Source organism: Nicotiana tabacum, chromosome 23 (genome assembly GCF_000715075.1).
Source record: "Nicotiana tabacum cultivar K326 chromosome 23, ASM71507v2, whole genome shotgun sequence".
NCBI lineage: Eukaryota > Viridiplantae > Streptophyta > Magnoliopsida > Solanales > Solanaceae > Nicotiana > Nicotiana tabacum.
In genome coordinates, this window is record NC_134102.1 from 7161801 (window position 1) to 7233889 (window position 72089).

Here is a 72089-nt window from a genome sequence, read left to right on the forward strand (position 1 = left end):
CCCATTATGTTTCTCGGCTACAAGAAGATGTGAGATAAGTTCAGAATACTTTTTGAATCCCATCTCTCGATATTGCTGCTGCAGGAGCATATTCGAGGCATGAAAAGTGGTGAAAGTTTTCTCCAACATATCATGATCAGTAATATTATCACCACATAGTTTCAATTGGGAAATAATTCTGAACATAGCAGAATTATACTCACTGATAGATTTAAAATCTTGTAGCCTTAGATGAGTCCAATCATAACGTGCCTGTGGAAGAACGACCATCTTCAGGTGGTCATATCTATCTTTCAAATTATTCCACAGTATGACTGGATCTTTAATAGTGAGATATTCCATTTTCAGGCCTTCATCAAGGTGATGGCGTAGGAATATCATTGCTTTGGCACGGTCTTGGTTTGATGCTTGATTTTTGTCCATGATGGTGTCTGCCAGACCCATCGCATCAAGATGAATTTCAGCATCAAGCACCCAAGACATGTAGCTTTTGCCCGATATATCCAATGCTACAAACTCAAGTTTAGAAAGATTTGACATTATTTAGAAAAAGAAAGTTCGTACCTATGATACTTTCAAAGTATTTGCTCTAGATGGCAGAGTCTCGTGCTGATAACGTGTTATAAAATAAAGACTGTAAAGTAAAGACAAGTATAGGGAGAAACTGACATATTATTCAAATTTTAAACTTATGTACATAATGAACTGAAATTTCTTCTATTTATAGAAGAAAGCAAACTGATGTGTAAGATGCTACTGTACCAAATATAGATAACCTTCTACCGGGGTAATGTTTATCCATAACGGGATATCGAAAGGATAAGTTCATTATACCAGATATAGATAATCTTCTACCGGGTGTGATATTTATCCATAACGGGGTACTGAAATGATTAGCTTCTTTAGGAGACTTATTTCCAATAGAGTACTAAATAGATAAACATATTTAAAGCGGAGTCTCATATAGATAAGCTTTTTCAGGAAGTTTATTTACAACATAGTACTAACTGAACATGCATAATAATATATTTATAACAATGCTCATATAGTTTTTGGATAGAGTTAAAAAAAATTCAAATCATGCACGGTCAAGCTTTTCTATAACAGTCAAAAAATTTTATACCACTTTTATATAACAGGTTAATTTTTTGAAATCAATTTTTCATGTTATGTTTACAATTTTACATTCATATTAAGCCAAATATTTACCCGAAAAAGAGATTTCTAAGATAATCTCGACAAACGGCCTCTCTCATAGGGAACAAAGAACTTGGCTGCTGTCTTGAATCAAAGCTAGAGCTATTCTCCATATACCTTGTCTTCCCCAGCCTCACAAACAAGGTAATAGTAATCGAATTCCATAAGCTTTTGGTTAATGTAGTTGATGAGTGGGAAAATAACCTTTATAATAACCGAGGTTATGTAGCTTTACAGTTTTCTAAGTCAGTATTGTGATGCCTTTTACCTGTTTGGCAAAATGCCTGAAAGAAATTTTACTATATTTCGTCTTTTCTAGAACTGTCCAATTGTAATAGTTGATGTTTTGCACAACTTTTAACTCTATAAAATTACTTGTTTATTTTCCATTCATGAAGGACTTTAGTTAACAAAACTCGAAATAGGAGTACTTTTAGTAGTTTGTGCAATTGACGTAAAACTTATCACAGGATGTTCTCTTTTTGTTTTTGTTTTTGTTTTTGTTTTTGTTTTGATGACTGAGAAATCCCCGAGGACTAGTAGTGCACTTATTATAGGAAGTTTTCTCTTCTATTTTCCCTATTGATTACGCAAGGTTCTTCTGATCGTCCTTTAAACCCTAAATCCTAAACCGGGTTTTCTAGATCCTGTTTCATTTCTCCACATCTAGCTCGATCTCTGTTTTAAATTCAGTCGTCTTTATCACTTGTCTCGACAGCTCTACTCAGAACACCATGGATTCACAGAGCCAGAATACTTCGTTGCAGCGGCTGCAAAATGTTGAGAAGGTAAATGCTTTAGAGAATTATTGACTTAAGATGGGCTGATATCAGCAACTGCTACATTTGTATCTTTGTCTTCAAAATACTTTTGAGTTCTAATTTCAGTAACTGTTACATTATTGACATATACCGGCTGAATTGTATCTTTCTCTAACGTTTGCAGAGGATAGTTAGAGTTCTGGAGCTAGCAGGAGGTGTAATGGATGAAATGGCAAATCCAAGCGGTCCGAGGAAGGAGCTTATTAACAACCATTGCAGTGAGTTTATGCAACTAATCAAGGTTTGAACATTCTTTACTACTTCGCACCTAGAAGTTCTAGAACCTTTTTATCTGTTAACAAAACCATTTTATGTGTAATAAGAAGCCGTTAACCTTTCGTGCTGCTGCTCTTGGCATTTCATTGTATGACTCTGATGATACTCTTGCTTGGTTACTGTTTGTGGTTCTTTTTTTTTTTTTTTTTATGTGCATTTATTTGCCATTTGGTACTGAATGCGAAATTTCTATATGAGGTAAATATGGAAACTTATTGTTTGTACCTTTTACATTACGAACTAATTTGCTGTTGTCATGGGCAAAATACCATTAGTTTTGTCGGAAATAACTGAGTCTATACCTTGAGTTCTGATAGAACTAGATCAGTTTGAGAACTATATGGATGATATTTTACCTATTACAACAGGACATCCAGGTCACACTGCGCGAAGAAATCAAAAGCGCATGTGAATATCGTCCTTTTGAGAACTGTGACTATGTACCAAGAATATCAAATGAAATCTGTTGCAAGAAACTAGAATACGTTATTTCTCAGTTTGATGATATGAAGCGAACAATTGAGGGGTATCATGCTGCAGCGTTAGACCATATGGCCCTAGATTAGTAATGTAGGAATATGTCCCTGTAATGCTGGATTTATATGTCCCTGTAATGCTGGATTTATATCTATTCCACTTAAGTTCATTATCTGCTGTTGAAATGTTGGCATGAAACATTGGTGCTCACTTGTTTTTTGTTTATGTTGCAATATTGCTCTATTTGTTTGTGTACGTTATATACTGTATTTCTTGTCTGTAGTTGAAATTATAGTTGGTAGGAGAATGGTTATTGGTTATGATTGACATGCTGTGAAATTAAAAGAGCAGAGGATGAATATAATGAGTTGGTAAATACATTTGACTTGAATCTTAGTAGTAATTAGAGTTTAATTTCTGTAAAGTGTATAGTTCTGGGCAGAGAAAATGACCATCTAATGCGTAGGGAGTGGGCTATTTGGTCCTTGATGTATACCCTTAGCAGAATGTATAATTGTATACAGAAAGTGGACACTTTTGGTCCTAAACCCTTGGGGTTCGTTTGGTACGCGAGATAAGGTACATGGTTGATGGAGGATAAATTTATACCATCAATCAAACATGGTCTAAATTTAATCCCAGATTTAATACTGGATATACCACCTTATCCCACCTTATGCCATCAAACTTGGATCATTTTATCCCACCTCCTAGGTGGGATAAAATAGTCCGGGGATTATTATCCCGGGATAACTTAGTCCGCTTACCAAACGACCCCTTAAACTAATGATAGATGTTAAAAAGGTAACAACGAGAGAAAATTTTTATTTCCAATTTAGCAAATAATAAAATTAAACAAATGTGATAATCTGATTTCCAGTTTTTTATTTTTTATTTTTTATTTTTTATTTTATTTTATTGTTTCAAGCATTCGGTATTCAAAATTTACTAGCTTGGTTGATACTTCCTATCAAAGAGAACTTCATAATCAGAGCTCGAGCCAAAGATCTCTAATTAATGATAACGGACCCTTTACCATTTCAAAGAAATTGAGATTAGTCGTTAGATTCCAAAAAGTTCGGTTCCCATACTTCTAATCAGACTGTCTCTGTTGACTAAATTCAATCAGAATTCAATAAGACCAATCAAAATTTTCCAACTCATCTGTAAGACTAATTCCTCAAACTTTCTCAAAAACCACTACCTGGTCCACTTTAATTGATTTTTTGGCCTTTTTTTTTTTTGTGGTCCACGGTATTTAAGTTTTTCAGATATCAGGAAGGAATTAAATTTTTTTTTCCAAAGTTGCCCTTGGAGTAAAGAGTTTAGGAGTATTTTTTATATTCCAATAAACAAATTAAGGTTAATGTAGTCAATTTTATTGTTAATTAATGCTAAAAAATAAATTCTTTAATATGTGTAAAAATAACAGAAAAATCAATTAAAGTGAACCGGAGAAAGTACATCCAGGTGACCACTCCCCAAAGCCCTTGGCTTTCATCATTTAGTATAAGCCCAAAAATTTGTCATCAACTTCTATGCACTTTCTCTCTTTCTCTTCTCAAATAACAAGATCTCATCAACTCTTCTTACTTCCAAGTCCACCCCAATATTTATATTCTCCCCTCCTTCCCTCATCCTCAAAACCACCAAATATCTCTTATATTTCTCTTACTAAGTTATTTTCATTTCCTTGAATCAAATATGAAGAAACTTTATAGTAAAGGCACAGTTCATCCAATTACTACTCCACCTCTGGTATTATCGGACCAGCTTTCTTTGTTACCAGCTACAATCTTGACACTATTTTCAGCTTTACCTCAAGAAGATAGACAAGTCTTGGCTTATTTAGTTTCTTGTTATTCTTCTAACAATTTCTCCAACAATCTTGGAAACTCTACTACTAATAAGAATAACAACAACTGCTGCTACTGTTTCAACTGCTACATGAGTTACTGGATAAAATGGGATTCTTCTCCTAATCGTCAACTTATTCATGAGATTATAGATGCTTTTGAAGATATGGGGTTGCAGAAGAAAAAAGGAAAGAGCAAGAAACATAGGAGGAATAAAAATAGAGGATCATATGAGGTTAAGGAAAACTCTGAAATTTGTGAATCTGATTCTTTGGAGGGAAATTCCAGCAGCTATGATAATGGTGATAGAGAAGAGGAATTAGGAGATGAGAAAGGGTCTGTGAGAAGGTTTGTGAGTTTTCTTGGGGAAAGCTTGTGGAGTATTTGGAATATCTAAAAACAATAACAACAAAGTAATCCCACGAAATGGGGTATGAGGACGGTAATGTGTACGCATCCTTACTCATACTTTGCCAAGGTAGAAAGACTGTTTCCATAGACTCTCGGCTCAGGGGAAGCATAGTCACGTCACTTTTTGAAAAGAAATACTTTTATAAGGTAATTTTGAGAATATTTAGGTTGGTTTTGTTCATTTTTACTTCTACTTATCCCATAGAAGTTTTGTTCAATTTTCTTTGTTTTTCTTTGTCACTATGTTTTATTTTTTTCATTTTTTGGGTTATGTAAAATACCCTTCATGACAATGTAAGATATATGGTCTTTTTTGAATGTTCACTTTCAACTTTATTCTATATTTTCATATATTGATATCAATGCTTAGTTAGGACTTCTTTTTCCCCTTAAACATTGTGGAGTAGTTTATGAATAAACCAAGTCCAAAAAGAAGCGAGTTTGTTTCTTTTGAGGAAATATTTTGTAAAGGAGATACACTTTCTTGGACTTTTACGGCTAATAATTGGAAAAAAAAAGTTAAATCAATAATTAAGTATAGGGTTTACATACTTGGAAAAATGGAACTTTAGGGAATTTGTTTATTTATGACCAATGAAGGGGAGCCTTGGCGTAACCGGTAAAGTTGATGCCATGTGATCAGGAGGTCACGAGTTCGAGTCGGGAAAACATCCTCTTGTAGAAATGCAGGGTAAGACTGCGTACGATAGACCCTTGTGATCCGGCCCTTCCCTAGACCCTGCTCATAGCGGGAGCTTAGTACGCCGTGTTTTTTTTTTTTTTTTTTTTTTTTTTGTGACCAATGAAAGAGGAGGGAAATTCTTGGTCATCCATGGACAGTTTGAAAACTTGATTAGAACAGGTCGGCCACTATTGTTTCTTTTTTTTCTTTAATTGGAAATTGAGAAAAGGGAATGGAAGCCTTAGAGCAATGATAAAACTGTCTTCGTGCGGCCCATAAGTTACGGGTTCGAACCGTAGAAACAACCACTAATGCTTGTATTAGAGTAGGTTGTCTACATCACACCGCTTGGGGTGCGGCTCTTTCTTGGACCGTAAACGCAGGATATCTTGTACACCGGACCGTCTAGCTTTATTGGAAATTGAGAAAAGTAGTACTCTATTGACCTTTTGTTGGACTGAGAAAATGACAGGGCCTAAAATTGTGTTCTACAAGTGATACGATTTTTTTTTTTGTGCATATTCAGAACTATTATTCCCGCAGAGTGCAGACCCAAAAAAAAGAAAGGAACTATTATTCCATTTCTTTCTATCATCATTGGGCTCGAGAAAACTCAATAGGGTACTTCTAGTTTTTGTCATGTTGACAAATATGGCTCAGACACTAGTGAGCTGGTTTATTTGTGTGTTTTCTCAACTATCTATAACTCAAGATAAATGTCTAAGCTCAGATAAAAATACCAAATATCAAAATATGGTAGGTAATAGTTCAATACAAACACGGCTGGGAAGTTAGCAGTTATTGATATTGTGCCGGTGAGAGATAGCATGTCCGATAAGTTGAGCTGCACAAACTTATAACACTACTATAAAAATAAAAATAAAAAAAAAACTCTACCGGCAACAGAAAATTGAGGTACTCCATCAGTTGCAACTTATGTGGCATATTTTCTTTTGTTTCAAAATCAATGATATTTTTTATATTTAGAAATAATTTAACTTTAAGGCTTTCATTTTATCCTTAATGAGATGATTTATAGTCACACACAATAAAAGACTCCAGGCCTCTTAGTTTCTTTTATCTCTTCATTTCTCATTCGGTATCTGACACTTGTTTTGGGATTTCATCTAATCCAATTTTCGACGCGTAAGATTAATTAAAGGGAGTCTATTTTTTTCATTATTTAACATTCTGCTTCCCATTTACGGTAACTCTTAAACAGATTGGGTATATTAAACTCTAGTTATAATTTGGACAGTTCAGGATCTCCTCTCTCCTTCCAGCAAATTACTAGCTCCCTGCATCAACACTATTTTAATTATAATTATTTCTGTTAAAATAAATATAAGTGTATCAATACTATAATGATCAATTATTGTTACTTAAATAAAACCATTTTTTTTTGGTTTGGTGAAGAATGTTGGTCTCAACTCCTATTCCCTCCATTATCAAATTATTGCCTGTTGAATATAAAAATATTCAGAACCCAGTTTTTTATTTGTATTAAATTCCTTATGATATATCCTTTTCTTTTTTTGGTAAAGGAACTTGGTCTCAACTCCTATTCCCTCATCATCAAATTATTAGATATTGAATATAAATATTCAGATCCAAATCTTTCATTTATTGGTATTTTATTTATTCCCTTGCCTTATGTCCTTTTTTTTAAAAAACATTGGTAAGGACAATGATCTCAACTCCTATTTCCTCCATCAAATTATTCGATGTTGAATAAAAATAATCAAACCCAATCTTCAATTTAATGAAAATATAATTCCTTACAATATTTCAATATTATAAACTATATCGTGGATTCCCTTATCATTATTCTTTACAACGCATCGTGTATAATCTCTTTTGCTGATCGAAATATCATAGTTTCGCATCATTCGTATATACATTATTGATTGTTTTCTATTAGCATGTCACCAGATGTGACCCAGGATTTTGAAAGTGGTGGAAGGACCACTGTCGAATAAAAAATTGAACAAATGTTGGAGCAGGAATCAAACAAGTATCACACTCAAAGGTTAAATAGTGCCCCCTTCTAAATCGACCTATGCTACTGCCTGAATTTTGAGTCATAATCATAATATAATAATAGTTAATATATATATATATATATATATATATATATATATATATATATATACTAGTTTCTCGCCACGTGAGGCGCCGCGTAACAATGTACATGTATTACATGATTGTTAGGAAAATAAGACAGTCCAAGGCACAAATAACATCATGTATTCACGCAGGATCCGAAGAATGACTGTACCCCAGAGGGTATAATATAGAAAGTCTACTCTAATACAAGCATTAATAGCTGCTTTCACAGCTCGAACCCGTGACCTATAATTCACACAGAAACAATTTTACCGTTGCTCCAGGTTCCTCTTTCATGTTTAGGAAAATAGATTTTTGGGAAAATAATAAATTGGTGGCTTTGATAAAATATTCTCCGTCTTGCAACCGGAAAGCAATCTTTCACATAGTTCATGCATACTAATAAATTGTATAGAACAAATCAATTTCATACAAATAAATTATATTCTAAGATCATCACATAACGAATATTTACCCTAATATTTTTAGAGATTGAATTTCATAAACCACAACAGGAACCCAATTTTATTATCACTTTCTTCTTTATGACGTTTTGATATTGTCTCCAACTGTAGCAAGCTAGTGATCTGATTTATGATTCACTATTATTTTTCATACTAGTTAATTTGTTTGCGCTTCGCACGGTAATAGAACACGTTATTGCATTTTAAAATATATAGTAAAATATTTCAAAAAATCTTACTTATTCTTTTTGATTCTTCAAATTCTAATAGATTAATATAGGTGAAACTATTTTTTATTTTTCTTTAATAAGCATGTAAAGTAAGAAAAGAATCAAGAATATTGATCTCTTTAATTTATAGAAATAAATGTTTGAATAGTTCGTTGAAGAAACTTCTTATTGAATGAGAAAGTTTCTAATATTTGAAAAGGATTAATACATTATCGTTATTCTAAAAGGTCAGAGACGGAGTGTACTCTAATTTTAGAACAACGTCAAAGTTTCTTTTGTTTAAGAAAATAAAAATATTAACCGGAATATGAGATGTGAAATATGTTGCAAATAAAATCAAACTCCATCAAACGAAATATGAATTGGTTCCTTTTCTTTAAAGCAAGTACATATCAATTTTATACTATTATTTTATTAAGAAAGAATTAGCTTCTAAGCAACACCATTTAGCATTCGCATTCCAAATGGGAAAAGGGCCGACAAATGTACTTAAAAATCAAAAAGAAAAGATAAGATAGAAAACGCAAGAACACAAGGATAATTTCTAAAATTATTTCAGGAAGATTAAAAAGAAATTTGACAAACAAACGAAAATAAATTCTAGGACAAAAGTAAATGGCACCTAATACATAACAATGATTGAAGACAAGGATGAGAAAAGTGGGATTGATCTTGTAAATCAACAGAGTAAGTAAGTTTTGAACTTTGTAATCATTCATATGAATTTAGCAATGCATATGACATATAGGCACTAACATAATTATTTATATCGGGTTTGTCTATGCATTTATTATTACCCACATTCGTGAGGCAATTTTTTGATGATTAACTATATCATAGGCAGATTAGTATTTTAAATCGAGAAAACCCTTAATATAACATATACCTACAAAATAAAAAATGAAAGAAAGACAAAGAGCAAAAAAATTACCTTGAGAGCTTAGAACGTGATATCCATATCTACTAGACTTCAAAGCTAGCTAACCACAGAGTCATCAAAGTAATAGATAAATAATGATGTCGCAAACTATACTTATCATTATTTCGTAAATTTAAACAGAAACTCTTGAAGAAAAAAAAGAGTAGACACCTCTCATTGATCTTCATTTGCTCTTCGAGTTTCTTCATTATCAAATTATCATCCTTATGGATCTAAATCTTCAGTTTATCATTCTTAACATATATTATCATTATCATAGAATAGTAATGAACCATAATTGTGGAATAGGGAAGGTTGTAACGGTCCGTAACATTCATTATTGGGATCGTTTCTTTCATTAATGGGTGGATATTATATTGTATAAAGAAAAGAGAAATTTTCATAATTACTGGTGAAATAAAAAAATATTCCACAATCTACAACTATTAATGAAATAACATATTCTACAACATATCCATAGTAAATGTACAGACGTCAGCCCTCATGGTAGATTTTCTATTAATTAGGAAACTGATTCTAAAAGTATGAAATTAAAATAAACACCTAAAAATAAGGGAGTATCCTTATTTAGGGTAACATAAAGGAAATCAATATCAAATGCAGTCTATTATTTTCTAAACAATCTCCTTCTCCTTTACTACCTTTTCAAGCTATAGTTCTACGTATCTGCATTTCAACTCCAATATCTCCTTCTCCTTAAAATGATAGGGTATATTTATATTATATACGTATATGTCATCAATATATGTTTTACATTTGAAGTAAATATATCACATAATCTATTTACATACTTGTAGTATACATAATATATATAATTTATATTAGCACCAATATATAACATTTATTCATTATATTCGTATACCAAATATATATTATCTATATATTATTAAAAGGAGAGGAAAAAGTCCTCTCCTTAAGCCAAGTGGCTGCTTAGAAACAAGCCGCGTGGCATAAGTAGTTAATAATTAGTTATTTAGTTAATAATTAGTTGTTGATTATTATTTTTGAATTTAAATATTTATAAAATAATAAAATAAAATATTTTATAATTAAAAAAAATGTCCTTTCAAATTGGAGAGCATTTTCAAGTTGGAGCTTTAAAATTATTTTAAAATAAAAAAACTAAAATTAGAAAAAATAAAAAACTGTCAATTCAAACTTTCTTTGTTTTTCTAATAGCTTTTGTTTTTCTTTTTAAAAACAAGAAGTTTATTTATTCAGAAAATATTATTGAGAATAATAGAATAAAATATAAAATAAAAATATATATCTTCTAATATATTATAAAAAGAAAGAAGCATACAAAAATTTAAATAAAATAATCTATATCTATATATATATCTATATATTATTAAAAGTAGAGGAAAAATCCTCTCCTTAAGTCAAGTGGTGGCCTAGAAAAAAGCCACATGACACAAGTTGTTAATAATTAGTTATTTAATTAAATTAGTTATTGATTATTATTTTTGAATTTAAATATTTATAAAATAATAAAATAAAATATTTTAGAATGAAAAACAAAAAAAAAAAAACTGTCCATTCAAATTGGAGAGTAGTTTCAAGTTGGAGTTTTTAAATTATTTTAAAATAAAAAACTAAAATTACAAAAAATAAAAAACTGCCAATTCAAAATTTCTTTGTTTTTCTTAAATAATTTTTGTTTTTATTTTTAAAAATAAGAAGTTTATTTATTCAGAAAATATTATTGAAAATAATAGAATAAAATAAAAAATAAAATAAATTCTAATATATTATAAAAAGAAAGAAGCATACAAAAATTTAGATAAAGTAATTAATATCAATATATTATTAAAAGGAGAGAAAAAATCCCTCTTCTTAAGCCAAGTGACAGCCTAGAAAAAAGTCACATGGCATAAGTAGTTAATAATTAGTTATTTAGTTAATAATTAGTTATTGATTATTATTTTTGAATTTAAATATTTATAAAACAATAAAATAAAATATTTATAATAAAAATTAAAAAATTTAAATAAAGTAATATGCTAATAAAAGTTTCTATTAATAATGCAATAATACTAAATATTGGATAATATAATAAAGAAAATTACCGAACAAGCCTATTATTCGATGCCTATATAAGTCTTATTAATTTAATAGAGATTTTATTCATTAAAATTCAGATAATATTACGGAGAACAATAGGATAAATTTAAAATAAGAAAATATTTTAAGAGTACTAAAATATATCTTCTATTATATTATAAAAAGAATGTAGTAGACAAAACTATTAAATAAAGTAATTATGCTAATAAAAATTTCTATTAACAATGCAATAATACTAAATATTGAATAATATAATATAGAAAAATACAGAACAAAAAAGTTATTCAATGACTATACAACTCTCTTTAATTTAATAGAAATTTTATTCATTTAAATTCAGATAATATTATTGAGAACAATAGGATAAAATTTAAAATAAAAAAATATTTCAAGAGTAATAAAGTATATATCTTCTATTATATGACAAGAAGAAAATAGTAGACAAAAATATTAAACAAAGTAATATGCTAAAAAAATTCTATTAACAATGCAATTATATTAAATATTGGATAGTATAATAAGAAAAAATACATAACAAAAAAGTTATTCGATGGCTATATAAGTCCATTTAATTTTATAGAGGTTTTATTCATTAAAATTCAGATAATATTATTGACAACAATAGAATAAAATTAAAAATAAAAATATTTTAAGATTAATAAAATATATATCTTATCTTATATTACAAAAAGAATTCGAGCAGACAAAATATTAAATAAAGTAATATGCTAATAAAAATTTCTATTAACAATTTTAAAATACTAAACATTGGATAATAGAATAAAAATAAATATAGAACAAAAAAGATATTCAATGACTATATAAGTCCCTTTAATTTAATAACGATTTTATTATTGGGTATATCACATTGACAAAATAAGATGACAATTGAAATTTATTAAAGCAATACGATCTAATTTGTTCAAATAAGTCCAATCAAAATTTAATTTAATTAATATTTTTTAATATTGGCCGCGCATGACCGTATACACCAATATATACCATTTATTCATTATATATATATATAGAGAGAGAAGGTAAGGAAGTAATATCATTGATTGAAAGACAATTCAATATTCTAGAATAAAGGAGATGGAGAGTTGAAGAACAAATTTATATTCATCCTTCCGTCAGTGAACTTAAACGAAGCCTAGGGAAGTTAGGTCCTAAAACTTTTTATTTCATGGCGGGGAAAGATCATGAAAATAGTTGAAACCATCACTATTTGAAGTAAATGAAAAATTAAATTTAAATCTACAAGTTTGGATTGGGTTCGATAGTGCTCACAAGAATGAAACCCCCATTGGCAAGCTCTAAAAAAAACCTTGAAATCCCAACTGAACGGATTGTTGGCAGCAGCACCACGTCAGTGTTAATTGGATTCAAGTATGAAGTAGATATTGAATGAGATAGAAAATTTGATAAATTTGAAGTAAAAGAAATCCCTAATTTTATGTTAAGTGGAGGTATTTTTAGGAGAATCTTAGATAATTATGCATTTAAGATTCTCATAATTGTAATCATAATCCCTATTTTCACGTTTTAAAATAAGATATTTAAGGAATAGAAAAGTCGTATATAATCTAGCTAAGAAGTTAAAAATTGTATTAAATTGTATATAATGTAATTATTTTAAGATAGTTGTAACTCTTATAAATAACTCTTCAAAACCTTGTATTCCGGGTAAATTTCTCTAAAGGAAAAATAGCACACAAATATGAAAAAAGGGATAAAAGCCAAAAAAAAGAAGAAAATAGATAAATAGGATCCTTGGCCAAAGATCATCGAGGCCTCAAATCCGTCTGAATATACCAACAAGTCTTAAAACATATTACGGATCTACTCGAGACCTCAAATCACATATACCAACATCGAAACGATAAATCGCACTTCAATTCAAACTTAATGAACTTTTAATCTTTCAACATCCAAATCTCGCGCCGAAACATATCAAATCAATCCGGAACGAACTCAAATTTTGTGTACAAGTCATAAATGACATAACGAAATTACTAAATTTTAGGAATCACAATCCGGACTCGATATCATAAAAGTCAACTTCCGGTCAAACTTCCAAACCTTCAATTTCTTACTTTCGCCATTTCAAGTCAAATTCAACTACGGATTTCGAAATAAATATCCAGATACACTCCTAAATCCGAAATCACCACACGAAACTATTGGAACCATCAAAACTCTATTCCGGAGTCATTTGAACAAAAGTTAAAGTCCGATCAACCCTTTTCCTTTAAGCTTCTAAACAAGGATTGTTCTTTCAATTTAATCCTGAATCATCCGAAAATCAAAGCCGACAATTCACACAAGTCATAATACACATTACGAAACTTCTCGAAACCTTAAGCCACCGAACGGCACGCAAATTCTCAAAAAGACAAGTCGGTTCGTTACATTCTCCCCCACTTAAACATACGTTCGTCCTCGAACGTGCCAAGAGTTGTTCCTAAACCTTCAAATCACTTTTTCACCTTACCACGCACATACTCGGGGGTGATTCCATGCCACCCTATTCCATATAGGTCTGACCACACAATATAAATGAAGATCATTAATTTAACCTTAGCCCGTAAACCTTGGAACCCAATTTCTAACATCCGAAATTTTTTCAAGACCCGAATCTCACATCTACACATTGTATAAGTCTGAATAAACAGTATTAAGCCTTAACCATAACCCAAAACGTAATCACATAACATGCCACACAACTCGCATACTCACAACATCATTCCCGATCACAGTAACTACTCAAAACCAATCAAGTACTAGTTTTAAACCTCACATTCCATAGAACCTCGTTTCAAAACCTTCGTACACTGCCGCTAATGAAAGAAACATACAGGAACTCACAACCACTCATCAAATCAACAAGTCACGGAGCTTACCCTCGTTCAACAAGTACCATAGCCAATTATTTAAGCCGAATTCTAAACTATTCTTCCAACACGTTGTAGTCAAAACTGATAGTATTTATCCTAGATCCAATGACCTTATATCACCAAATACAACTATTCTAGCTATTCTGGCACAAAACATTATTTAAAATCAACTCATCAAATTTCGTGAGAAGAATATATGTCTGTACATGTGCACAATTTTCTCAAATTGCCCTGATCGGGCAATATTATAGCATGAAGAGGAAAGAAATAATTAATCAGATAAACGATCAAGGACACGCAAATTCAACACGTTGCATGAACAACTCACGTGCTAACAATAGAACCCGCACGGATAACTCACGTGCCAATAACATAATCCGCCTGGCATAGTCACAGGCCTCCAGTCCGAACATATCATACAAGAGCAGTTAAACAAGTATACACATATGTGATGAATGAAATAAGATTCTCATACTCCTGGACTGGTATAAATGACATGCTAAAATGTAGGCATGTGCAATGTGTACTATTATAGCCCAAATCGGCAAGGTAACACAAAAATTTTAATTACCAAATTTATTCATGGAGTTAACCTCTTCATAGCCTCAAGTATAGTTCAAATAGTTCACAACAATGATACAATTATGAGAAAACATTATAGCTTTAAACTTACAGTCAACTCTAGGCATATTATAGCCTTAGCATTTCCCCGAGCATGAATAAATTCCTTGGTGCTCGCAAATGGGCTCAAGCCTCATATTATGCGCACCCATAGTGCATGGTTATCATAATTAATTCAGGCAACTAATGCCTCAACCAAGTTTAGATAGAATTCTTACCCAAAGCTCACCACAAGAGATTCTAGCATATAAACACATCGCCCCAAGGCTCATAAGCCGTTATATTACTTCTTAAGCACCTCATAAGTACCACAACCGAGACACTCGCTCTGAAGAGACCTTATGTGAATTTTAAATTTGTTCTTTTACCTTTCTTATACTGGAATGTAGAATCCATAGTCATACAGAATTACCGCAAATTCCGACACCATCCAATGTAAATAACCGATTCTAGTGATATACAAAATTCGAAAAAAAATTCAATTGCCATATATACATTTTGAATCCATTAGAACCCTCTCGAGAGTCACCCACTTTACTCAAATCTAAATTGCACCGCCCAAACGGGCCGAAAGACACATGCCCCATTAGCACAACACCAAAAGAAGTAATCCTGCCTTAACACCACCAGTCAAATTCATATTTCGTGCGCACTACATCCTTCAAATTAATAAACTAATCATTACATGACTTTCATATTTACACAAAGTGAAATGTAACCCGTATTCAGGAATTTTCTTGCTTGAGTCATCCCCGGTCTCGACCTCTGTAGTCATAACTATCCACAATTATGCCTCTGACCCAAAACTATATTTAACACATAACCATGAAATCAAATCATCAATAGCAGGCTCCCCCACTTGGATCAAAGCCATAGAATTAAACATTCGGTAACTCACAATACACATACTCTATTACTGTCGTAATACCGCACCGAAATTCAACTACATCCTTCATGAGTTCATGTGACACAAACTATATAATACCTCAATCATCCGCTAAGCTCGCATTCATTCTCTTGACTGGCAAGTCAACTTTCTCAACCAAATTCAAATTCAAATCCCAACACACACCCCGCTGGTAGAAAAGAAACTCTCCACTCAACATTATAAGGAACACACCTACGTAGATTACTCTGCAGGAGATAATCCACCCGCCTAGCCTCAAATTGGCATCTTGTTATACTCTTTCGCAGCCACAATTACTATGCAATCACTTAATTTTTCTGAGTCCAAACTCATTAACAAGAAATGAGAATTTAATTTTTTTCACGATTTAACAACGTGAAAGATCCTTTAACACATTCATACTCGAGACTATACGTCAAATCAAGACAGACAACAAGCACCCAATAGCCTATTTTTTTTTATCACATTCAAGCCATCTGAACACATCCTGCAGTCACATCAAAATTATCACATAGTCAATTCAACTGCTCATCGAGGCACAAATTCCACTCATATGGACATTACTGGACGCATAAGTCCAACCGCACAAGTCCTCACAATCAAAACTATCGAGCTTAAGTTGTGGTCTAACCCTAGCCTCAAATTCTCCAGACCGGCCATCACCAAAACCCTTGAGTTTTTATAATATCAAATACGACTACGTTCACGACTCACAAGTCACAAGGCTTATAGTATAATAGTATCTGCGATATAAATCTTTTCTATAATCTTTTTTTTTTAAAAAACATTCGATAAATGTGTCACATCAAATTTTAAGTGGACTCTTTCAGCCAACTCCTAATGAACACTAAATTAATTATTATTTGCCTATAATCTGGGTGCAACTTTGTGTTGGTATGAGCTATAAAAGGGAAGGAAAAAAAGAAGAATTATAATTCTAATTTTTGCTAAAAAAATAGAATTATAATTTTAAAAAAAATTCCAACGGCTCCTATTGGAAATGTTACCGGAATCCGACAACTCTATTTCGGTCGGAAATCAGCGATTTACTGATAATATTGCGCATTGATTGCTTTCGATTCGATATCTATATATTTGCATAAACATAAATATAATTGACTATTTTTAAATTTTTGAATCCGCCTTTAATCATAAATGATTTCATTACGAGGTAAATGGATAAGAGAGTGGGGTCATTAGTCAAAGTTTATGACTACAAATAATCAAATATACATAACTATCACAAAGACTTTTCTTTTCTTTCCTTGACTTCTGAGTATACTTGATGTATACCAAGTCCAAATTAAATCTAATAGTAGTAGCTACGTGGAGCATTTTGCTAGAAGAACGGTCAACTGGCTGTTGAATGAGTCTTACTATGTCTGAAACAAGTCAAGAAAAATGTTGAAAATGTCTCCTTTTTATCCTTTAGGAAAAAAGAAGACAGGAATGGCAGAAATATTGTGTGGATAAGTTTTTCTTTTGGTGTTTATATCAAACCAATTAATTTATCCTAGTACTTTATGATATAGTAGAATACAGGATGCCTACGTATTAATGATTAGTTCAAAAAGATTTTAAGTTATACGTACATTCAGTGTATAGTTTATTTTAGGTCATCAGATTAAGTTGTCGACGAGAACACGTAATTTTTAATAGCAAACCTGACATAATAACCAGAAAAATAAAGTACAAATACCTACTTTAACCAATGTAGAAATTATTTACACTATCAGTTTATATGACTAAAATCCGTTCAAGGAGGAGGATATATGATCAGATCATTGATAAGGGTACTTGAAAGAGTCAATTTAATCACTATAACCCGTACAAATTAATGATTAAAGATTGTAAGTTCCATGCATTCATGTGTATAGTTTTTTTACGTCATCAGATTAAGTTGTCGACAATAACGCGTAACTCTTCATAGAAAACCTGACATGGCAACCTGAAATAATACTAATACCTACTTTAACCAATGTAAAAATTATTTATACTATCAGTTTATATGACTGAAATCAGTTCAAGAAAGGGAATATATGATCAGATCATTGACAAAGTTACTAGAAATGCCACCTTTGCAGTCCATTCACATTAATGTTAGAATTTCTTCAAAACATGTTACATTAGATCATAAACAAGAACACATTGAATATATACAACTAGTAATTTACCAATTACCTGTTAAATTATAGAATGTTAATTACTATGATTATTATTGATATAAAGATTCAGACATGTACAGGTATAGATGAAGATCTCATGGATACACAACCTTTCAAGCGTTCAATAATGGCGTTTCGACTAACTAGCCCTGAATGAAGGGTCAATGGAAGTCCTTCTTTGACACATTCATCATATTTTTCTAATGCAGATACAATGTGTGTGAAATCTGGCCTTTTTGAAGGGTTAGCTGCCCAACAGCGCTTTATCAGATGTGCTAGCGCAAGTTGACAACTCGCTGGCAAGGGTGGTCGTTCGTTCTGTAAAATAACGAACGTTCAATCAATCAATCAACTATACCTTAATGTCAAACTAGTTGGAACCAATGCTAAATATTTTTGAGAAATAGGTAATTGTGACGTAGAAAGGGAGCCTTGGCGTAACTAGTAAAGTTGATGTCATGTCACCAGGAAGTCACGAGTTCGAGCTGTGGAAACAGCCACTTGCAGAAATGCAGGGCTGCATACAATAGGCCCTTGTGGTCCGACCCATCCCCGAACCCCACACGTAGCGGGAACTTAGTGCACTGGGCTGCTCTTTTAGGTAATTGTGACGCTATCAGGCCTTTTAAGGTCTAACTATATTGTGATGCCCATGGCGGAGGGCAGGTCGAGCAAGACTAACAGGCTTCTAGGCTGGCAAGCTTCTGAAGAAGGAGTACACATGTCACCTTAGGCGAATCCCACATCGGAATGTGATAGGAAAATGAAGAGTTTTATGAAGCATGACACAATCCGTGCGAGCCTAAGCTCAGAGCGGATAATATGTATCATGGGCTTGGGTCGTGACATGTATATTGCTTGAACACAGTAAGAAAACTGCAAATTTGATTATTCAGTGCTACCAAAAAAAAAGAGTGTTAAATTAGGCAAACCTTTTCAGCAACAGCAAAAGCAGCCTGCACTGGTGTCATTCCTTGAAATGGTAACAAAGCTGTTGTGAGTTCCCAAAGCACAATCCCAAAACTGTAAACATCAACTTTCCGAGTATAAGGTTTCTCTTTGATCATCTCCGGCGCCATCCATCGATACGTTCCCATATTACCTTTAGCCTCTCTGCACTGTGTTTCAAGACACGACGTGCCAAAATCAGCCACCTTAACGCGCATCGCATCATTTAAGAGTAAATTACTTGATTTCAGGTCTCTATGGATCACCCCTTGTGAATGAAGATATTCCATTCCTCTTGATATATCAAGTGCTAACCTTAGAACAGTTTCTGTTGAAAGTGAATATGGTTCTTTCTTGTTCAGGTACATCCTCAGAGTTCCTTGTGACATGTATTCTGTAATGATACAGTATACAGGAGGTTTCTTACAAGCCGCGATGAACTGTAGATAAACAAGAAATGTTTTTGTAAGAAAACTTGACTCATAGGATATGTATTAATTTGTTGAAACTGCAGCACATTGGTTAAATTGACAATGTCAAAATATAGCCAAAGACAAAAAGACTTAATTAAAGGGCATGGCATTTGGCTCATTTCATGTTGAATAATACTACTTAGGGGACAATGTTCTCTATAAGCTTTCTACAAACAGACCGGAACAGGGGAGGATACAAGTTACACTACGATTTTGAATAAGAAGAGAGAGACTCGAGGAACTTCTCTGAAGCTGAACAGGAAAAATGTAAAAGGAAAATCATGCTCCTTAATACTTAGACACCAAAAATATGCTAGATGTGAATGTATTCAAGTACTACAAATAAACTTTAAGTTAAAGAAAAATGTCTCAACTCAGATTCTTCCTTAAATAATCACCTAACAACATTTACTTGTGAATTCATAAGTTCTCAATTATGCTTTCAACTAGAAGATCATACAAGTAAATATTATAGTCCCTCCCTTTCATTTATGTGTTGTTTGACTTGACACGGAGTATAAAAAAAGATATTTACAACAACAACAACAATAAACTCAGTGTAATCTCATAAGTGGCGTCTAAGAAGGATAGTCTGTACGCAAATCTTATCCTTACCTAGTAAAAATAAAAAGATTATTTTTAATACACCCTCGGCTCAAGACAAGCATAATCACAGCAATAACGAAAAAAAAGCGGTAGTGAGGAAGCCACGAAAAGAAGTAGGAACAACAACAAGATAATAAGATAATCGAAACCCAAGAAACAACCAGTAGTAATAAAAATCTAAGAAAAAGAAAATATAAGATTTTAAAAATATGTCATAATATTTGTGTGGTTATAAGATTCTTGAAACTTGTGACTTTGAACATGCCAAAATATTTATGTGATCCTAAAAATTTGTCATTAAGGATAAAATAGGATGGACGAAATTGGACCAAAGTTATCAATCTTTTTGAAACGGACTAAAAAGGAAATATTGTCACATAAATCGAAAGGGGAGTATAAGTAGCACCATCTATCCTTTTTTCCGAAGAAGAGGAAACTTTAAACTTCGCATCTTACCCTTAACGAGAACTTTTATAGCCATACAAATATTATTATACGTTTAAGACCACAAGTATTAAACATCTTATAGTCACACAAATATTATGATATGTTTAACACCACAAGTTTTAAGTTTCAGGAGTCTTTCTTTCGTTCATAAACTCTGTGTCGACTAAAAGTAAGACACATAAATTGTAAGGGACAGAGTATAAGTAACATCAATTTTCGTTTTTTAATGAAGAGGAATTTTGACCTGCACTATATTGGGATGATAGAGGCGAGAAAGCAAAGCAACTTCAGACTTGAACTGTTGTTCAAGTTTAGCTCTAGTCTCCTCCTTATGAGTTGGAATCCTCACCATTTTCACAGCAACTGCTCTTTGCTTATAAATCCCTCTATAAATCCTACTATGTGCTCCTGATGCAAACTTATTACCAATAAAAAGCTGAGATAAATCAGCTGTCCATTCTTCTTTTTGATCTTCCTTTGATGTTTCCCAAGTTTCAACATTATCAGATTCTAATATCATTGACCATGACTCTAAACTATCAAATCTCTTCTTTTCCATTGTAGTCATATCTGCTGAATTCCACTGTGTTCTTGAGGATGATGGTACTGATAATGGTTTGCTTTTCGTCCTTCGCAGCCTAAACGGATTAAAACAAGAACTAGCCATTCTTTTTTCAGCTTAAAAAGATATTGAAAAATGTCAAGATTGGTACACTTTTAAAGGGTGTTTTTGATCTTCTGAATATGTGCATGAATTTCAAGAAATGCATGAACTGATGATTGAGAAACATGGGTTGCAAATGGCCAAGTGAAAAAGGCCATAATTGCAAACTTATAACAGGTTACAAGAAACAGTAGGATTGATGAAGACAAGAGAGTTGAAGTTTCATGTAGAAAAAAAATGGAGAAAAGGGAAGAAAAAGAGAACTCATGAAAATGCAGTGTTTGTAGAAAGAAAGAGAGTTGTTGTTTGTGTAACTCATTGCCATAACTTTTTTTTGTTATAGAAATTAAAAGCAGATTAGATGAATTTCAAAGCAGTGGTTTTTTCAGGGATGTCTCGTGAAGTTTTTTAAGACAGGAAAGGAAAGCTCTTTTGTGGTAAATCCTAACACTTCTCTTGTTTTACTTTGCATTAATCAATCAATGCTAAATGTGTGCAAGTGGCCACATTGTCATAGGATAAATACATTTACCTCTTTTTCAATTTTTTTTTTCTCGATTTTCAATTGTCCATGTTATTTGTAGATTACGGATTTGATCTGTGGAAATACCCATTAATACTTGTATTAGGATAGGCTGTCTATATCACACCATGAATGTGCAGCTCTTCCCTGGACCCTGCATGACTACGAAATTCCTTGTGCACCGAGCTACCCTTTCTCTGAATTTTCAATTGCTAGATAAGTAATATAAATTAAGAACATCTTTAAATTAAAAACTACTGCTAATAATATTTCATGTTACAACTTCTGTAAAAGTAGGTCTTTGGAGGGAAACATTTTTTATAACCATTTGGCAATCCGGTAACTATTGGTCCGACTAATTTGGATTTGCGCTTCGTAAGGCTCTATTAAAAAGGAAAGAGGAAAATATTCCTACCAGGAATTTCTCTATTCCTGAGACGTGGTAGACACTTTAATCGTTGTTGATGATCGATTTATGGACTCGATTTATTCTTGGTTGTTTTTTTCTCTCGATAAAATATGGAATAAAAACGTTAACGAGTATTAGTAATATATTATAATAAAAACTAGAAAATTGCCTCACTCTCTTTGGAGTAATTTCTTTTTACTTGAAAATATCCAATAAGAAATAGTCTTTGCATTAGAATTTCTATATTAGCATAATTTATTTTGAAATTTTTCACACGGCTGTTTTTTTTTTTTTTAATTTTATTTTTGATACATCATATACTTATTTTGAATTTCTCATACAATGTTAGCATCCAATTCCTTTCTTTCCTTCATGTTTATAATACATCTCAATATTTTTGGTATTATAATACACTACAATTAATTGATGACTACGGTTGGAATAATTTCAATAAACTATTTCTAAATGGAAGCATTATCATTTCAACACATTTTATTTTTATTTTCTCTAGGCTAAAATAATTTAAACAAAATAAAGGACATTCTCGTATTACTCTGCTTGTAAGGCAAGTCTATTATTCCAAAGTATATATAATTCCTATAATCTTGGAATTGTTTCAAGTTGGATACCCTCCTATTCATGATGAGATAAAATATTCCTAAATTCTTTAGCAATTGGTTCTTTACAAGCATAGCCACAAAATGAAGATGTTAGGAGCAAAATGAGAGCTATATACTATATGTTTTTTAGTAAATGCCAAAGGTTTCATGTCATGTTATCTTTATAATGTCTAAAGTTTCATAGCCAGGTGGCAAGCAACATATTGCCATTTATGAATTTTATTTTTATTGAATTTTATTTTACAGAATAAACCTAAACTTAAATTAAACTGAACTAAATGAAAACCAAACCGTTTATACAACTTATCTAACCCTTCTTTTCGAGTGATCGCGAATGAGAAAGCATCTTCTGAACCACCTCATTATCCAAAAGAGATATTTCTATTATTTGCATGACTTCTGTAAATTTAACTCTATTTATACTCAGCGATACTTTATTAATTGTCCTGCCATCACGCTGCAAAATGGGAGGTCGTGTGGAAGCTGTAGTAAATAACAATCGAGTAAATAAATACTTGAATCTTTATCATATAAACAGATGGACAAATCTCAAAAGTGTTTTAGATTTTTGTAAATTTCAGTCTTGTAAGATTACCAAAAGATGGTTCCTATGCAAATGTGAATAGTCGATGTTGTTAGATCTGGAAGTGACTTCAGGCCAAACACTTGAAAAACACAAAACTGTTCTGGACTGGAGAGGAGGCCCAAATCAACCACAGTTGCCCATTTAGTTTTACAAAATGTTATCGTTGATAAGTACTTGCGCTAATAAACCAGATAAATAGAGAGTTTATGCATTTAAATGGATCATTGTTTACTGATTAATTAAGTGAGAGACTAGGGGTGGCAAACATGCGGATCGGACGGATATTGGTGGGTTGAAAACGAGTAATGTAAAAAATAGATAAATTATCTGACTCAATTCATATTTAATACAGATTAGAAAGTAGGTTAACATGCGGATAATATGGATGTTCGTCCATGACTTCTTAAATATGATCATTTTTTGGAGAATTCCTAGTCCACCAAACTTGAGTAACCCTTAATTTGAATCTTTGCAAATATAAAAGTTTCACCCATTGGTTATCTATTTTTTTAAATTGATAATATAGATCTTATCTGTATTTGACCCATTTTTAAAAAGTTCATTATATAACCCATTTTTAGTAGATGATATTCACTAATAACCGATCATATTCATTGTTTACTTTTTGTAGTCATATACATAGTTTATACATTGATTATACACATATAATACATAAATTATGCATATATTATATCACTACCAGCTATTTTTAATTTAAGTGATTGAGTGAGCAGCTATTTGAATTAATTATTCATTATTTTTTTATCCATTTTGTCACCACTACGAGAGACTAAGAAATTAATGAATATGAAATGACCTATCAATTGATAAAGTCACAAAACCCTCCCAATTTAGTCAAAAACACAAACTGCTTAGAATATTTTGACAGCTAGAGAAATAAAAGGTGATCTTACAAAGGTAAAAAATACCGTTGCTAGTTTTTAACTAGAAAATTAACAATTAACAATTGATAGATGCTAACGATGATAGTTAGTAACAACTTTTTCGGATGGTTGTTACCTATCGTATCGTATCGTATCGTTATTTTAAATATAATGTAACGATCGATTTGGTGTGGTCGCATCGTTAACTTATTTTTTTCTCTTATCCCGCCCTTCATTATTAATAAATAATCTTATTTTATTCTTTCCCGTATTTTTTTATATAATAATTCTACCTCGTACCATACATTTTTTTTATAATATTACAAGTTCATTCTTCATATTGTGGGTGCGTGATATCATGAAATGATGACAAATGATACAGTCTATTTAAACATTGTATTTATCAAATGATACAGTATAATATAATACAATACGATTGATATATTATGAAACGATATATAACAACCATCCAAATAAGCGGTAAGTAAAGACCAATAGCAAACAAGTCATATTGCAAAGAACAATAATTTGAGGTCTATTTTGTAAATTAAATTTATAAAAAAGGTCGATTAGCCGATTAACCTTAGTAAGTACTAGTACTAAAAACTAGTATTAATTGTCAATAATAATGAGTACCGAACATAGCGTACAAAAGTAGCTTTCTTAAACCTATAAGTTAGATTTTTGTTTTATTCATGTTGGTGTTTTAGTAACATTATTATATAGTTTGAAGCATATGATTAGCTCAAAGTTATTTAATAGAATGATTTGGTTGGTATGAATTTAAACTTTAAAAATGAATCCCTTGCTCTAGTTTAGTCAACAACAGCAATACTTTTTATCTACGTCGGATAACAACCTTACTATTTTAAGAAAGACTAAATAAATAAAATAATTAGTACTCTTTTCGGTTTATAATAAGTGATCAATTTGACTTTGACACACTCATTAAAAGAAAAATTATAAATTATAATAATAGATTTACAAACGATTGAGTTTTGAGTGTTTTTGTTTTCTTAATTAAAGATGAATGACTTCATGTATGTGTCACGTGAAATAATTTTATCTGATTTATTTCTTAATGACTGGATTTTAAACATACAAGTTGGTATAATTGCATCTTCAAAAGATTTACTCTACTCTTAGACAAAGTGTATATGAGCAGAGGCGGAGTCAGAATTTTAAACTTATGGATTTAAGATTTTAATCGTTTTAAGTTAGTGAGTTCTAGATTAATAATTTATATATATTCAATGGATTTTTTAAAACAAATACATTATTCAGATCAAAGTACTGTATTCGATCGAACCCGCTCCCGACACTCTAGCTCCGCTATATATATATACGAGTCCTTTAAATGTGTTGGTTTTCTTCCTAAAAAATGCGTACATTAATCATTAACACTTAGTAAAGGTCCCAATTGAATCTAATTTTTACTCTACATAAAGTTTTGGTTATTCAGTTCTAATAGAAATTTCATCAAAACTAGTGAATTATATCAAAATAGTGACAGAAAGGCGGTGATTCTTAGTCTGAGGAATTAATTTGACACCTTTTTGTCGAAAAAATTATATATATATATATATATATATATATATATATATATATATTATATGCTTTATTCTCTTAATTTTTTCGTGTGTTTATTTTTTTATATTTTGAATACATTAGTAAAACTCTTAACTCCATCATTACCTCCAACATAGAAATAGAAATTGTCGTTGACTTATACATTAACATAGGTACTAACTAAATGACTTGGTATATTTGATTAAGGTGTGATAAATAATTGCAAATTTGTTGCACTGTTTTAAGCTAATTATGCTTGAGAAATAAATTGTGACAGCAAAAGGTCAACTACCCTTTCGGACACAAGATTTGAAAGTGACTATACCAGTTTAACAAATTGAAAAGTTCAAACATCAATTTTCTTGCACTCATTTGGGTACCTTGTGAATCTCTAATCTAGATTCCTGTTTTAGGGTCCCATATTTTTTTTAAGTTTAAAATGTTTGAATATGAGAGAAACATTTTTAAATAAAAATTACGCCTTTTTAAATTTCATAAAAGCTTGGCTAAACATGGCTATTAGCATTTAACAATGCTATTTTTATCAGCTTAGATTATCTTTTGGCCTAAACATACTTTATGTTACAAGTTTATGGTTAGCGATCTTGAGTTTTAAATGTCCGTTCTTAACCTTGCTTTAATTATAACGGAATAAGATTGACAATCACATATAAGAGATGAGAATTTAATTTAATATATAATAATGAAATTAAAAGAGAAAGACAAAGTCCTTCGAATGCCATCTTTATAATAGAGATTATCACTAACTAAAATTTCAAGCTAAACATGATTTTACTAGTGCAATGTTTACAAAAAAGATTATTTATATTTTATATTTTAATTGATAGTATAATACGTAGGAGGCCCTTGGCTAAGTTATTCACATGACAAAACCTAGAGATGCCAATAGTTTATTTGCCACCGACAGAAATAAATAAAAGAGAAAAAATGGCAAGGACATGGAAATAAATATAAAAATTAAGGCTTATTTAATTAGTTTTCATAAAAAAACAAAAGTTGATGTAACAACTGTCAACTCAAGATCTGCACAACGTAAATAGAAAATACTTCGTCCTCTTCAACTTATTACATGACACTGTTTTTATTTTAAAATGTGTCAAAATAATTACAACACAACAACGATAATAATCCAGTAAGTTTTTCTATTAAGATAAATTTCAACTATTATTTTAAAATTTTGAACTCTAATTTGATAAGTTCTCTATTAAGATAAATTTCAACTATTATTTTAAAATTTTCTTTCAAGTCAAATAGTATACATAAATCAAAATCATTTTAAATTCATTGTCCAATCTAATATAAATCTTCAATACTACATATTTTCTTATTATCTTATTGTTATTATTGTTTGTTTTCGTATTATCTTATTGTTATTACTCTTTGTTTTCTTATTATCTTGCTGTTGTTATTGCTGGTTGTTACTACTTTCCTTTTTCTTTCCTTTAGCCGGGAGTCTATCGGAAATAGTCTCCCTACCGTCAAGATAGGGGTAAGGTCTGCGTACACACTAGTTTCCCCATACTACACACGTGGGAGTATACTGAGTTTGTTGTTATTGTTATTGTTATCTAATCTAATATAATCACATAGAATTTAAGGGAAAATGGGCGATAACTTATATATTCACTTCGTTTCTAATTCAAATTAGCTAGGATTAATTTTGTGGTCATTTTGTAATAATTATTATAAAAACTTAAATCTTTAAGAGCGCAAAAAATAGCCGACACACCAAGAATGGACAGACAGCGCACGTTGTACTGCAAATTTATAGACAGGGGACAAAACCGTCATTATTACTAACCTCCAGGTCCTTTCTCGTCTTTTGCCACTTCCCCTTTCCCTTCACCTCCATTTCCTCACTCACTCTTAACACTCACTCTCTCCTTCTGCAACTTCTCTCACACACACACACTCCTCTCACTCGAAATGGGTTCTCGAACTGGGTCGCATCAGCTGAGCAACGGGTTAATCGTCTCGGGTCGACCCGAGCAGTTGAAGGAACGTCAGCCCACAATGGCCTCCCGCGCCGTGCCGTACACTGGTGGCGACGTCAAGAAGTCCGGCGAGCTGGGGAAGATGTACGGCGTCGGTCCTCCTGGCCCACCACCAACACTTCTCAAACACTCATCGAGGTCCTCATCTTCACAGCACAACAACAGCGGACCCGTTAGATCCGGCCCGAATTCCGGCCCTATGGTCCATAAACCCGGAAGCTCCGGCCCGATTAGGAAATCATCATCGTCTTCCTCCGGTCAGCTTATGACCCCGATTCAACCTACTGGCCTCATTACATCTGGCCCGTTGAGTTCTAATGCGGGCCGGCGATCCGGCCCGCTCGAGCCCACCGGTTCGTTTAAGAAAGTTGTGCACGGTTCTGCTGTTACGAGCTTGGGAGATGAGATAAAGCTAGGATTCAGGGTTTCAAGAGTGGCAATGTGGGTGTTTTTAGTGGTAGTGTTGATGGGTTTGGTGGTGGGTGCATTTCTAATGGTGGCGGTGAAAAAGGCGATGATTCTCGTGGCGGTAGCGGGTGTTTTAGCTCCAATGGTGGTGATTTTACTGTGGAATTTTGGGTATAAAGAACGAGGGTTGTTGGGTTTTTTGAAAAGATATCCTGATGCTGAGCTTAGAGGTGCCGTTGATGGTCAATATGTCAAGGTCACTGGGGTAATTTCGCAAACATTTACTAGTTTTGCTTATACCAGTTCTTAAATTTTCATTCTTAATATTTAGTGTGATGTGATGAGGTTGATGTTTCTAATTCTTGTTTTTAGTTATAATTTTGTCATTAGGTGGGTAGTTAATAATACTCCCTCCATCCCAATTTAAGTGGGGGTGTTTGATTGGATACAAGATTCAATAGAGAAAGAAGTACTTTTGAAACCTATGGTCTACAATAAGCCAAATATTTCTGTACCTATAAATCATATCATTAAGGATAAAGTTAGAAATGTGTTACTCTTTTCGGAACAGACTAAAAAGGAAAGAGTGTCACAGTAATTGGGACGGAGGGAGTAGTTTAGTAGGATGCTACTGATGCTAGTTTTGAGACTGTCAGTTTACCATTTGGTCCTTGGAGATATAGATTACCTTATGTTCTGGAATGAGATTCTGCCTGCGCAAACATTTGGTGTGCTTTGATTACGTGATGATGATAGTTTTAATTAGAGGTAGATCCATGATTTAAGACTGTCATTCACCATCCTGTCTTTGGAGGTAAAGTTTGCTATGTTCTGGAGTGAGATTTTGTTTATGAGGATCTTTATTGTGTTCTGATTTTGCCAAGTTAAAGATAACTTGGCTGTATTAGTTCAGCTTGAAGTAATCCAGGCTCTAGTTAAGGAAGGGTTAAAGCATCTCAGTCTTGGCTGCTGAGGCCTGACTCCCTGAGTAATGGATATTGTAAGGGGTCGTTTGGTTATTGGGACAGGGATAAAATTTGGAATTACATTTATCTAATGCTTGGTTATGGTTATTAGGCTATTAACTAATATCTCTATCAGTTTTATACCAAAACTTGGTATTAGACCAATGTGGGATAATAACCCCTAATCCTGGATAAACCTTTATATGTCCTAAATTAAAAATTTGTGCGAGAGGTCCCCAGTTCGATTCTCGGAACGCCCCCAATTATTTGTTATCAATTAATTTATTTTTTTTTAAATTTTTTTATTTTTTATAATCCGTCATAAATTAGGAGTATCTAGTGTTTCCACACTTCCCTCCAGCGTGACTCGAACCCAGGACCTAACGGTCGTGGGTGGAGGTGTTTTACCAACTGAGCAAGCCTCACTTGTTGTGGCCTAGTGGTCAATGAAGTGGGTTGAGAACCATGAGATCTCCGGTTCAAATCCCAACAGAGGCAGAACACTTTATGATTTCTTTTCATCTGTCCAAGTCTTGGTGGACAAAGTTACATGGTACCGTTACTGGTGGGAGGTAGCAGGTATTCCATGGAATTAATCAAGATGCACAGAAGCTGGCTTGGACATCGCGGTTATAAAAATTTAATAAATTATGGATAAGCATTTAATTAATTAAAGGTAAAAAAAATCAAGTCATTCATTATTACATAACAATCATAGGTCATTTAATCAAATAAAAATTGAGTTACATTACACTGTTGACTAAAAATATAAGTTATTTTTCAACAAAAACAATGTACCGGTCTGTTCCGTATCCTAAAAGTTATGTGATGTCGAAACTGACCTTTATATCCACACCCGTGACGATATACGCACCTGTACCTAAGCACAGTTTTGTGTTGTTTCACTGGATTTATGGATTCACAAAGTTTCCTACACATTCAAGAGCATTTGGAAGAAAACCATACAAAAAGTTACCTCACAGTTATTTATGTTTGTTTTGAATATGTTATAACATGCTGTTTGGTTGTAGTCAGACATCCAAGGTTCCACATTTAAATTTCTTTCATTCCGAGAATAATATTATGAATATAATATATTGTTTTGTGTAGGTTGTCACTTGTGGAAGTATCCCACTTGAAACTTCCTTTCAGCAGATACCAAGATGTGTATATGCTTCTACGGAACTGTATGAATACAAAGGTTGGGGCGGTAAATCTGCACATCCTAGCCACCATTGCTTCTCATGGGGACGCAGGCATTCGGAGGTTAGTTTGCCTTTATTTACTATTTGAGCATTTCCAGGCTTGCTTGGCAAAAATGAATTGGTATCGCCTATCTCTGAATTTTATCTCAAGTATCACATTATTCTTTTATAACACAGTTGCAAAAATACACTTGCTGTTGGTCCTTGTATCAATTTGTCCCCGTGAGAGCTTTGTAATGCTTCCAATTTATTCCAAAGCATTTGTACTCTTATCATGTAGGAACTTGAATAAAGTTGTATTAGGTTTAAGAGCTGAAAGGTTGGGAGCCGGGGCATGCGGGGCCCATGGACTGTCAATATTCAAGGTTGAATAACTAATAACATGCTAATCTCTACAAGTTCATAGAATATATCAAAAGGCCTGACCAACATCATATGCTAACTATTAGACTTGAATATCAGAAGCTTCATCATATGCTAACTCTTCTACTTAGGCTTCGGCTGGTTAGCTTTTGGCCTTTTGCATGGTTGTTGACATGGCTATTGCTGTAGTGTTAGTGATAGTTAATCCTTGTGATTCTGTATGTATTGGCCTAACTCCTAATCGTTTGTCCAAAAACTCCAATCGAAATTCATGTTTGGTTTTACCTCTTGAAAACAGAAATATGTAGCTGATTTCTATATCTCAGACTTCCAGTCTGGATTAAGAGCTATGGTGAAGGCAGGCTATGGAGCGAAAGTTTCCCCATTTGTCAAGCCGACAACAGTTATTGATGTAACAAAGAGTAACAAAGAGTTGTCTCCCAACTTCCTGCGATGGCTTACTGATCGGAGCCTCTCAAGTGATGACCGCATAATGCGCCTCAAAGAAGGGTAAGCTGTGGTTTTTATCTGTGCAATTCACGAACTTGACAGATGATTTCACACGGGCTTTCATATTTATGTGCCTCTATCATAAATTTTGTGACAACCTTCCGAGTCTTGGCTCATTCTTTGTGGTTGCTCCTAATGACAGCTACATCAAAGAAGGGAGCACTGTAAGCGTCATGGGTGTTGTAAGGCGCCATGAGAATGTCCTAATGATTGTTCCACCAGCGGAGCCTATTTCAACAGGCTGTCAGTGGACCAGTTGTCTTCTCCCTACTTACATTGAAGGTCTCATCTTGACGTGTGACGACAGTCAGAATTCAGATGTGATCCCTGTATAAGTTTGCTCATATGGTTTCAATTTTGATTTCTGATGAGTCATGACGATAGAGTGAATCAGATGGCAATATGGGGACAGCAAAACCTCCTTGGTTGTGCCAGTGCAAAGATTCAAGTGTAACATTAAACAGGGAACATGCTCAGGGAAAGCTGAAGATCGTAGATGTCTGAAGTTAGTTTTCCCACGTTTTCACTATTTTAGCAGAGATCCAGAAGGAAGAGGAGGAAAAGCGTTCTACCTTAAGCAGCTAGTCGTGTTGTATCGTGCATATTTCATTTCTGGTTTGGTTTTAGATACTTCTATGTACATAAACTATCAAGGTATTTATATATGTTCATATTTTGGCTTTAGCTTTCATTTCATATGCACATTCGGCTGTGGGGTTCCTCTGTAAAATAATGAGTTCTATATTATTATAAGCATTAAGCTTCTCTTGTAATTGTATCAGTAATATTACACTCTTCATTTCATTAGCTCCATGACTCAACCATCAGCAGTTAATAAAGAGTTTGTTTCTCACTTTCTGTTCTGCTGCCTTTTTTCATCTTTTGTGTTGAGGGTCTAGCGGAAATAGCCTCTCTAACCCACCGGGTAGGAGTAAGGTCTGCGTACATACTACCTTCCCCAGACTCCACGAGACGATGTCTAGAGAAGGTAGTAATTTATAAAATGCATTGAAGTAACGGAAAAGGGTAAATGGTATAGCACTCTACCCCCGTTTTCACTGTGTTCTTGTAAACCAATATATCAGACATTTTACTAATGAGAAAAAGTAAACACTTTCATTTGCTTACAAAGGCAAATATCAAGAAGCGAATGCTTTAGAATATTCTGTTCTTCAAAACCATATGCATGTCCTCCGAGAGTGACACAAGGGAGCTAAAACCAGAACGAGAGGCACCACGATCAAGAGGTTAAAGTCTGGAAGGCATTCCTCCAGCGACAACCAGAGTTTCTCCGGTTACATAAGCAGCATCATCAGAAGCCAAATACGCAACAGCTGCGGCCATATCTTGTGTTGTTCCAAGCCTATTGAGTAATGTCTTACCCTCAATCTCTCTCCTCTATACACAATCAGCAATTAGTTAACAAAATAAACAATGGGTATTCATCTTGTCTTATCATTGAGTAAGAGATTTAAATTAACAAGAACTTACCACATGTTCATTCTGTGTAATGAAATCAGCAAAGTGTGTAGGTACAAAACCCGGTGCTACACAGTTAACACGAGTATCCGGACTCATTTCAGATGCTAGAGCCTGGTATTCCAAACAAAACAATTAGAAAAAAGCTAATAGGTCATAGTTACTTATGTGGCAGGATGCCAACTTAAAGGTTAGTACCTTAGTAAGTCCAAGAAGCGCCGTTTTTGTCACCCCATACATACCCATGGAAGCTGGTGGTGAGTAACCAGAAATTGAGGAAATCAGAACAACTGACGAACCCTTCTTAAGGTAAGGAGCTGCGTCCTATATAAGCGGTAGCAAGAGCAGAATATTATGTGCAATAGCCAAAACATGAGAAAATATGAATTCGGACAAAGGAATTTGAAATAAATGGAAGCATGCGATAAAGAACAAATAGTTCCATTTGATGTTTATGATAAATGCTCTAGAACGTAAGAAGTAACACAAGCATTTGCGAATTTGGGATTTATTCTTATCAACTGACTTACTTGTAGTAATAGTATAGAGGCTTTGACATTGATATCCCACAGCTTGTCAAGGACTGATTCTTTTGTTTCTAGTATTGCATCAACTGAAGGATTGACAGCAGCGTTTGACACAATCACATCTAATTTCCCATATTTCTGGAAAATTACAAGTTTATATCAACAAAGCTAGATCATACGAAGTAAAACAGCACTGACTACTCATTTTTTGTTGTTAGACAACAGAAAAAGGCAATTAGCCTTACAAAAGTTCTTAGATCTAAAAAACATTCCCAAGGAAATAAATAAACGTTTGGCCTCCAAGAGATGTAAGCACAGACAAAGAAGTGTTAAATTTGAGGAAAATAAATACTAGGATAACAGAAAATACTCCAATTTTTCTCACTGATCGGGAACCCAATCAAGATTAACAATTGAGAATTGTGAAAATTACGAGTAGGAAATAGAACACCCTGCTGAACTTCAGATATGGAAATGAAGGGGTTTAAGAACAGATAAAACTTTTATTTTTGAAATCAAAATGGTGACTTTATGCTCCTGCATAGCAACTACATACGTTGTATCAGATCTTATATAATTTTGGATGTAATCATAATCTGACAGTTAAACAAATAAGACATCTAAGAACCTTGATGATATGTGCCTAATACTTGTACATGAACTGATAACTAAGGTGGTGTTTGTTCAAAGTCAGGTGTAAGAAACGTCATTAGAGAAGCGTTCTTCAGTTTTAACAAAAATGTAAAACTACTCCCAGATATGTTTTCTGAAACAGGGGCCTCCTAAATCAAGAGCCTATCGAAACTCTCTTTTAGGTCCTAAAAATCTTTGCCCAATCACCCTTTTCAATCACTCAATTGGAAGTCTTATTTGCACTTGCTAGTAATTAGAAAGATAAGAGAAACTACAACTTCGTGAACCATTTGCCTATAAAAGATTATGTACAGAGACTCTACGACCTATTCTTATCCACCTGATTCAGGAAAATAGCTGCATCAGTGCACCTGGACCTTTGGTTCAATGGTTAGACTCCTTTAGAAACACCCTTAAGTGAAAAACAACAGAGAAAGCGGAATTACAAGTAATTGCTTCGCGCGCTAAAGAGTTTGTTACAGTTAGACTTAAAACATATAAATTAAATCAGTTTCAGTTGGTCCAAATATGAGCTAAAGAAGATGACAAACACCAATAGACCTAAAAGACCCCATTGATTCAAAATTCTGAACCGAAGTTACAATTTTAAATTTCAATGCAAGGGTCAGGCCGGAACAGTGGTACAGTGCACAGTATCATTCATACCTGAATGGTCCTCTCTATCAAATTCTTCCTCTGTTGTGCATTTGACACATGACATACTAATCCAAAGACTTCAATTCCTCGATCACTAAGTGTCTTTACTGCTTCATCTACATTTTTCTGTAAAATGAATAGACAATACCTCAAGTCAAATCCAGCATTACAAAGAGAGCAATAATCGACAGATACACATACTTCCATTCCGAAAAGTGTTGCAAAATACCAGTGGTTAAATAGCACACGATCACACATAAAGAAAACAGAGAACATGAAATAACACAAGAATCTAACGAAGTTCGAGCAAGCCTATATCCTCGGGGCAGAAGCTGAAGAGAGTTGTCCACTACGTAGAAAAGAATCGGTACATGAGATCCCTAATTACAATCCCCTTTAAATACCCCAAGCATTTTCCGAACCAATTGAGCCAATAAAGCCTCTCAATAAAAGAAAAAATATAATCCCTGTCCCAATTATGTGGTGTTTTTTGACAAGGCACGGAGTTTAAGAAAATAAAACTTGTGGTCTAAAACAAGCAATAAACATTTGTGTAGGTATAAATTATCTCACTAAAGCTAAAATGTAAAGTTAAAGTTAGATTGTTTCTTAATAAGGAAGTATGACATTGTGGTGAACCCGCGTGACTCAGTATGGGATAATGGGCTAGAAGTGTGCAACAAAGCTGATCCACTTGGGAGTATTGGGCCTGGAGCTAAATTGAGAAGAGACCCAATGACTAAACAACCAAATAGAATGCTAGGATATTATATTTGGGATCCGGGGGGGATACAGGGGATAGGAATTATGTTAAGCTTAGGCTCAAGTCTGTGCTTCTCATCTCCTCTTCTGAATCTGTATCTCATCCCCTTTCTTCTTAGCTTGCTGTTGTAGTTTCTTTTCTCATCTCATCTCTATTCAGTATTGTTTTCTATTGTTCTATGGACATTTGGTTATTGTAATTCCGTTTGGTGAGTTAATACAATCAATTGGTTTGGGTTTGTTACAGACATTCTTTTGGGACAGACTAAAAAGGAAAGTATAACACATAAACTAGGAAACAGGATAACAAGTTTCGGATTTACGATCGCTCCACTCTTTGGAGTTGCTCCACGCAGCGCAAAGGTCAGTGGTCACGAATAGGTTGCGCAACTCTTAGAAGTTTCTCTGTAACTGCGGACCGGTCACGCTCTGATCGTGCACGACTAATAAGTCCCACATTTTCTTCACTAGTCCATAACACAAGGCTCCGCCCCCTGCACCCCTCTCAATATCGGCCGTCAATTTCCGCTACCTATACAGATTCCCATTTTTCTCCATTTTGGGTCACACCGCGATCATTCGTGGTCGGATCACAATTCTAAACGAAAGGACAGTCCCGCTATGCGTAATTTTGATCCACCAAAATTCAAAACATAAAGTCAACAAGAAAACAATGGTCCTATGCCTTTTGTTTGACACAATTTTTCTAGTACAAAATGCATATATAACTACAAAAAGCTGCAATTCATAGTAATTTTATCTAGCTTTTACATGTGTATATTCATTTCACAAAAAATAAGAAAATTGATATTCGAATTGAAAACTAGATGAGCTTATCCTCATATGCCAAACTTTCCCACTGATTTAGGAGGGAGTATATGTATGTGTGAAATACTAAAAGGTTCAGTTCTTCAGCAAAAACCCATATTAGCATATGCAACCAGATATTGAAAGAAAAAAAAAGCATCAAACTTTAGTAAAATCTGAAATACCCAAATGAAGAATTCTCCAAAAATTGGCAAAAAAAGAAAAAGAATTGGGTGAAGAAAAAAAAACCTGTTTACGAGAGGAGATAACAACAGAAGCACCTTCTAAAGCAAGTCTCTCCGCAATAGTAAAGCCAATACCCTGTGTTGAAGCTGTGACAATCACCACTTTCCCTTCAAATCTTTTTCCGATCTTCTCCATTTCTATATTTGTTTAGATGCTTAACGTTTTTAACAACACAAGATAGAAAGAAGTAGAATAGTAGTAAGTCAATAGGAGCAGCTAAAATTGATTTCTTTTCTAGGGAAGTGGAATAGTAGTAGTAATTGTTTTTCTTCTTGGAAAGACGGGGACTTTTCTTTCTGTTCAGATTTGAGCTTTAAACTTGAATCTCTAAAAAAAAAATACTTTTTCAATCATTTTGTGTTTGGAATTCATTTTTTTTAAATATTAATTAATATTTGACCAAATTTTAAAAAAATACTTTTAATATATTTTTTTAAAAATACTTTTTTGGAAGAAACTATTTTTTCTGCTACTCAAAAACTTTGATTCTACTTCATTCAATAATACTTTTTTTTCCTTCTAAAAATTCAGGACAACTTAACTTTTTGGCAATAAAAACGTTTTTAGCTAAAAAGAAGCCAAAGAAGTCATAAATCTGTTATTGATATTTACGTAAGGATCAAATATTTATTAATAAAGTGGGCCCCTACATGTAATTGTCTGTACGTAATAAAGAGATGATAAGGTCAATGAATTGGAGAACGACTTGATCAAGCACCCCATTTTTTACATGTACGAAGATTTATAGTTTCAAGAATTAAATCTCTTGAAAAATAAAAATTAGCGAGGCAGTTAAGCTGTTCAAGTTCTAATATATATTCATTCTGTTTTAAAAGAATGGATATGTTACTATTTGAAAAGTAAAACAATTTTTTTTATTATACTTTTTATAAATACTTTTTAAATATTTTAAATTGTTAGTTAACTATTGTGACTTATAGTAATTTTTTTGAAAGATTGAACATTAAGAGAACTCAAGATTTGTTGTGGGGTCAATTCAGAGAGGTTTTCTTATACTTTCTAGGAGATACCAATGAGCTTTGGACTTGCTAGGAGGGGCGGGCATATATCCGGTATAGTCGATAGTTCGAATCGATAAAATATTATTGGGTTATCGATATCGGTTTGGGTCTCAGTTTGACCACTTTCATTAATTGTTTAACCAATAGTCCAATAAACTTTAACAAAACTATAATTTTACCACTAAGTATATAAAGCCATCTTATGGCTTCATTCTCTCATTCTCTCATTCTCTCAATATCTCTCGACAGCTACTCTTCATCTTCAGACCTTAATCCTTAGAGTAAGTTTTAAACTTTTCTCAATTTCTCATATTAATTCTTCAATTGAGATTTTTAGTTCTAAACTTTAAAGGATTAATTGTTCAGATTTTTAGTTTATCTATTTGTTTCTTTTGTTGCACTGATTCTTTAGTATTTATAAGATTAGGATTTTATTATTTTCATGTGAATTATGCCCGCCCGCAGTGAAACAGTGAGTAAGATTAGATTGTTGAATGTCTTATTCCTTACTAACTTTGAAAATTTAGATCATTCATTAGGATCTTCAAATGCATAGAAAGTTTTCTTTTTCTAAAGTTGAAATTTAATCCCTCTTTTCTTAAAAGCAAAAATTCGGTTCCTTTTTCTTAACAGTATGATCACGATTTCTACAATAAAATATAAATTTTTTGGATATTCTTTATTCTTATTGGGTAAATCGATAATGATCGATAATTGACTAACCGATACCTGATAACGGACATCTTATCAGTTCGGTTATCGGTTTAGCATATTTAAAACCCGATAACCGATATGCCAAACCGATAACATTCACAACCGAATCAAACCGACCGATGCCCACCCCTATTTGCTAGGCTAGCTACTAGAGGATACATCCATTTTGGTTATATTGGAACCAAAAAAAAAAAAAAAAGAATAAACATCAATAAGACAATATTCTCTTCCTTGACATTGAATTATATCCTTTTTGTCATACAATATGGGGATCAATGAAATTCCTTCATTCTTAAATATTTTGAATTCGTGTCATGAGAATTGAAGAAATTTTAACAGCTTCTAATCGACTGAATTTGTATTAATCGATTTAGTGGGTAACAAATGTGGGAAGATTATAGATTTAAAAAAAAATGATGTTACGTTTAATCCAATAGCTACGACATGTACATTAATGTCTATGTTTCTATATATCCTCATTAATTATGGGAGACAATAGAAAGTGCCAAAATTATTTTTGGACACCACTGATCGATCATACGATGAAACCAGCAACAGTTCTGCCTTAGACCTCGTCATCAACTTAGGAGAAAAACAAAAGAGTGGCTCTAATGACCCTTATTTTTCTAAACTTGATTGGTTGAAAAATTAATAGTATCTCAAAAGGGAATGTACATTATTTTGATTTGAAAAGTTTTTTTTTTTTTTTTTTTTTTTTTTTTTTTTATAGAGTCAAACTAAGTGTTAATTAGTCGTTATCTAGCTGTTAACTAGTCGTTGGAGCAACACATATATAAACATGGTCCTTGAGAGCTAAAGACACATTTTTTGACATAACTTTCTGAATATCTTCTTCCTCCTATATGTTGGGTTTATTTCTTGAATATTCAGCTAGTTCTGTTCTCAGTCTAATAATCGGAAAAACTTGTTGAATCTTGAAGGATACATCTAATGTTATTCATTATTGTGTGGGCGAAATATCCTTAAGGACAATATCCTTAAGATTCTAACTATGGAATATTGGATGATTATAAAAAGGATAGTAAAAATGATACCATGTAATCACTCTAAAAAATTACTATTTAGAAATTAGTTAATGTGTCTTAAATTTTAGTTTAATTTATCTTAAATTTTTCTGATATTAAAATTTTTAATTAAATTTTTAGGACAAAATAAGTAATAACTAACCCTAAATAATAGTTTAGGAATAGTTGTTCATGCACTTTACCCCGTTCTCTTTTTAATGCAATTGCCACGACATGTACACTGAGGTCTACGTTTCAATCCTCATTTTATGGAAAAACTATATAATAATGTGCTAAAAGAAAGACTTGGGACCCCACTGAACATACGACAGAGAAACCAACAGCTCTGTCTTAGACCTCGTCATCTACCTAGGAGAAAAAGGTGACTTGTCCTTATAGTAAATAAACTATTACACCCCGTTTGGACATAAAGACATTTTTTTTTCTCAATTTTTTAAAACTTTTTTTCGAAATTATCATTTGTTCGTAAAATTTTCAATTTTCAAGATGTATTTTTAAATTTTTCGAAATTTAAAAAACTCCAAAAAACTATTTTTCAAAATTCTCACTCAGATTATTCACAAAACTTCAAAAAAAACTAAAATTATATTCATGTCTAAACACAACTCTAATTTTCAAATATCATTTTTACTTTGAATTTTTTTTCACTTTTTTTGGAATTTTACCATTCTTATGCCCAAACGCCCACTAACATTAATTGAGAGCGACAACGATATCATCGGAATCAGAAAATAAATAAGACTTTTATTAAAACTATAATCAGTTCTTTCACCATAAAATAATTTAACCAAGTGTTAGTAGTAAACGTAGTATGGAAAACGAAGTATACTGATATAATATTTGAGAGGCAGATTCGGAATTTGGAGCATAAATCGTTGAAATTGAGAAAAAAATATTCCCACAATAATATATTTGTATATTATATTTGAATTGCTTTTCTATTCAAATAATATTTCTTATTATCAAATTTTTGGGTTATTTTGAAAATATACCCAATTATTAAAAAAAAACTAAAAATTATTTAAGAATATAAATGTATGAGAAAGAAAAATAAAAATAGTTAATAAGAGTTAATACCACTAATGATTCTGCAAATATAAAGATTTAAAAGTGAAATATTAGATCGATCTTTTTACTTTTTAAAAATAAAATTTATGATATATAAAATTATAATTACGGTTAAATATTCAAAATAAGAAATGAACTAATATTAAGAATCTGAATCAACATTAAATAAACTATTTTTTATGTTAAGATCAAACGATTAAATCTTTCAATTAATTATTTAACAGGAGGATCCAATTCAATTATTTTTTAAATTCATCAAATAAAATTATTTTTTGAGTTAAAAAAAACTTATGACACATAAATTTATTCCATAGAAATAGCGTCAGAGATATAAAAAAAAAATCAGAACACAAAGTAAAATAAGGTTGAGTATAGTATTAAGAATCAAAAGGCCATAAAAGTGTCTGAGGAAGCACAATCAAAACTAAATTCTGAACAAGAACAAACTGTCAAGACTATATTATAAAGAGTTGACCCTCGTATAGTGGGATTATCCTTTGTAGATGTCTCGAGCAGAATCAAAATAATATTCATATGTCATACATTACTTGCAAATATTAGATCAAGACACATGATACCGTTAGCTATAATAACAAGTGGTGTACCAACAACGATTTTATTATGAGATCATACAAGTAACTTTAGATTTGATATACCTCTTCAATTGACTGAAATAACCATCATAAATATATCAAAGCACCACAATAGTGTCAAATTTATAAGTAAAGCAAAATTGATAATATAAGATGAAGCGTTTAGGGCTAAGCGTCGAACAATCGAAATAATTGACCAAAATTTTTGTGATGACCCAAAAGGTCATCTTTAAATTTAATAATTATTTTTGGATTCTGAGACCTCAAACGACACTATTCATTATTCCTCGACTTGCGTGCGCAATCCGTATAATTTTTCGAAAATTTTTTATATGAAAAATTGATTAAAATGAGAAATAAAGCCTTAAAACTCAACTGAGTTGTCTTTGATTAATATTTTGAGAAAATGGACTTGGATCAGTATTTTAATAGTTCCGGTAAGTCCGTATCGTGATTTGGGACCTGGGCGTATGCCCGGAATTGAATTCGGAGGTCCCTAACTCGAGTTATCACATGTTGTCAAAATTTTTATGTTTAAAGGTTTAATGACTTAAGAGATTTGACTAATATTTGACTTTGTTGATACCGGGTCCGTATTTTAGTTTCGGAATCCGGTGTAGCTCCATAATTATATTTATGACTTGTCTGCCAAATTTGGTGAGAAACGGAGCTGGTTTGACGTGATTCGGGCGTCCGATTGTTAAAATAGAAATTCTAAAGTTTTCTTAAAACATTCATTTGATTTGGTGTCTGATTCATAGTTCTAGGCATTATTTTGGTATTTCGATCGTGCGAGCAAGTTCGTATAATTTTTTGGACTTGTGTGCATGTACGGTTTAGAGCCCCGAGGGCTCGCGTGAGTTTCAGATAGCCTACGGACCTTTTGAACTTTGGAAAGAAATCTGGTTTTTGAGCTTCAGCTGTCATCTGGTGCATGGTTCTTCGCGATTGTGAAGTCGTTCCCGCGATCACGAAGAGAAAATTGTGAGCCTTGATTTTTACCCTTCGCGTTCGCGAAGATAGGCACTCTATCGCGGAAGGTTAGCTCCCAGTGCATCGCGAACACGTAGAGTTGATCGCGTCCGCGAAGAGAAAAAGAGGCACAAGTTGGGGAACTCAAATTTGTTCTTCGCGTTCGCATGAAGCGGTCCGCGATCGCGAAGGTCTACGGGGTTATGCTTCGCATTCGCGTATGGGATGTCGCGTTCGTGCAGTGCAAATTGGCAGCCTGTGCAAATTGTGCTTCGCGATCTCAAAGTCATTCCCGCGATCGCGATGAGTAAAAATCTGAACAATAGAATTTAAGTTCTAGAAATGGGATTTCGCCCCATTTTTCATTATTCACGATTTTGAGCTCGGGTAAGGCGATTTTTGGGCGATATTTACAGGAAAAAAATGGGGTAAGTATTCCTTATCCTATATTGATTATATTTCATGATTTCATACTCATTTACATCATGAATCCGTGAATTTATGAAAGAAAAATCAGATTTTTATAAAATCTTTCAAAAATATAAAATGAAGATTTGAAAGCCAATCCGATGTCGGAATTCAATAATTTTTATATGGTTGAACTCGTAGCGGAACGAGTGTTCGGATTTCGTGAGTTTTCCAGGGATTCGAGACGTGGGTCCCACTGTTGAGTTTTGAAATAAATTTTGGATTTTAATCCAAAAAATTAGTAAATTCATATGGAATTAATTTTTACAATTTATATTGAGTATATTGAATTGTTTATGACTAGATTTGAGGATTTCGGACACGAATTCGCGAGGCAAAGGTTTATTGGATTCTTGAATTTGGTTGCAAAGCGAGGTAAGTGTCGTGGTTAACCTTGACTTGAGGGAATAGAACCCTTGAATTATTTGTTATGTGAATTTCATGTGTAACGATGTATATGCAAGGTGACGAGTGCCTATACTTTGTCAATTTAATTATTTGCTTAATTATTTAAACATCTTAAATTATTTTAAGACACGAATTAATTATTATAATAATTATTTCTCTCTTATTCCTTGTCAAATATTAATTCTTGAATTCCTGCAATAATTGTCACATGCTTATTTGATTTATGTGTCTTAATTGCTACTTGACATTTAACATATTAAATAATAAACTGCATATTTTCTCTCTGATTTCTACAATTAATTGCTACTTGTCATTGTTTATTTCATAAATAAATTATAATTATTTTATGCCTTGATGCTTAATAGTTTCTCATTGAACGTGGTATTCATTGGAGTATTTTTATTACATTTAAGCGTTGTTAAATATATTGGGGGATCGGGTTGCATGCCGCAACAGATTTATTTATAGTTTATATTGGGGGATCGGGTTGCACGTCGCAACAGATTTATTTAAAAGTTTATATTGGGGGATCGGGTTGCACGCCGTAATAGATTTATTCTAAATTTATATTGGGAGATCGGGTTGCACGCCGCAATGGAAACAAGTTGAGGGATTGTGACTGCTGAATTGACTTCAATTATTGATATTATTTACCGGTCTTACTACTATTCCCGTTATTATTATTATTATTATTATTATTATTATTATTATTATTATTATTATTATTATTATTATTATTATTATTATTATTATTATTATTATTATTATTATTATTATTATTATTATTATTGTGTACAAGTTAATGTAAGTGACCTGCCTTAGCCTCGTCACTACTTCGTTGAGGTTAGGCTCAGCATTTGCCAGTACATGGGGTCGATTGTACTGATACTACACTCTGCACTTTTTTGTGCAGATTTCGGAGTTGGTCCCAGTGGCGTATTGTAGATTTGCCCGGATACAGCTACCAATGGAGACTTGAGGTATAACTGCACAGCGTTCGCAGTTCTGAAGTCCCTTTCTATCTTATCTCAGCTGTGTATTATATTTCAAACATCTTGAATTTTATTCATACCTTTATTTGTATTATTCTAGAAGCTCGTACACTTGTGACTCCAATTCTGGGATGGTATTTAGATATCGCGATTATTATAGATTATTCACTTTATTTCAAACTTTATTTCCTCATTTGTTTTCTTGTTATTTATTAATTTAAAATTTTATTAAAATGGCTAATTATATTCTAACGTTGGCTTGCCTAGCAGGTGAAATGTTAGGCGCCATCACGGTCCCGAAGGTGGGAATTTTGGATCGTGACAGTTGGTATCAGAGCACTAGGTTACATAGGTCTCACGAGTCACGAGCAAACTTAGTAGAGTGTGAAGGATCGGTACAGAGACGTCTGTACTTATCTTTCAGAGGCTATAAAGTTTAGAAACAATATCACTTCTTTCTTATTCTGTCGTGCGATCTTATTCTATCATTGATAATTGAGCCATTCTATTCTTATTCTCTCATAGATGGCGAGGACACGTAATACTTCTACCGACGGACAGGGACCAGAGCCCCCGGTGGCAACTATGGCCAAGGGTAGAGGTCAAGGTCGAGGTCATGCTAGAGGCTGAGGCAGAGGAAGAGCTCAGTCTAGAGCTCGAGCAGCATCACCTATTGTAGAACCTCAGGTGGATCTTCAGAAGGAGGTTCCAGTTCAGAATGTACCAGTTGGACCAGTTCAGGTCTCAGAAGGATTCATAGCTACTCTAGTACTTCAGGACGCTCTAGTTCGTTTGGTGAGCCTTATGGAGGGTGTGGACCGGAATGGTACATTTCCAGTGGCACCAACCATCTCACAGGCTGAGGAAGGAGCACAAACTCCCACTACTCCAGCTCCGGAGTAGATGGCTCCCCAGTATCAGGCTCCAACAGCCCCGCCAGTTGGGGTAGTTCAGCAGTTATTGCGGCACATGCCGGTGATAGGCCCGCCATGTCTTCTGAGGCCTTATTGAGACTAGATGAGTTTACTAAGCTCTTTCTAGTTCACTTCAGTGGTACACCTTCTGAGGACCCACATGATTATCTTGACCGTTGCTATGAGGTGCTACGAAATATGAGTATAGTTGAGACCAATGGGGTCGATTTTGCTGTATTTCAGATGACGGTTTTCGCTAAGAGGCGGTGGAGAGATTATACATTGACTAGACCAGTTGGATTGCCTGGATTGACCAGGGAGCAGTTCTCACGGTTATTTCTAGAGAAGTTCCTCCCTATCACATTGAGAGAGGATTACCGCAGGTAATTTGAGCGTCTACAGCAGGGCAGTATGATTGTTACTCAGTATCAGTCCCGTTTTGTGGATTTAGCCTGTCATGCTCTCCTTTTACTACCCACTGAGGGAGAGAGACTGAGGAGGTTTATTGAGGGACTCACTCACCCTATAAGGCTTCAGATGGCCAAGGAGACCGGAATTGAGATTTCCTTTCAGGCGGCTGCTAATGTCACGAGGAGGATCGAGATGGTTCTTGCATAGGAGAGAGGGCATGGGTCTGATAAGAGGCCTCGTTAGTTCGGTGGTTTAAGTGGTTCAGTTCGGTGGTTTCAGTGGTGCCTCGTCTGGAGGCAGGGGTAGTTTTGGTAGGGGTCATCCTCCCAGGCCGATTCATTCAGCACTTCAGGCATCTCACGGTGCTTCAAGGGGTCATGGTCATATTATGCCTTACTCTGGACAGCCAGTATTTAGTGCACATTCAGCTCCTATAAGTGCATCACCACTCTAGAGTCACTATAGCAGTTATCCGGCTCGTTCGGGTCAGCTTCAGCTTCAGCAGACACGGCAACAGGATCGGTTTTATGAGCGTGGGAACATTGGTCACATCAGGAGGTATTGCCCTAGGTTGTCGAGTAACAGATCTCGACAGGATTCTCGTTCCATCATACCGGCACTGATTTCTTCACCGCCTACTCAGCCAGCTAGAGGTAGGGGTCAGGCAGCTAGAGGTAGAGATCAGTCCATTAGAGGTGGAGGTTAGGCCGTTATAGGTGGAGGCCAGTGAGTTAGAGGTCATCCCAGAGACGTAGTTCAGAGTGGTGGAGCCCAGCCCCGATTTTATGCTTTTTGAGCTAGGCCTGAGGCTGAGTCATCTGATGCTGTGATCATATGTATTATTCTAGTTTGCCATAGAGATTCTTCAGTTCTATTTGATCCAGGATCTATTTATTCCTACGTGTCCTCTTATTTTGCTTCATATTTGGTTGTGCCTCGTGATTCTCTGAGTGCTTCTGTATGTGTATCTACACCGGTGGGAGACTCTGTTATAGAAGACTATGTCTATCGTTCGTGTGTGGTTACTATTGGTAGTCTTGAGACTAGTGTGGATCTTCTACTTATTGATATGGTAGATTTTGATGTCATCTTGGGTATGGATTGGTTGTCACCTTATCATGCTATATTGGATTGTCATTCCAAGACGGTGACCCTAGCCATGCCGGGGTTACCTCGGTTAGAGTGGAAATGAATTCCTGGTCATTCTACCAGCAAGGTTATTTCTTATATGAAGGCTCGGCGTATGGTCGAGAAAGGGTGTCTAGCCTATTTAGCTTATATTTGCGATCCCAATGCGGATGTTCCTTCTATGGACTCAGTACCAGTTTTTCGTGAATTTCCAGAAGTATTTCCTACAGATTTGCCGGGGATGCCACCTGATAGAGATATAGACTTCTGTATTGATTTAGCTCCGGGCACTCAGCCCATTTCTATCCCACCATACCGTATGGCCCCGCTAGAGTTGAAAAACTTAAAGGAGCAGTTACAAGACTTACTTGATCAGGGATTTATTAGACCAAGTGTCTCACCCTTGGGTGCACCAGTATTATTTGTAAAGAAGAAAGATGGTTCAATGCAAATGTCTATAGATTATCGGCAGTTGAACAAGGCTACTATCAAGAACAAGTATCCACTGCCAAGAATTGATGACTTATTCGATCAGCTTCAGGGTGCCAAGGTGTTTTCAAAGATCGACTTGAGGTTTGGTTACCATCAGTTGAAGAGTAGGGCATCTGATATCCCTAAGATAGCTTTTCGGACTCAGTATGGGCATTACGAATTCCTAGTTATGTCATTTGGCTTGACAAATACCCCAACAACATTTATAGATTTGATGAATCGGGTGTTTAAGCCCTATTTGGATTCTTTTATGGTTGTATTCATTGATGATATCTTGATTTACTCTAGCAATCGAGAGGAGCATGAGCAGCATCTTCGGAGTGTGCTTCAGTCTTCGAAGAATAATAAGTTATATGCTAAATTTTCAAAATACGAGTTTTGGTTAAACTCAATTGCCTTTTTGGGGCATGTTATATCGGCAGAAGGCATAAAGGTGGATCCTAAGAAGATTGAGGTTGTTCAGAATTGGCCTAGACCTACTTCAGTTACAGAGATATGGAGTTTCCTGGGTTTGGCAGGCTATTATCGTCGGTTCGTAGAGGGTTTTTCATCTATAGCAAGCCCATTGACCAAACTGACCAAGAAAGGTGTTCTATTTAGATGGTCAGACGAGTGTGAGTTGAGCTTTCAGAAGCTCAAGACAGCTCTGACTACGACGCCAATATTGGTATTACCCACAAGTTCAGGATCTTATACGGTATATTGTGATGCATCTCACATTGGGCTTGGTGCAGTATTAATGCAAGATGACAGGGTGATTGTATACACTTCGCGACAATTGAAAGTTCATGAGAAGAATTATCATGTTCATGACTTAGAATTGGCAGCCATTGTTTATGCGTTGAAGTTTTGGAGGCATTACCTTTACGGTGTCTCGTGTGAGGTATTTACTGATGATCATAGCTTACAATATCTGTTCAAACAAAAGGATCTCAATGTGAGGCAAAGAATATGGTTGGAGCTATTGAAGGACTATGATATCACTATTTTGTATCACCCCGTAAAGGCCAATGTGGGGGCCGATACTTTGAGTAGAAAGGCTGTGAGTATGGGCAGTTTTGTGTATATTCCGGTTGGTGAGAGGTCTTAGATGCAGATGTTCAGAATTTGGCTAATCAGTTCATGAGGTTAGATGTTTCAGAACCCAGTTGGGTTCTAGCTTACACAGTTGCTCGGTCTTCTTTATATGAGCGCATCAGAAAGGGACAGTATGATGATCCTCATTTACTTGTCCTTAAGGACACAGTGCGGCACGGTGATGCCAAACAGGTTGCTATGGGGGAAGATGGAGTTCTGTGAATGCAGGGTCGTATTTGTGTGCCTAATGTGGATGGGCTTCGTGAATTAATTCTGGAAGAGGCCCATATTTCCAGGCATTTTATTCATCCAAGTGCTGCCAAAATGTATCAAGATTTGCGGCAACATTATTGGTGGAGGAGAATGAAGAAAGATATAGTTGCATATATAGCTCGGTGTCTGAATTTTCATCAAGTTAAGTATGAGGATCAGAGAACTGGTGGTTTGCTTCAGAAGTTAGAAATTCCTGAGTGGAAGTGGGAGCGTATCACTATGGATTTTGTTGTTGGGCTTCCATGGACTCAGAGAAAATTTGACGCAGTATGGGTTATTGTGGATAGGTTAACCAAGTCGGCACATTTCATTCTTGTCGCGCTACCTATTCTTCAGAGTGGTTAGCTGGAATTTATATTCGTGAGATTATCCGCCTTCACGATGTGTCCGTGTCTATTATTTTAGATCGAGGTACACAGTTTACCTCACACCTCTGGAGGGCTGTACAACGTGAGTTAGGCACGCGGGTTGAGTTGAGTACAACATTTTATCCACAGACATACGGACAATCAGAATGCACTATTTAGATATTGGAAGATATGCTTCGCGCTTGTGTTATAGACTTTGGAGGTTCTTGGGATCAATTCTTGCCACTTGCGGAGTTTGCCAATAATAATAGCTACCAGTCGAGCATTTAGATGGCCCCATATAAGGCATTATACGTATGACAGTGTCGTTTGCCAGTTGGCTGGTTTGAACCGGGAGAGGCTCGGTTGTTGGGTACCGATTTGGTACAGGATTCCTTGGATAAGGTCAAAATTATTCAGGATCAACTTCGCACAGCTCAGTCTAGGCAAAAGAATTATGCCGACCGTAAAGTTCGTGACATTGCATTCATGGTTGGAGAAAGAGTATTGCTCCGGGTTTCACCTATGAAAGGTGTAATGAGGTTCGGAAAGAAGGACAAGTTGAGCCCTAGGTATATAGGACCCCTCAAAATTCTTGAAAGGGTGAGCGAAGTAGCCTACAAGCTTGCATTACCACCTAGTTTATTAGCGGTTCATTCGGTGTTCCATGTGTCTATGCTCCGAAAATATCATGGTGATCCGTCCCATGTGTTAGATTTCAGCTCAGCCTAATTGGACAAGGATTTGACTTATGAAGAGGAGCCGGTAGCTATTCTAGCCCGGCAGGTCCGACAGTTGAGGTCTAAAAGTTATCCTTCAGTTCGGGTACAATAGAGAGGTCAACCGGTAGAAGCATCTGCCTGGGAGTCTGAGTCGGACATGTGGAGTAAATATTCACACCTTTTCACCAACTTAGGTACTTTTTCTAATTTCGTTCGAGGACGAACGTTTGTTTTAGAGGTGGAGAATGTGATGACCCAAAAGGTCATCTTTAAATTTAATAATTATTTCTGTGTTCTGAGACCTCAAACAGCACTATTCATCATTCCTCGACTTGCGTGCGCAGTCCGTATAATTTTTCGGAAAGGTTTTATATGAAAAATTGATTAAAATGAGAAATAGAGCCTTAAAACTCAACTGAGTTGACTTTGGTCAACAATTTGAGCAAACGGACTCAGATCAGTATTTTAACAGTTCCGATAGGTCCGTATCATGATTTGGGACCTAGGCGTAAGTCCGGAATTGAATTCGGAGGTCCCTAGCTCGAGTTATCACATGTTGTCGAAACTTTTAAGTTTAAAGGTTTAATGACTTAAGAGATTTGACTAATGTTTGACTTTGTTGATACCGGATCCATATTTTGGTTTTGGAACCCGGTGTAGATCCATAACTATATTTATGACTTGTCTGCCAAATTTGGTGAGAAACAGAGATGGTTTGACGTGATTCGGGCGTCCGGTTGTTAAAATAGAAATTCTAAAGTTTTCTTAAAATATTCATTTTATTTGGTTTCCGATTCGTAGTTCTAGGCATTATTTTGGTGTTTCGATCATGCGAACAAGTTCGTATGATATTTTTGGACTTGTGTGCATGTACGGTTTAGAGCCCTGAGGGCTCGGGTGAGTTTCGGATAGCCTACAGACTTTTTGACCTTTGGAAAAATCTGGTTTTTGAGCTTCAGCTATCATCTGGTGCATGATTCTTCGCGATCGTGAAGCCATTCCCGTGATCGCAAAGAGGAAATTATGAGTCGTGATTTTTACCCTTCGCGTTCGCGAAGATAGGCACGCGATCGCGGAAGGTTAGCTCCCAGTGCATCGCGAACGCGTAGAGTTGATCGCGTCTGCGAAGAGGAAATGAGGCACAAGTTGGGGCACTCAAATTTGTTCTTTGCGTTCGCATGAAGCGGTCTGCGATCGCGAAGGTCTACGGGGTTATGCTTTGCGTTCGCATGAATTGGTCCGCGATCGCGAAGGTCTACAGGGTTATGCTTCGCGTTCGCGTATGGGATGTCGCGTTCGCGTAGTGCAAATTGGCAGTCTGTACAAATTGTGCTTCGCGATCGTGAAGCCATTCCCTCAACCGCGAAGAGTAAAATGGACCTGGGCAGAAATTGTTCTGCGCGATCGCGAACGAATTCTCGCGATGAGTAAAAATCTAGACAACAGAACTTAAGTTCTGGAAATGGGATTTCGCCCCATTTTTCATTATTCACGATTTTGAGCTCGGGTAAGGCGATGTTTGGGCGATATTTACGGAAAAAATTGGGGTAAGTGTTGCTTATCCTATATTGATTATATTTCATGATTCCATACTCATTTATATCATGAATTCGTGAATTTATGAAGAAAAAAAAACACATTTTTATAAAATCTTTCAAAAATATAAAATGAAGATTTGAAAGTCAATCCTATGTCGGAATTCGATAATTTAATATGGTTGAACTCGTATCGGAACGGGTGTTCGGATTTCGTGAGTTTTTCGGGATTCGAGACATGGGTCCCAATATTGATTTTTGAAATAAATTTCGGATTTTAATCCGAAAAATTAGTAAATTCATATGGAATTAATTCCTACGATTTATATTGAGTATATTGAATTATTTATGACTAGATTTGAGTATTTCGGACACTAATTCGCGAGGCAAAGATTTATTGGATTCTTGAATTTGGTTGCAAAGCGAGGTAAGTGTCGTGGTTAACCTTGACTTGAGGGAATAGAACTCTTGAATTATTTGCTATATGAATTTCATGTGTAACGATGTATAGGCAAGGTGACGAGTGCCTATACTTTATCAATTTAATTATTTGCCTAATTATTTAAACATCTTAAATTATTTTAAGACACGAATTAATTGTTATAATAATTATTTCTCTCATATTCCTTGTCAAATATCAATTCTTGAATTCCTGCAATAATTGTCATATGTTTATTTGATTTATGTGTCTTAATTGCTACTTGATATTTAGCATATTAAATATTAAACTGCCTATTTTCTCCCTGATTTCTACAATTAATTGCTACTTGTCATTGTTTGTTTCATAAATAAATTATAATTATTTTATGCCTCGATGCTTAATAGTTTTTCATTGAACGTGGTATTTATTGGAGTATTTTTTTTTCATTTAAGAGTTGTTAAATATATTGGGGGATCGGGTTGCACGCCGCAACAGATTTATTTAAAGTTTACATTGGGGAATCGGGTTGCACGCCGCAACAGATTTATTTAAAAGTTTATATTGGGAGACCGGGTTGCATGCCGCAACAGATTTATTCTAAGTTTATATTAGGGGATCGGGTTGCACGTCGCAATGAAAACAAGTTGAGGGATTGTGACTGCTGAATTGACTTCAATTATTGATATTATTTACCGGTCTTACTACTATTTCTGTTATTATTATTATTATTATTATTATTATTATTATTATTATTATTATTATTATTATTATTATTATTATTATTATTATTATCATTATTATTATTATTATTATTATTATTATTATTATTATTATTGTTGTGTACAGGTTAATGTAAGCGACCTTCCTTAGCCTCGTCACTACTTTGTCGAGGTTAGACTCGGCACTTACTAGTACATGGGGTCGGTTGTACTGATACTACACTCTGCACTTCTTGTGCAGATTTCGGAGTTGGTCCCAGCCGACAGCGACGTACTGTAGATTTGCCTGGATACAACTACCAGTGGAGACTTGAGGTATAACTGCACAACATTCGCAGTTCTGAAGTCCCCTTCTATCTTATCTCAGCTGTGTATTATATTTCAAACAGCTTAAATTTTATTCAGACCTTTATTTGTATTATTCTAGAAGCTCGTGCACTTGTGACTCCAGTTCAGAGATGGTATTTAGATGTGATTATTATGGATTATTCACTTTATTTCAGACTTTATTTTCGCATTTGTTTCCTTGTTATTAATTAATTTAAAATTTTGTTAAAATAGCTAGTTATATTCTAACGTTGGCTTGCCTAGCAGGTGAAATGTTAGGCGCCATCACGGTCCCGAAGGTGAAAATTTTGGGTCGTGACAGTTTTAGGTATACATTTGATATCAATGAACTGTTTGGTGGAAAAGTTATGGTTTGGGAGGTGATTTCTTTCAAGTACTACCAATAATTTTAAAATCGACGAAAGTAGAGACCGTAAAAGCTAGCTTGCCTAAATTATACTTATGTACTCAAATAAAAAAGATTCAACTGACAAGATATATAAAAGTAAGAACATATCCAACATTCAATGACTTCTTGCTTCGTCAGAAACGAAGAAGAGCATCTAATAAAAGATGATTTGTATAACGACCCGACTTGTCATTTTAAGAATTAGCATCTCGTTCAGTGACTTAAGGTCACAAGCAGCTTTGTGATGTATATTATGACTTGCGTGTGCAGTCGAGTTTGGTTTTCGATTGATTCGGGATTAAATTGAAAGAAATAATTTTTATTTTTGAAGCTTAAACAAAAAGAGTTGATCGGAGTTTGACTTTGAGCAAACAACTCCGGAATAGAATTTCGATGATTCCAATAGCTTCGTATGGTGATTTCGGACTTAGGAGTGTGTATGAGTATTTATTCTGAAGTCCGTAGTTTTGAAATGGCGAAAATAAGAAATTGAAGGTTTGGAAGTTTGACAGGGGAGTTGACAAGAATCCGATTCATGAAATTGAAATAGGTATGTTATGTCATTTATGACTTGTGTACAAAATTTGAGATCAATTACACTTGATTTGATAGGTTTCAACATCGAATGTAGAAGTTGAAATTTCTTAGTTTCATTAAGTTTTAATTGATGTGCGATTCGTCATTTCGATGTTGTTATATGTGATTTGAGGCCTCGAGTAGGTCCGTAATATATTTTGGGACTTGTTGGTATATTCGGACGGGGCCCAAAGGGGCTCGGGGTGAGTTTTGGGGTGGTTTCGTACCATTTCTAGGCCATTTTTTGTTGCTGATTTTTGGCCACAAAGGTATGTATCGCGATCGTGGACAAACGGTCGCGAAGAGCAATTTTGCTGTTTGGACACTGTGTGTTGATACCCAATTTTCCTCTCATATTTTCTAAAAATACATATATACTTCCAAAATGGCATATTTGCATCATCATTTAGTTTACAAATCTATACAAGCATTTTCTATAATTTTCCATAATTTTTAATGCTCTAAATCAATTTCTTTCTATATTTTTATTATATAAATATCTAATAATTATCCTTTAAATTATTTTTGATGACTTAATCATCCAAACTTATCATTTACACCAACATGTATGTTTTATAATATTTTACTTCATTTTTTCTATAATTACATTTGCATTTTTAGGCTAATTTCACAATTTTTGCAATAATAGCCTATATTCGTGTGTAATTATATTATTTGTGCCAAAATAGACTTTTTTATTTTTATAATATTAGGTTATTATTTTCAATTATTTTGGTGCACAAATAGTATTTTTTATTATTTATTAATTACTTTTATAAATTATTGTTGATAAATTTTGGATATTTAAACAACAGCCCAATTGTTAAACCAATTTCGGACCAAATGAGTTGCCCAAACACTCAAATACCCAGCCCAATTACCCCAACCCAAATCCAAACAACCCCTTAACCTAAAACCCAGTCGGTACCCGTTAATCGACCCGCCCCGTTCAGATTTTTAATCCTGACCGTTGATCTTTCAAGATCAACGGCCCTCATTCATCCTCTCCTTGTAAATTAACCTCACCCAAACCTTTATTTCGCCCATCTGCCACCCCTTAATCCTCTCGAACCTTCTCCTCTCTCCACAGACACCCTAGCCGCCCCCTCAAATCTCTCCAAAATCCGTCTCAACCATGGATTCTCTCCATGATTTCCTTACCTTCTGTGTGTTATCTCGTTACTTTATTCAAAACTATGGTATCACCTAGTACTTGCCTAAACATGGCAAGTACTATCTCTCAGAATTCGGCCATTCGACTTTAATCGCTTGAATCCGGACAGTATTTAGTCCATATACATCATAACCATGGCTATATGGGTCTGATTAGCCAAGATTTTCGGCCAATCTTTGACTTCTCTCAATTAGGGTTTACCTATTTCTTCCCTAATCTGATTTTTATTGATTATGTATATTAATACTTCCTTATTTATGTTTGATTTTATAGTTTTCCTTGTTTACTGGTTCGATTTCTGTCACTATAGAAACCCCTCCCCATCCCCCTTTGAAGAGGGGAATCGATATACTTTCACTAAAAATTGTAGCTTTGTTTTGTGATTCCCTCATACTCTGGTGATGTACTTCATTTTGGCCGGCTGAAAGCCAAGGCCACTGAGATTCTGTTATTCGAACTTTCCCTTGGTGTGACTTGCGAGCATTGCCCGAAGTTCTTTTGAAACTCTTGGGAACTTTGACGCATTGAGATTCTGGGTTCTTGTGGAATTTTTGTTGTGTGTTGTTGTCCGTTTAACTGGTAAGTCTCTTGATCTTTTGCAATTTCATTTTTTATGAGTCTCTGATTTGCATGTGCTCTCGCTTTTGAAATCTATGGCTTAATGTGTTTCTGGGCTACTTTTATGCACAACTCTGTTAGCTTTAAACTCGTTTTAAATCTCTCTAGCATTTAACTCCTCCTTATGCTGCTAGTTCTGAGATTGTCTATGTCTAACTTGGATAATCTGAACCCTCCTAAGCTCGCTTAGCTAGTGTATTGGTGTCTGAATGTTCATGAATATGCTTACCTGCTTTGTCCTGAATCTCTGTAATGAATGCCTCACATCTGTAATAACCTATGTTAAGACCTTCACTGTTAACTATGACTTGTTTTTCTGCTATTGTGTCACTCAACATGCTTACTTAATGTCCTACCCCTTTAATAATGGCTTTAAATTATAGAACAGTTATCTCAACTTGTTTTCCCTGCCATGTTTGAACTGTTTTAAGATGAATACCTAGTATAACTTAGACCTTCCCTAGTTAATTAGTCTACTGGTCAATACTTGAATGCCTACGCTTGCCATTTGATATGAGGTTATTTTCACTCTGTTCTGAACCTCTGCAATGATTATCTTGCATATGTAATGTGTTCTAATCTGTGTTAATATTCTTTCTTTCTATCAACTATGACCTTGCTTCCCTGCTAATATGCCCCCCAGCATGTCTTTGGCTCACTTAATTGCTTGTTCCTTCAGTGATTACTTGACTTGTCACAATGTGTGTTCCCCTATCATGTCTGAATGTTGTCTTGTTCCCTGATGAGAGTTAACATGTCTGTCTTATGGCACTAGGATGTATACTTATCATGATTTGGACTTTTAGGTTTCAATTTGTTAGTATTATGCACTTGTGCATGATAATCTTTGTCAATCTTGCAAACTTGTTTTTCCCCTAACTCTTTCAATATGTGGCCGTCTATGTGTTATTTTACTAAGTGTTTAACCTGCTTCTAATTCCCTGATGAACCTACGTTTAATCTTTGTGACATGTTTGATTAGTTGCTTTATGTTCTCATCCTTTCTATGTATACTTTAAGTTATAAGTGTATTCCCTCAATTCCTGTCCCTCAACCATTGTCCACTCTCCCTCATTTGTTATCTATTCTATCTTTAACCTCTCATTTTTAGCCGGCTGAAAGTCAGAGGCTACCAAGGTTCTTACTACTGATCTCCCTAGTGTGAGCACTGCTCGGGGTCCATTGAGGCCCTTGTGAACTCTGACACACTAGGGCTTGGTCCTAGTCATTCTTTCAACCTCCAAAACTGCCCCTAGTACTCTAGTTCCTGTCATGTACTGTATATCTATATTTATTGTTCCCAGTGGTGCAACACTTGTGCTGTGGCTCATTGAATTGGTATGGACTACTCTATGGATCCTTGAGTCGTGTATTGAATATGGCTCTTTGTTGAAGGCCTGGGTATGCTATGTGAGAGATATTGAAGGCCTAGTAAAGCTGGGTATTTAGTTATTTTATTTGGGCCTGCTGTGGGCCTATTGTTACTGTTATGTAACATTGTTACTTTTACTCATTGTTGGACATGTAATAATCTTTTTATAAACGATTGGGGTTGTTAGTAAAAGGGAATGGGGTAGATTTTAATATTTGCATGCAATGGGTAGATAACATGCCTATAGGATTTGGTAATATGTTTGCTATTTGTTCGATTACATGAGCATCGTAGGGATCATGACATTAGGGGAGCATACACACACACACACATTACTTGTTTACTATTAATCATGAGTCCAAATGACATGTCTACTGCTACGTGTTTATAGACACCATGCTTATAGGGAGCAAGCACCCCTTCAACTTGCATGATTACTTTCAAATATATTAGAAACCTGCCTATAAGAACAAAAATGAACTTTCCTACAATTCACTTCAGTTACTCACTAGAAATCATGCCTACAGGATTTTGATCATTTCATTTGTTATTGTATCACATCTTTCACTACAAATCTTGTTCATAGAACTAAGCATAAATAAAACAAGCTCTAAAGTACTATGGTAAGAGATCCTGCCTATAGGAAATAATTGCTCGCTATAATTGGTTAATGCTAGACCATTCAAACACTGCTTCATGCACGTCGTATGAATAATTCTGGGACTCTTTCCCTAGTAGATTCGGTTATACCCAACTGCGTAGATCACTTAGGCATTGCACATATAGTATTGGTAACTTAAAACTCTCAACAATTAGCTTATGATACCCGCATGATTCTATCTATAAGCTATTTCTGCATCTGAAATCACTTGTATACTTTGATTGCCTAGAAAGCATGTCTATAGGATTCTGCAGATTTCTGACCGGTGTATGTGTTTGCGTGCATTTGTTGCTTAAGTGTGGAGGTAAACTTGAGCCTTAACTGCCTATATTAAAGTTCAATATGTTTTGTATGTCGCCTAGTTTTATCATTTTTGAGCAGCCTAAGTTTAAGTCTAGAACCACCCTAAATAGAGGCCCAATACCTCCTAGACCATAGGTATGGGACGGGTAATGCACGCATAAGGTACGACTTATAATTGAATTAGAACGCTTTTAGGTAACAGCTTTAACATAGTAATCGGGTAGCAGTAGATGATAGTCTGTGCCCGCTGAATAATATGAGTAACACCCCATCTTGAGGGAGTTACGAAATATTATTTATGTTGCACGGGGTAATGTTTTAGGCTAAAAAACTTAGGACCCCCTCCTATTTATATACTGTTATTAGATCTAAATAGTTGTATTCCTATATTCGCATTAAGATCTGTATTAATCATGTTGTAATAAAGTTCTGTGACTTTTGAACTCCTTTATTTATTTGATAACCTAGCCTAATCATAATTCACATAATCTTAAGTTCAGCCGAGACCCACAATTGTAGACCTCGAGAAGTGCCTAACACCTTCTCTTTGAGGTAACTTGAGCCCTTACCTGATCTTTGGTGACTTAGACTAGTTAAAACAGAGTTATCTGCATAATAGGTGCCCTAACGCACCTTAAAACCGTTAGGTGGCAACTCTCCTATTTTAATACCTCCTTTAAAAGAGTTGTCACATGTTAAAGCCCGCATTTCACGAGAGAAAATGGGGTGCGGCATTGTGAATCGATATCGCGGAAGCCTTTTCGCGATCGTGTAGAGGACAATTCTGCTGCATTGATTTGACTTTGGAAGCTTATATCTCGCAATCTATAAGGAATTTGGAGATGATCCAAAAATGAAAGTTGTAGTTCTTTGTGTCTAGTTTTCTAAAAAAACAAACCTTTTGGAATTTGGAGTAGTGTACAAAATGTTATGATGGATACACTACAAGTTATCTGGGAAGAGTTTGGAAATCGCGAAGAAGAAATTGCTGCTGCATAGGGCTGACTTTGGAAGCTTATATCTCAAAATTTATAAGAAATTGGGAGATGAACAAAACATGAAAGTTGTAGCTCTTGATGTCTAGTTTTCAAAACGTCAAACCTTTTGTCATTTGGAGGTCTATACAAAATGTTATAACCATTATACTAGAGACTCTCTGGAAGAGTTGGGGAGTTTGTGCTTCGCGGTCGCGATTGGTTTTCGCGATCACGAAGAGCAAATTTTGAGCTTGAAAATTGTGTACTTCGCGATCGCGAAGCATTTTCCATGATCATGAAGATTAAATGCTTGGACAGAAGCTATATTTCAAGGTTTCAGCTATTTTAACATATTTGGAGCTTTGAAGCTCGGATAGAAGCGATTTTTAGGCGATTTTCGGAAGATTTACAAGGGAAACGTCGGGGTAAGAGTTCTTAACTCAATTTTGGTTAAATTACCCGAATCTATTATTGTTTTTATCATTAAATTAGTATTTTGGATTGAAAATGGTAGAAATTTTATAAAGTTTAAATTGAGGATTTGGAGGTCAATTCGTTATCGGAATGTGATAAAATTGGTATGGTTGAACTCGTATCAGAATGGGAGTTCGAATTTCATGAAAATTCTGTCAGGTTTCGAGAGGCGGGCCCCACATTGAATTTTAGTTGACTTTTTAATGTGAATTTTTAAATCGACGTTTTATTATCCGGAATTATTTTCGATGAATTTTAATGAAGTTATATAATTTATTTGGCAAGATTTGGACCGTCCGGAGGTTATTTCATGCAAGAAGGCTATTTTGGAATATTGGCCTAACTTCAAAAAGGTAAGTATCTTGCCTAACCTTGAGTGGGAGAAATTACCCTTTAGGCATTGAGTCTTATGTGAAAATTGTGTAATTAAAAATCATGTACGCGAGGTGACGAGTACGTACTTGGTTTATATGTGCAAATTATATTGGTTGAAATTCGTAGACTCCCTTATGTATTAAACTGGAAAATTGTTGGAACATAGTAAATCCTTGTTTGTTGAATTTGTTTTTATATGATAATTTGGTGTGATTGCCACCTTGATTTTTATGTGGATCCCATGTTTTTGTTGAGTTGATAGTTCCTGGAGATAATTTCATTATGGATTATTCATTTGTAAATAATTTATTAAATAAATTTAAAAAGGAGGCATTGATCTATTTGCCAAAACAAATTGGATTAAAGAAGGCATTGTTCCTTGATGAATTACTTTCCAGTTCATGTTGTTGAAATTGGTATTGAGTTATAAAGGCCGTAAATCATATTGAGGCAAAGTGTTAAATTGTGAAATATTATTTTGTTGAGTTGTTCACTCCCGAATATTTTTGTTAAGATTTTGTGCACATATTGGTCGATCCATGGGCTCCTTATTGTGAAAATCAATGTATTGTTGATTTCTGTGGCAAGTTGTGATATTTGAGAACTTGATGTGCAATTTGTGATATGTTGTAATATTTGAGCACTTGATGTGCAATTTTGATATTTGAGCACTTGATGTGCAAATTTATAATATATTGTGATATTTGAGCACTTGAGGTGCAAGTTGTATTATGCTGTGATAATCGGGCACTTAAGGTGCGAATTGTGATATATTCTGATATTGATACGCATGCGGTGGTACAAGGTCTGGGTGTTGAAACACATGCGGTGAGATAAGGGGGGCTTGATACGCGTGTCTAGTAGAGGAATGTAACGACCCGGCCGGTCGTTTTGAGTGTACTACCCCCGATCCCCTATTTACTATTTTCTCTGTATCTGTTTCTTCTTATTTGACTTGCCGGAAGGTCTTGTTTTTGGTTTCGGAGTGTTTTGGGACACTTAATCCCTAAAACGGAAGCTTAAGTCTCAGGATTTTGACCGTAGTCGGAAGTGTGTGAAGAAGAATCCGGAATGGAGTTCCGACGGTTTCGTTATCTCCGTTGGGTGATTTTGGACTTAGGAGCGTGTCCGGACTGTGAATTTGAGGTATGTAGCTAATTTAGGCTTGAAATGGCGAAAGTCGAATTTTGGGAAGTTTGACCGGGGGTTGACTTTTTGATATCGGGGTCGGATTCTGATTCTGAAAGTTGGAGTAGATTCGTAACGTCAAATATGACTTGTGTGCAAAATTTGGGATCAATTGGACATGGTTTGATAGGTTTCTACATCAGTTATAGAAATTGGAAATTTCAAGTTCATTAAGTTTGAATCGGAGGGTGATTCGTGTTTTTGATGTTATTTGAGGTGGTTTGAGGATTCGACTAAGTTCGTATAGTATTTTGGGACTTGATGATATGTTTGGTTGAGGTCACGAGGGCCGCGAGTGAGTTTCGGGTGGTTAACGAATCAGTTTTGGCCTTGTTGAGATAGTTGATATCTGCTGCTGCATGTTTTCTGGTTTCCTCTTACGCATTCGCGAGAGGAGCCTCGCGTTCGCGAAGAGTGTTTCTGAGTTTGTGAGATTTTGCTCTACTCGTCCGCGAAGGAGAGGACACGAACGCGAAGGTATAGCAGTGTGTGCATCGCGAACGCGTGGGTGGCGTCGCGTTCGCGAAGGGGAGTGAGGTAGCCGGGGACCCCCAGTCTTTTGTTCTACGCGTTCGTGTGGTGAGGGACGCGTTCGTGAAGGTATGAGTTTACAAAGCTTCGCGTTCGCGAAGCGTAGGTTGCGTTTGTGAAGAGTTAAGTTGAGAGGCAATCTGAGTTGGTCTGCACGAATGCGAGAGGACGGTCGCGTTTGCGAAGAAGGAAATCTGGGCAGGCAATATTAATTTCAAAAACAAGGGTTTGAACACATTTTGCATATTTTGAGCTAGAGAACATGGAATTGGGCAATTCTAGAAGGGATTTTTGTGGAGTTGATTGGGGTAAGTGATTCCTACTTGGTTTTGGTTAAAACCCATGATTATATATTTAATTTTATCATCTAATTTGTGATTTTGGGTGAAAATTGGGGAACAAGATGAAGTGTTCTTGAGTTAGATTTTTTGGGGTTTTGAATGGGATTTTATTATCGGATTGGCGTAAATTTGGTAGGGTTAGACTCGTGAGAGAATGAGCTTTTGGGTTTTGTAACTTTGGTCAGATTTCGATACGTGGGCCTGGGGGGCGGGTTCGGGCCAATTTTGGATTTTTGGCTTATAATTTCGTGTTTTATTATGGGATTGATTCTTTTAGCTTATATTAATTATCTCATACAGCTTGTGGCTAGATTCGGGACATTTGGAGGCTGATTCGAGGGGCAAAGGCATTGCGGAGTAGAATTTTACGCGGTTTGAGGTAAGTAACAGTTTTAAATCTGGTCCTGAGGGTATGAAACCCCGGATTATTGGATTATGTGAGTATTTTAGAGGTGACACACATGCTAAGTGTCTGGCGTGTGGGTGTGCACCGTAGGAATTTGGACTTGGTCCATTCCATGTAACTGTAAAGTTGAATAACTTGTTGCTAGCTATATGCTCTCCCTATGTTATAGAAATTTAACTGCAAATCATGTTAGAAATAATGCTTAGGCTATGTGATGGTACTGTTGGGACCCGCAGAGGTCGCGTACTTGTTGAATTACTTGCTAATTGTTGTCTTGTACTCAGTCATGATTTTACTTGTGTATCATATCTCAACCTCTTCTAGATTTTGTTGATACACTATGATATCTTTGTTTGGGATAATCTTTGTGATTTCCGAGAGCCCGAGAAACTAGGGAGGTTGATGACTGAGTGAGGTAGAGGGCATGTCTGTGAGGTATTGATATTATGGCACGTGAGTTGTACATGCGATTCCACATATTGATACAATAGCATGTGAGTTGTTCGTGCAACACGTGAGTTATCCGTGTGGATTTTAGCGCTTGGGCTGAAAGGAGCCCCTCCAGAGTCTGCATACCCCCATTGAGTGGAGGTACCTATTGAGTATGAGTATTGAGGGCTGAGAGCCGAGCGATTGAGCTGTTATGACGAGTTGAGTGTCTGTTGCCCTGAGAGGCTGTACTTGTTTTCCATTTGTTGATGCACTTATTTGCTATCTGTCATTGTTGTGAAATTTCTGAAAGATTCTATATCCGGATTACTTGCACTGTAATTGTATAAATTGATTTGACTTGAACTAGCAGATTTGAAAGCATGTCTATTCTTTGCTGGAATTATCGAAAATGAATTGTATTTGTATAGCTCGTCACTACCTTCTCAGTTCTTTATTTATTTCTGTTACTTGCTGAGTTGGTTGTACTCATGCTACACCCTGCACTTCATGTACATATCTAGGTGTGTTTTATCAGGAGGTCATTTAGTTCGTGCGCGATCGAGTACCGGAACTACAAGGTAGTTGCCGGCGTCCACAAACATTGTCTCTCTTTCTATGTTTTCTTTCTTTTCAGTATTGATATTCAGACACTTTTTGTATTAGACTGGATATTTAGATGCTCATGATTTAGTGACACCCCGATGTAGGGCTATTTTTCAGCACTTTTGTTTTATTTGGGTTTTACCCCCATTTTTATGAAAGATTGCCTAGTATCACGATAGGCGCCATCGCGACGGGTTAGGTTTTGGATTGTGACAAGTTGGTATCAGAGCCTAGGTTACATAGGTCTCACGAGTCATAAGCAGGTTTAGTAGAGTCTTGCGGATGGGTACGGAGACGTTTGTACTTATCTTCGAGAGGTCGTAGAACCCTTAGGAAACTCCACATTCTTGAATTTTTATTGTGTAAATCTGTTGATTTTAGTAACTAAACATATGTTGTTTCATTCTCTCACAGATGGTGAGGACTCGTGCTACCGGACAAGATAGACAGCCACCAGTACCACCAGCCAGGGCCGTAAGAGGCCGAGGTCGTGTTAGAGGCCGCGGTAGGGGCAGAGGTGCAGCCCGCACAGCAGCTGGGGTAGTACCTGCCGATCCACCAGTTACCCCAGATCAGGAACAGATTCCATTTGTTGATGCACCAGCTCAGGCACCACCTATGCCTATTGTGATTCTAGGCCTTCATGAGGCCTTAGCTCAGATTCTGACTGCGTGTACCACTCTTGCTCGGGCAGTATCTATTTAGTCTGCCACAACCACTTCTCAGGCCGGGGGAGGTGCTTAGACTCCCGTCGCCCGCACACCAGAGCAGGTGGTACAGGGATTTCAGACATCGGGGGCACCACCAGCCCAGCCGGTTGCAGCTGCTCAGGACTATGTGGTACCTGTTATGCCTGATGATGAGCAACGTCGATTGGAGAGGTTTGGGAGACTCTTGCCTCCATCTTTCAGTGGTACCGAGGGAGAGGATGCACGGGGCTTCTTGGACAGGTGTCAGAGGATACTTCGTACAACAGGTATTCTGGAGACCAGTGAGGTCTCGTTCACTACCTTTCAGTTCTCTGGGGCTGCCTTCAGTTGGTGGGAGGCTTACGAGAGGCGTAGGCCGGTCGGCGCAACACCCCTTACATGACAGCAGTTCTCCGGTCTATTCCTGGAGAAGTTCGTGCCTTAGTCCCGTAGAGAAGAGCTGCGTAAGCAGTTTGAGCATCTTCGTCAGGGTGATATGTCTGTGATACAATATGAGATACGATTCTCGGAGTTGGCCCGTCATGCTATCTGGTTGGTTCCCACAGATAGGGAGAGGATCAGGAGGTTTATAGATGGCCTCATTTTTCAGCTGTGATTGCTTATGACCAGAGAGAGAGTGTCTGAGGCTAATTTTGATGAGTTTGTCGACATTGCTCGTCATATTGAGATGGTTCGCAGCCAGGAGCGGGTTGAGAGGGAGGCCAAGAGGCCTCGTGGTCAGGGTGTCTTCAGCGGTGTTCCTTCTGGGGGCAGTTCCACCATGGTATGGGTCGTCCTTTCAGACATGCTCAGACGACTCGCCCAGTTGGCCGTGGTGCATCGTCTGGCCACGAGTCACACAGTCATCAGCAGGGCCAGTCATTGTTCAGTGCACTACCGGCGTAGAGTTCTCACCAGGTCTCGTCAGCTCAGGTTTCTATGGGTAGTTCCTCTGGGCACCAGGAGCAGCAGTTCCGTCAGAGGAGGGGTTGTTTCGAGTGCGAAGAGTTTGGTTACATCAAGAGAGATTGCCCTAGGTTGTTGAGTGGGGCTCCACAACAGAGTACTTGGCCGATGGCACCAATATCAGCAGCTCTACCACCCGTCCAGCCAACTCGAGGTGGGGCTCAGTCAGCTAGGGGTCACCCGAGAGGGGGAGGCAGATCAGGGGGTGGCCAGGACCGTTTCTATGCCCTCCCTGCTAGACCAGATACCATTGATTCATATGCTATGATTACATATATTGTCTCAGTTTGCCACAGAGATGCCTATGTATTATTTGACCCTGGTTCCACTTATTCATATGTGTTCTCATAATTCGCTCATTATATGGATATGCCCCGTGAGTCCCTAGTTTCATCTGTTCATGTGTCCACTCCAGTGGGCGAAACTGTCATTGTGGATCGTGTATATCGGTCATGTGTGGTGACTATTAGGAGTCTAGAGACTAGAGTGGATCCCTTGTTGCTTAGTATGGTTGATTTTGACGTGATATTGGGTATGGATTAGCTGTCTCCATGTCATGCTGTTCTAGATTGTCACGCTAAGACCGTGGCATTGGCGATGCCGGGGTTGCCGAGGGTTGAGTGGAGCGGTTCTATAGACTATGTTCCCAGTAGAGTGATTTTATACTGAAGGCTCAGTGGATGGTTGAGAAGGGTTGTCTATCCTATTTGGATTTTGTGAGGGATGTTAGTACAGAGACTCCTGCCATTGGTTCTATTCTGGTGGTGTGTAAATTTCTGGATGTGTTTCCTGCAAACATGCCGAGCATGCCGCCCGACAGGGATATTGACTTCGGTATCGATTTGGTACTGGCCACTCAGCCAATTTCTATTCCATCGTATCGTGTGGCACCGGCGGAGTGGAAGGAGTTGAAAGAACAACTTCAGGAACTCCTTTATAAGGGGTTTATTCGGCCTAGCGTGTCACCTTGGGGTGCACCAGTTCTATTTGTAAAGAAGAAGGATGGTACTATGAGAATATGTATTGATTATAGGCAGTTGAACAAAGTCATAATCAAGAACAAGTATCCATTCCCACGTATTGATGATTTATTTGACCAACTTCAGGGAGCGAGGGTATTATCCAAGATTGATTTGAGGTCAGGGTATCACCAGCTGAAGATTTAGGACTCAGATATTCTTAAGACAACTTTCAGGACCAGATATGGCCATTATGAGTTTCTTGTGATGTCTTTTGGGCTGACCAACGCCCCAACAACGTTCATGCATCTGATGAACAATGTGTTTCAGCCTTATCTTGACTCTTTCATTATTGTATTCATTGATGACATCCCGATGTACTCTCATAGCCAGGAGGAGCATGCTCAGCATCTGAGGATTATGTTACAATGATTGAGGGAGGAGAAACTTTATGCAAAGTTCTCAAAGTGTGAGTTTTGGCTCAGTTCAGTGGCGTTCTTGGGATATGTGGTGTCCAGTGAGGGTATTCAAGTAGACCCGAATAATATAGAGGAGTTGCAGAGTTGGCAGGCTATTACCGTCGTTTTGTGGAGGATTTGTCATCTATTTCATCACCCTTGACTAAATTGACCCAGAAGGGTGCTCCTTTCAGGTGGTCGGATGAGTGCGAGGAGAGCTTTCAAAAGCTCAAGACTGCTTTGACCACGGTTGTAGTTCTAGTTCTGCCATCAGCTTCTGGTTCTTATACAGTGTATTGTGATGCCTCGCGGATCGGTATTGGGTGTGTTTTGATGCAGGAAGGTAGAGTGATTGCTTATGCTTCGCACTAGTTGAAGCCTCATGAAAAGAACTATCTTGTCCACGACCTTGAGTTAGCAGCTATTGTTCACGCCTTGAAGATTTGGCGGCACTTTTTGTACGCGGTTCATTGTGAGATTTACACCGATCATCGGAGTTTGCAGTAGCTATTCAAGCAGAAGGATCTTAACTTGCGTTAGTGGAGGTGGTTGGAGCTTCTTAAGGACTATGATATCACCATTTTGTACCATCCCGGGAAGTCCAATGTGGTGGCCGATGCCTTGAGTCACCGGGCATAGAGTTTGGGGAGCTTAGCATATCTTCCAGCAGCAGAGAGGCCATTGGCATTGGATGTTCAGGACTTAGCTAGTCAGTTTGTTAGATTAGATGTTTCTGAGCCGAGTCGAGTATTGGCTTGTGTGGTCTCTCGGTCTTCTCTTTATGATCGTATCAAGGAGCGTCAGTATGAGGACCCCCATCTGTTTGTCCTTAAGGACACGGTCCAGCACGGTGATGCTAAGGAGGTCACTATTGGGGATGATGGTGCATTGAGGATGCATGGCAGGTTATATGTGCCCAATGTAGATGGTTTGCATGAGTTGATTCTTTAAGAGGCTCACAGTTTGCGATATTCTATTCATCCAGGTGTCACGAAGATGTATCAGGACTTGAGACAACATTACTGGTGGAGGAGAATGAAGAAGAACATAGTGGAGTATGTAGCTTGGTGCCTAAATTGCCAGCAGGTGAAGTAGGAGCATCAACGACCAGGTAGGTTGCTTCATAAGTTAGAGATTACAGAGTGAAAATGGGAGCGGATCACTATGGATTTCATTGTTGGGCTTCCACGGACTTAGCGGAAGTTTGATGCAGTTTGGGTAATTGTGGACCGGCTGACCAAGTCAGCTCATTTCATTCTTGTGATGACTACCTATTCTTCCGAGCAGCTGGCTCGAGTGTATATCCGCGAGATCGTCAGGCTTCATGGCGTACCGGTATCTATCATCTCTGACTGGGGTACACAGTTTACATCACAGTTTTGGAGGGCCGTGCAATATGAGTTGGGTACTCGAGTGGAGTTGAGCATAGCATTTCACACTCAGACGGACGGACAGTCCGAGCGTACTATTCAGATATTAGAGAATATGCTTCGTGCGTATGTGATGGAGTTTGGGGATTCGTGGGATCAGTTCTTGCCTCTAGAAGAGTTTTCTTACAACAACAGTTACCAGTCGAGCATCCAGATGGCACCGTATAAGGCTCTGTATGGTAGGCGGTGTAGGTCTCTAGTGGGTTGGTTCAAGTCGGGCGAGGCTAGATTATTGGGTACAAACTTGGTTCAGGATACTCTGGAGAAGGTTAGGGTAATTAAGGATAGACTACGCACAACCCAGTCTTGGCAAAAGAGTTATGCGGATCGGAAGGTTCGCGATGTTGCATTTATGGTTGGGGAGCGGGCCTTGCTCTGGGTTTCTCCTATGAAGGGCGTTATGAGGTTTGGGAAGAAGGGCAAGCTGAGCCCAAGGTTCATTTGTCCATTTGAAGTATTGCGACATGTTGGGGAGGTTGCTTATGATCTTGCCTTGCCTCCTAGTCTAGCAGGAGTTCATCTAGTATTTCACGTTTCTATGCACAGGAAGTATCACGGCGATCCATCCCACATATTGGATTTCAGCTCAGTCTAGTTGGGAAAGGATTTATCTTATGTTGAGAAGCCGGTGGTGATCTTAGATAGACAGGTTCGAAAGCTGAGGTTGAAGAGTATTGCTTCTGTGAAGGTTCAGTGGAGGGGTCAGCCGGTCGAGGAGGCGACTTGGGAGACCGAGAGCGATATGCGCAGCTGTTATTCTCATCTTTTCACCACTTCAGTTTTGTCTCTATGCTCGTTCGAGGACAAATGATTGTTTTAAGAGAGGGAGGATGTAACGACCCAGTCGGTCGTTTTGAGTGTACTAGCTCCGATCCTCTATTTACTGTTTTCTCCGTATCTATTTCTGCTTATTTGACTTGCTGGGAGGTCTTATTTTTGGTTTCAGAGTATTTTGGGACACTTAATCCCTAAAAAAAAAGCTTAAGTCTCAGGATTTTGACCGTAGTCGGAAGTGTGTGAAGATGACTCTAGAATGGAGTTCCGTCAGTTCTGTTAGCTTCGTTGGGTAATTTTGGACTTAGGAGCGTGCCCCGACTGTGAATTTGTGGTCTGTAGCTAATTTATGCTTGAAATGGCGAAAGTTAAATTTTGGGAAGTTGGACCGGAGGGGTTGAATTTTTGATATCGGGATCGGATTCTGATTCCGGAAGTTAGAGTAGATCTATAACGTCAAATATGACCTGTGTACAAAATTTGGGGTCAATCGTACGTGATTTGATAGGCTTCGGCATAGGTCGTAGAAATTGGAAGTTTCAAGTTCATTAAGTTTGAATCGGAGGGTGATTCGTATTTTTGATGTTATTTGAGGTGGTTGGAGGATTTGACTAAGTTCGTATAGTGTTTTGGGACTTGATGGTATGTATGGTTGAGGTCCCGAGGGCCTCAGGTGAGTTTCCGGTGGTTAACGGATCATTTTTGGCCTTGGTGAGATAGTTGATATCTGTTGCTGTATTTTTTCTGGTTTTCTCTTATGCGTTTGCGAGAGGAGCCTCGCATTCGCAAAGAATGTTTCTGAGTTAGTGAGATTTTGCTCTATGCATCCGCGAAGGAGAGGACGTGAACGCGAAGGTATGGCAGTGTGTGCATCGCGAAAGTGTGGGTGGTGTCGTGTTCGCGAAGGGGAGTGAGGCAGCCGGGGACCCCCAGTATTTTGTTCTACGCGTTCGCATGGTGAGGGATGCGTTCGCGAAGGTATGAGTTTGCAAAGCTTCGCGTTCGTGAAGCGTAGGTCGCGTTCACGAAGAGTTAAGTTGAGAGGCTGTCTGAGTTGGTCTACGCGAACGCGAGAGGACGGTCACGTTCGCGAAGAAGGAAATTTGGGAAAGGAGTATTAATTTCAAAAACGAGGGTTTGAATCCATTTTGCATATTTTGAGCTAGAGAACACGGAATTGGGCGATTCTTGAAGGGATTTTGTGGTGTTGATTGGGGTAAGTGATTCCTACTTGGTTTTGGTTAAAACCCATGATTATATCTTTAATTTTATCATCTAATTTGTGATTTGGGGTGAAAATTGAGGAAGAAGATGAAGTGTTCTTGAGTTAGATTTTTTGGGGTTTTGAATGGGATTTTGTTATCGGATTGGAGTAAATTTGGTAGGGTTAGACTCGTGAGTGAATGGGCTTTCGAGTTTTGTGACTTTGGTCGGATTTTGAGACGTGGGACCGTGGGGCCGAGTTCGGGCCAATTTCGGATTTTTGGCTTATAATTTCATGTTTTCTTATGGGATTGATTCTTTTAGCTTATATTAATTATCTCGTACTTCTTGTGGCTAGATTCGGGGTATTTGGATACTGATTCGAGGGGCAAAGGCATTGCGGAGTAGAATTTTGCGCGGTTTGAGGTAAGTAACAGTTTTAAATCTGGTCCTGAGGGTATGGAACCCCGAATTATTGGATTATGTGAGTATTTTGGAGGCGAAGCACATGCTAGGTGACGGGCGTGTGGGCGTGCACCGTAGGAATTTGGACTTGGTCCATTCCGTAAAATTGTAAAGTTGAATAACTTGTTGCTAGCTATATGCTCTCCCTGTGTTATAGAAATTTAACTACAAATCTTGTTAGAAATCATGCTTAGGCTATGTGATGGTACTGTTGGGACCCGCAGAGGTCGCGTACTTGTTGAATTACTTGCTAATCTTTGTTTTGTACTCAGTCATGGTTTTACTTGCATATCATATCTCAGCCTCTTCTTGATTTTGTCGATACACTATGCTATCTTTGTTTGGGCTGATCTTTGTGATTTTCGAGAGCCCGAGAGACTAGAGAGGTTGATGAATGAGTGAGGCCGAGGGCCTGTCTGTGAGGTATTGATACTATGGCACGTGAGTTGTCCGTGTGGTTCCACATATTGATACAATAGCACGTGAGTTGTCCCTGCGGATTTTAGCGCTTGGGCTGAAAGGAGCCCCTCCGGAGTCTGCACACCCCCAGTGAGCGCAGGTACCTATTGAGTGTGAGTACTGAGGGCTGAGAGCCGAGCGATTGAGTTGTTGTGACGAGTTGAGTGTCTGTTACCCTGAGAGGCTGTACTTGTTTTCCATTTGTTGATGCATTTAGTTGCTATCTGTCATTGTTGTGAAATTTCTAAAAGATTTTATATCCGGATTACTTGCACTGTAACTGTATAAACTTATTTGACTTGAACTACCTGATTTGAAAGCATGTCTATTCTTTGCTGTAATTATTGAAAATGAACTGTATTTGTATAGCTCGTCACTACCTTCTCAACTCTTTATTTATTTCTATTACTTGCTGAGTTGGTTGTACTCATGTTACACTATGCACTTCATGTGCAAATCCAGGTGTGTTTGATCATGGAGGTCGTTGAATTCGTGCGTGATCGAGTACCGGAGACTACGAGGTACCTGCCGACGTTCGCACACCTTGTCTCTCCTTCTATATTTTCTTTCTTTTCAGTATTGATATTCAGCCACTGTTTGTATTAGACTAGATATTTAGATGTTCATATTCAGTGACACTCCGATGTTGGGCTATTTTTCCGCACTTTTGTTTTATTTGGGTTTTACCCCCATTTTTATGAAAGATTCCGGTTAATTTAAATATCTTAATTCATTTTTAATAAATTTTAAAAGCGTTTTGGAAAGGTCGGCTTGCCTAGTATCATGATAGGCGCCATCACGACGGGTTAGGTTTTGGGTCGTGATAGGGAACTACTATAAGCCATATGGTGTGGTAAGGGTGGCTAAAATGCGGGATGCTATTTCGTAAAAAATAATTTTAAAAACTAAATGTGAAGGCTCCCGCAGTGATATAAGAAAAAATTTAAATTTATTTATGATTTGAGATTACGAGGCGGTACATCGGGAGTGCCCTTTGTTAAAATTTATTTATAAGTTTGGACTACGAGGCGGTACCTCGGAAGTGCCCTTTGTTGATATTTCTCTATGACTGCACTTGCCTTTGGTTATTTTGTTTTTCCGTGATATGTAAATTCTTGTGTTCTTCCGTGATGTATTATTTAATTTTATTATGTGTTTTGTATTCCTTGTTGTATTGTGTTGGATTTGGCTCTTTGTACAAGACTCTGAGGATTTGTATTTCTGGTTTTTACTGGTTTTCGAGGTTTGAGTTGTTTCGAATAAAAAAAATTACTATTATGTTTTAATTTAATAAATTTTACATCCAAATCAGTAACTATCGGATGCTTCATTTTAATTGAAATGTCATTTTCTTCACCCAAAAGAGTTTAAAAATAAACTCATTTCTTTGATGATTTCTTACTTGATTTACAAATTATAAACTTACGTTATTGAAAATAAATTGATCCTGCGGATCTTATATACATTGATATTTTAGTACGTGAGTTGTTAGTGTGGTTGTAATAGAGATATGGGCACGAGGTGCAATGAAAATATGAAAGTGGGATGAGACCCGTATTTTATGATTATGAAATGAGGTGTCATAAAGTGACTTTTATTTGAAAGAATTATACTTGAAGGATATTTATTTGAAGGAATTATATTCGAAATATTTTTATTTGAAAAACTTATATGTGAAAGATTTATATTTGAAGGACTTGATTAATTGGTTGTACTTGTGTCCCTTATTCATTTGAACAATATTTATGATGTTCTTGTTGCCTTGTTGTTCATATCCCTGATTGATCTTTGTTGCCGTCACTGCTACTTGTTTTCTATTATCCCTATATATTACTATATTGCGCATGTTAAATGACTAGTGAGTGTCTTGACTGTACCTCATCACTACTCCACCGAGGTTAGTCTTGATACTTACTGGGTACCGACTGTGGTATACTCATATTACACTTCTGCACATATTTGTGCAGAGCCAGGTATTGGAGATCTCGGATTCAGATAGAGATTAGAGTGTGATCGCAAGGATTCAAGGTAGGACTGCTTGGCCTGGGAGTCTTTCCATTTTTATTGTACTGTCCACTCTTATTCGAACAATATTGTATATTTGATCCTTGAGATCACTGCATGTACTCAGTTAGAGTTTGTGACTCAATATTACCAGTCTTGGAAGGTTTTTTATATTT

The 72089-nt window shown here is 35.9% G+C and overlaps 5 protein-coding genes across 5 annotated transcripts; 3 read left to right on the forward strand and 2 right to left on the reverse strand.

Moving 5' to 3' along the window:
• Window positions 1–1155: 1155 nt before the first annotated feature.
• On the forward strand, window positions 1156–3014 carry LOC107788739 (mediator of RNA polymerase II transcription subunit 11). Its single transcript, XM_016610444.2, has 4 exons — window positions 1156–1341; window positions 1916–1985; window positions 2143–2259; window positions 2663–3014. The coding sequence occupies exons 2-4, from the start codon at window positions 1932–1934 to the stop codon at window positions 2858–2860; spliced, it is 369 nt and encodes a 122-aa protein (XP_016465930.1). The 5' UTR covers window positions 1156–1341; window positions 1916–1931; the 3' UTR covers window positions 2861–3014.
• Window positions 3015–4475: 1461 nt separating this feature from the next.
• On the forward strand, window positions 4476–5024 carry LOC107788738 (uncharacterized). Its single transcript, XM_075245483.1, has one exon. It carries the CDS (start codon window positions 4476–4478, stop codon window positions 5022–5024), a length of 549 nt encoding a protein of 182 aa, XP_075101584.1.
• Window positions 5025–17975: 12951 nt separating this feature from the next.
• LOC107788735 (serine/threonine/tyrosine-protein kinase HT1-like) lies at window positions 17976–21561 on the reverse strand. Its single transcript, XM_016610440.2, has 3 exons — window positions 20830–21561; window positions 19044–19499; window positions 17976–18429 (listed from the first exon to the last, which is right to left on the reverse strand). The coding sequence occupies exons 1-3, from the start codon at window positions 21250–21252 to the stop codon at window positions 18178–18180; spliced, it is 1131 nt and encodes a 376-aa protein (XP_016465926.1). The 5' UTR covers window positions 21253–21561; the 3' UTR covers window positions 17976–18177.
• Window positions 21562–27701: 6140 nt separating this feature from the next.
• Window positions 27702–32110, forward strand: LOC107788736 (putative membrane protein At1g16860). The gene is made up of 4 exons (XM_016610441.2): window positions 27702–28528; window positions 30339–30494; window positions 31095–31306; window positions 31449–32110. The coding sequence occupies exons 1-4, from the start codon at window positions 27788–27790 to the stop codon at window positions 31639–31641; spliced, it is 1302 nt and encodes a 433-aa protein (XP_016465927.1). The 5' UTR covers window positions 27702–27787; the 3' UTR covers window positions 31642–32110.
• A 210-nt stretch (window positions 32111–32320) lies between these two features.
• LOC107788737 (tropinone reductase-like 3) lies at window positions 32321–36702 on the reverse strand. Its single transcript, XM_016610442.2, has 6 exons — window positions 36421–36702; window positions 34612–34728; window positions 33316–33450; window positions 32984–33109; window positions 32798–32899; window positions 32321–32704 (listed from the first exon to the last, which is right to left on the reverse strand). Exons 1-6 carry the CDS (start codon window positions 36550–36552, stop codon window positions 32555–32557), a joined length of 762 nt encoding a protein of 253 aa, XP_016465928.2. The 5' UTR covers window positions 36553–36702; the 3' UTR covers window positions 32321–32554.
• Between the last annotated feature and the right edge of the window lie 35387 nt (window positions 36703–72089).

Bases quoted from the DNA above. Each gene is read 5' to 3' on its own strand.
- LOC107788739 (XM_016610444.2), top strand. From the start codon at position 1,932: ATGGATTCACAGAGCCAGAATACTTCGTTGCAGCGGCTGCAAAATGTT. The intron at 1,986-2,142 runs GTAAATGCTTTA...TAACGTTTGCAG, and splicing joins GGCTGCAAAATGTTGAGAAG to AGGATAGTTAGAGTTCTGGA. The intron at 2,260-2,662 runs GTTTGAACATTC...CTATTACAACAG, and splicing joins AGTTTATGCAACTAATCAAG to GACATCCAGGTCACACTGCG.
- LOC107788738 (XM_075245483.1), top strand. From the start codon at position 4,476: ATGAAGAAACTTTATAGTAAAGGCACAGTTCATCCAATTACTACTCCA.
- LOC107788735 (XM_016610440.2), bottom strand. From the start codon at position 21,252: ATGGCTAGTTCTTGTTTTAATCCGTTTAGGCTGCGAAGGACGAAAAGC. The intron at 19,500-20,829 runs GTCAAAATTCCT...GTTTATCTACAG, and splicing joins ATCATCCCAATATAGTGCAG to TTCATCGCGGCTTGTAAGAA. The intron at 18,430-19,043 runs GTTTGCCTAATT...GTTATTTTACAG, and splicing joins CTTTTGCTGTTGCTGAAAAG to AACGAACGACCACCCTTGCC.
- LOC107788736 (XM_016610441.2), top strand. From the start codon at position 27,788: ATGGGTTCTCGAACTGGGTCGCATCAGCTGAGCAACGGGTTAATCGTC. The intron at 28,529-30,338 runs GTAATTTCGCAA...TGTTTTGTGTAG, and splicing joins AATATGTCAAGGTCACTGGG to GTTGTCACTTGTGGAAGTAT. The intron at 31,307-31,448 runs GTAAGCTGTGGT...TCCTAATGACAG, and splicing joins ATAATGCGCCTCAAAGAAGG to CTACATCAAAGAAGGGAGCA.
- LOC107788737 (XM_016610442.2), bottom strand. From the start codon at position 36,552: ATGGAGAAGATCGGAAAAAGATTTGAAGGGAAAGTGGTGATTGTCACA. The intron at 34,729-36,420 runs GTTTTTTTTTCT...TTCATTTTACAG, and splicing joins TTATCTCCTCTCGTAAACAG to AAAAATGTAGATGAAGCAGT. The intron at 32,705-32,797 runs GTAAGTTCTTGT...GATTGTGTATAG, and splicing joins TTACACAGAATGAACATGTG to AGGAGAGAGATTGAGGGTAA.